This window comes from Pristis pectinata, chromosome 5, assembly GCF_009764475.1.
Source record: "Pristis pectinata isolate sPriPec2 chromosome 5, sPriPec2.1.pri, whole genome shotgun sequence".
NCBI lineage: Eukaryota > Metazoa > Chordata > Chondrichthyes > Rhinopristiformes > Pristidae > Pristis > Pristis pectinata.
In genome coordinates, this window is record NC_067409.1 from 7,696,959 (window position 1) to 7,769,047 (window position 72,089).

The 72,089-nt window shown below is 47.1% G+C and overlaps 1 protein-coding gene across 1 annotated transcript; it reads right to left on the reverse strand.

The window, feature by feature from the left end:
* Window positions 1–1,093: 1,093 nt before the first annotated feature.
* On the reverse strand, window positions 1,094–55,266 carry LOC127570497 (pituitary adenylate cyclase-activating polypeptide type I receptor-like). The gene is made up of 11 exons (XM_052016130.1): window positions 55,144–55,266; window positions 42,297–42,398; window positions 23,888–23,985; window positions 23,673–23,802; window positions 21,703–21,856; window positions 17,209–17,269; window positions 12,797–12,866; window positions 9,516–9,607; window positions 7,643–7,772; window positions 5,846–5,887; window positions 1,094–1,282 (listed from the first exon to the last, which is right to left on the reverse strand). Exons 1-11 carry the CDS (start codon window positions 55,264–55,266, stop codon window positions 1,094–1,096), a joined length of 1,191 nt encoding a protein of 396 aa, XP_051872090.1.
* Between the last annotated feature and the right edge of the window lie 16,823 nt (window positions 55,267–72,089).

Below are 72,089 nucleotides of genomic sequence, written 5' to 3' on the forward strand. Positions count from 1 at the left end.
CCTCTGGCAGCTCATTCCATATACGGACCACCCTCTGGGTGAAAAAGTTGCCCCTCAGGTCCCTATTAAATCTCCCCTCTCTCACCTTAAATCTATGCCCTCTGTTTCATGATTCCCCAACTCTGGGAAAAAGACTGTGTGCATTCACCCTATCTATGCCCCTCATGATTTTACCCCTCATTCTCCGATGCTCCAGTGAAAATAGTCCCAACCTGCTCAATCTGCTCAACCTCTCTCCGTAACTCATCCCCTCGAGTCCCAGCGACATCCTGGTAAATCTCTTCTGCAACCAGCTTCCCATAGCAGGGATCTGAGGGGGAATGTTTTGATCCAGAGGGTGGTTGGAATCTGGAACGCACTGCCTGAGGGGGTGGTGGAGGCAGAATCTTTCAGAGGTATCCGGGTGAGCACTTGAATCACCAGGGCGTGGTAAGCTGGGAACCAAATGCTGGTAAATGGGACTGGTATAGATCGGTACTTGGTGGCTGGTATAGACATGCTAGGCCGAAGGGCAGTTTCTGTGCTGTATTGGTATCTGGATTAGGCACCGGGGACGTCCCTTTAGAACTGAGATGAGGAGGAATTTCTTCAGCCAGAGGGCGGTGAACCTGCGGAATTCGTTGCCACAGAGGGCAGTGGAGGCCAAGTCATTGGGTGTATTTAAGGCAGAGATCGCTAGGTTCTCCATAGTAAGGGGGTTAAGGGTTACAGGGAGAAGGTGGGAGAATGGGTTTGAAAATCAGCCATGACTGAATGGCAGAGCAGATTCAATGGGCCGAATGGCCTAATTCTGCTCCTATATCTCATGGAATGAACCCATAACCCACTGAAACACAACAGGCGAGCCCAAGGCAAGCATTCGGATGGAAAATGAGAGATATCTAACGGACAGAAGATTTGAGCATTGCACACTTCCACCAGATACCTCCCTAACAAGTATATCCACTCATTTCCATCCACTCTTTCAAATATTTCCAGCACAAAGTTGGCGAAACGGAAATCAAAGCGACCCACACAAGGGAATGTAGCTCACAGACAACCTCACCTTCATTGTTTATATCAGTAAACTCAAGAGGCGAGTCCCACCCCCTGCTCAGGTGGTTTGAAAGCTGCCATTGTATTCGAATGACTTGCCCCTCTGGCTAAGTTTCTCCAATAACGCCACCTGGGTGCTGCAGCTATTGCTGATCTCCGCCGACGTGCTCCGGTCCCGTCTTTTGGTGATGGTCGGGAAGCCCTCGGGACAACACGATCGCAGCTGCCTCTTCAGCTCCGTCAGGACCTTGGTGGCAAGAAGACTTCACCGGTGAGATGCCTGTGCACTGAATCTTACAGCATGCAAGGTGGCTACCCAGTGTGCTAGATCCAGTCCCAATCCCAATCCCCACTCTCCTGCGCCCCTCCAACTTATTCTCCCACAAAATTGTGAGCAACTTTTTGCTACGTATCGAAGGAAGGATGTACTGGCCCTGGAGAGGGTCCAGAGGATGTTCACAACAATGATGCCAGTCGAGCTCAAGAGCTGTGAGGTAATGTTGTGGCTCTGTAGAACTCTGGTTAGACCACACTTGGAGTATTGTGTTCAGTTCTGTTCACCTCATTATAGGATGTGGAAGCTTTAGAGAGGGTGCAGAGGAGATTTACCAGGATGTTGCCTGGATTGGAGAGCATGTCTTATGAGGACAGGTTGAGTGAGCTAGGGCTTTTCTCTTTGGAGAGGAGGAGGATGAGAGGTGACTTGATAGAGGTGTACAAGATGATAAAAGGCATAGATCGAGTGGACAGTCAGAGACTTTTTCCCAGGGCAAAAATGGCTAACACGAGGGGGCATAATTTTAAGGTGACTGGAGGAAGGTATAAGGGGGATGTCAGAGGTAAGTTTTTTACACAGAGAGTGGTGGGTGTGTGGAACGCACTGCCGGCAGAGGTTGTGGGGGCAGATACATCAGGGACATTTAAGAGACTCTTAGATAGCCACATGAATGATATAAAAATGGAGAGCTATGTGGGAGGGAAGGGTTAGATAGATCTTAGAGCAGGATAAAATGTCGGCACAGCATTGTGGGCCGAAGAGCCTGTACTGTGCTGTAGTGTTCTATGTTCTACGAAAGGTTCAACATATGGGGAGCATTTGGCCCTGTACCCGATGGAGTTCAGAAGGATGGGAAGGGTGTGGATCTCATTGAAAGCTACTGGATACTGAAAGGCCTGGATAGAGCGGACATGGAGAGGATGTTTCCTTTAGTAGGAGCGTCTAGGGTCCGAGGGCACGGCCTCAGAATAAAGGGACATCGCTTTAAACCTGAGGCGAGGAGGAACAAAACAGTGGGAGAGCTCAGTGGGTCAAAGCAGTATCCATGGAGGCAAAAGGTAAAAGTCGACGTTTGGGGTCGGGATCTTGCATCAGGACCCAGCGTTGAGTCCTGATGCAGGGTCTCAACCCAAAATGTGGACTTACACCTTTTTTGCTCCACAGATGCTGCTCGACCTGCTGAGTTCCTCCAGCGTTCTGTTTTATGGTCCAGATCCCAGCACCAGTCTCTTCTGTCTTTGCACATCTTTGGGATGTGGGAGGAAACTGGAGAACCTGGTGGAAACCCACAAGGAGAAGGTACAACCTCCACACAGACAGCACCCGAGGTCGGGATCGAACCCAGGTCTCTGCAACTGTGAACCACCAGCAGTATGAGATTAACCTCCTCCCACCCATCCCCCTTGGTAAATCTCTCTCGCGGCAGAAGATACAGAAGCCTGAAAGCACGTACCACCAGGCTCAAGGACAGCTTCTACCCCGCTGTTATAAGACTATTGAACGGTCCCCTAGTACAATAAGGTGGAGTTTTAAAATAGAACATAGAACACTGCAGCACAGTACAGACCCTTCGGCCCACTATGTTGTGCCGACATTTTGTCCTGATTTTTGACCTCACAATCTACCTCGTTGTGACCTTGCATCTTATTGTCTGCCTGCGCTGCGCTTTCTCTGTAGCTGTGACACTTTATTCTGCATTCTGTTATTGTTTTACCTTGTACTACCTCAATGAATTGATCTGTACGGACGGTATCCAAGACAAGTTTTTCACTGTACCTCAGTACAAGTGACAATAATAAACCAATTCCAATTCCAATTCAAAGTATGGAGATTGCAATCCCCTTTTCCAAAAAGCAAAATTCTTTCATCTCCCTCTCTATCTCTTTTGCCAGTGTCATTCACTCCTCTGGCTACTGTCCCACTCACACCATTGGAATCACCTTTGACTGCATTTACTCTGTCAAAATCCATCTTTAAACAACTTTGGAAAGTGAAGGCTGTACTCACAAATACAGCCCTTCCCCGGCCATCAGGTGCAAGGGTTGGAACATAGAGCAGAGAACAGTGTAGCACAGGAACAGGCCCTTCGGCCCACAATGTCTGTGCCAACCATGAGGCCAATTGAAACTAATCCCATCTGCCTGCACATGATCTATATCTCTACATCCTGCATATTCATGTGTCTAACGACCTCTTAAACACCCCTATTGTATCTGCCTCCACCCCCACCCCTGGCAGCCCATTCCAGGCACCCACCGCTCTCTGTGTAAACCACTTGCCCTGCACATCTCCTTTAAAGTTTCCCCTTAAAACTTTACTTTCAAACTTTATTTATACAGCATGGTAACAAGCCCTTCTGGCACAACAAGCCCACACCGCCCAATTACACCCATGTTAACCTACGGACCCGTATGTCTTTGGAATGTGGGAGGAAACCAGAGTACCCAGAGAAAACCACACAGTCACGGGGAGAACGTACAAACTCCTTACTGACAGCGGCAGGAATCGATCCCTGATCGCTAGCACTGTAATAGTGTTACGCTAACCGCTACACGACCATATCATCCACCTTCTCACCTTAAATGCCTGTCCTCCAATACTTGATATTTTTACCCTAGGAGAAAGATTCTAACTCTCTATCCTCGCTATGCCTCTCATAATTTGATAAACCTCAGCCTCCGACGCTCCAGAGAAAACAAGATATCTTTATTTATTAGTCACATGTACATCGAAACACACAGTGAAATGCATCTTTTGCGTAGAGTGTTCTGGGGGCTTCTCGCAAGTGTCGCCACGCTTCCACCACCAACATAGCACGCCCACAACTTCCTAACCCGGACGCCTTTGGAATGTGGGAGGAAACCAGAGCACCTGGAGGAAACCCACTCAGAAACGGGGAGAACGTACAAACTCCTGGCAGACGGTGGCCGGAATTGAACCTGGGTCGCTGGCGCTGTAATAGCGTTACGCTAACCGCTACACTACAGCCCAAGTTTGTCCAACCTCTCCTTTTAGCTCGTACCCTCTAATCCAGGCAACATCCTCCTGCACCCTTTCCAAAGTCTCCACATCATTCCTGTAACTGGGTGACCAGAATTGCACATAATACTCTGTGTAAAAAAACTTGCCCCGCAGATCTCCTTTAAACTTTCCCCGTCTCACGTTAAATGCATGTCCTCTGGTGTTTGACATTTCTACTCTGGGAAAAAGATTCCGACTACCCTATCTATGCCGCATACCATTTTATAAGCTTCTATCAGGTTTAAGAAAACAATTTGAGATTACCCTCTCTCAGGGTCCCCTCTCCCTTCACTCCCAAACCTGCCAGAGGGGTCAGAATGGCACAGGGCACCATGACAGCTTCCTGTGGGAGTCAGGGAGAAATGGACCAGTGCGTGGGCCACAGCCCACCTTTCTAATGAAGGGCCGGCGGACGTAAAGGGGTTACGCTACAAATCTGGAGCCCTACAGCCCTGGCAAGAGGCAGGCTGTGCTCGGTTGTGATCCCTCTCTGTGGCCAACCTGTGGGCCCGCAAGTGAAGGAGCTGGGACTTTGGTGGATGGGTCCAAGGTGAAGGGAGTGTTGAGCCTCAGAAAGGCCGGAAGCCACTCACTCCTCCCATGGCTGGTCCTGCTGACACAATGATCACTCCACCTTCTGCCTCCTCCATACCCCTGCCACTATTGCCCCTCAGCCATCTCACCCCCATCTCCCTCCCCACCCTCCACCACTCACCCCTCCCCATCTCCCTGCCCACCCTCCACCACTCATCCCATCTCCCTACCCACCCTCCGCTACTCACCCCTCCCCCATCTCCCTCCCCACCCTCAACCACTCACCCCTCCCCATCTCCCTCCCCACCCTCCGCCACTCACCCCTCCCCATCTCCCTGCCCACCCTCCGCCACTCACCCCTCCCCATCTCCCTCCACACCCTCCACCACTCATCCCATCTCCCTCCACACCCTCCACCATCACCCCTCCCCCACCCCCACCATCACCTCTCCCCCTCCCCCACCCTCCCCCACCATCACCCCTCCCCACCCCACCATCACCCCTCCCCCACCCCCACCCCCACCATCACCCTTCCCCCTCTCCTTCCACCCTCCCCCACCATCACCCCTCCCCCTCCCCCACCATCACCTCTCCCCCTCCCCCACCATCACCTCTCCCCCCTCCTCCACCCCACCATCACCCCTCCCCCTCCCCCACCCTCCCCCACCATCACCCCTCCCCACCCCCACCATCACCCCCCCCTCCCCCACCCTCCCCCACCATCACCCCTACCCCACCATCACCCCCTACTCTCCCCCACCATGACACCTCCCCCACCCCACCATCACCCCCACCCTCCCCCACCCTCCCCCACCATCACCCCTACCCCACCATCACCCCCTACTCTCCCCCACCATGACACCTCCCCCACCCCACCATCACCCCCACCCTCCCCCACCATGACACCTCCCCCACCCCACCATCACCCCCTCCCCCTCCCCCACCATCACCCCTCCCCAGCACACGAGCAGCCCTTACCTCTGTGGTCAGGAAGCAGTACAGTAACGCCACCACAAACCCCTGCGGGACAAACACAGGAGCAGTGTCCACAGTTAGAGCCTCACCACTTGATCCCACCCTCCACCTTGCTGCCACTGTGGCGACACTGGGCTCACATAAGAAGCACAGCGTGGGGCTGCTGCCTCGGAGCGATGGAAGGAAGGTGTGTACACTGTCTGTGACGGCCTCAGTATGCTTCAAAGCATTTCAGTGCCATGGAGAGATTTAGCACTGAAACAGGCCCTTCGGCCCACCGAGTCTGTGCTGACCATCAATCACCCATTTACCCTGATCCTACATTAATCCCGTTGCATTCTCCTCACATTCCCATCAAATCCCCCCAGATTCTCACCTCACCACTCACCTGCACACTGGGGGCAATTTACAGCTGCCAGTTAACCTACCGCTCCACATGTCGTTGAGATGTGAGAGGAAACTGGAGCACCCGGGGGAAACCCACGCGGTCACAGTGAGAACGTGCAAACTCCACGCAGACAGACTTGAAACCGGTGCCGTGAGGCAGCAGTTCGACCAGCAGTGCCACTGTGTAACTACCTGAACAAACTACCAGCTCTGAGCAGTAGTCCTGTTTACCCGCTGTAGCTAACTGTGATTTCAAATATCTACAGGAGGCACTGGCTCAAGAAGGTGGCAACATCCATCATCAAGGATCCCCACCATCCAGGCCGTGTCATCTTCTCACAGCTACCATCGGGCAGGAGGTACAGAAGCCTGAAGTCCCGCACCACCAGGTTCAGGAACAGCTACTTCCCTTCAACCATTCGGTTCTTGAACCGACCTGCACAACCCTAACCCTCCCTCAGCAACAGAACACTACGGACCACCTCTTGCACTGCCATGGACTATGGTCTTCGAGTCATAAAGTCAAGGAGGCATACAGCACGGAAAAGGCCCTTCGGCCCAACTCATCCATGCTGACCAATATTCCCATCTAAGCTAGTCCCACTTACCTGCATTTGGCCCATATCTCTCTAAAACTTTCCTACCCATGTACCTGTCCAAGTATAGTTTAAATGTTGTTAATGTACCTGCCTCAACCACTTCCTCTGGCAGCTCGTTCCATATACTGACCACCCTCTGGGTGAAAAAGTTGCCCCTCAGGTTCCTATTAAATCTCTCCCCTCTCACCTTAAACCTATGCCCTCCAGTTCTTGATTCCCCAACTCTGAGAAAAAGATTGTGCGCATTCACCATATCTATGTTCTTCATGATTTTATACACCTCCATAAAGTTACCCCTCATTTTCCTACGCTCCAATGTAAAAAGTCCCAACCTGCTCAACCTCTTTCCATAACTCAGCCCCTCGAGTCCCGGCAACATCCTCGTAAATCTCCTTTGCACTCTTTCCAGCTTAATGACATCTTTCCTATAGCAGGGTGACCAAAATGGAACATAATATTCCACATGCAGCCTCACCAATGCCTTTACAACAGCAGTATAATGCCCCAGCTTCTATACTCAGTGCCCTGACTGATGAAGGCCAGCGTGTCAAAACCTCCTTCACCACCCTGTCTACCTGCAACACTACTTTCAGGGAACCATATAGGTCCCTCTGTTCTACAACACTCCTCAGGGCCCTACCGTTCACTTGTTTCCCACAGTTTTTTTTACTGTTTTGTACAATTTATGTTCTATGCATTGTCTAAATCTACGTGCCTGTGATGCTGCTGCAAGCAAGATTTTCATTGCACCTGTACCTCACTGTACTTGTGCACATGACAATAAACTTGACTTGATAAACTGACTTCACCGTACCTGAAAGGATCCCAAGCCAAGCTCGATGTAGAGTCTCAGGTCCTCTGCCACGTGGTCGGGAAGGAAGACACACACAATATAATGGACACCCAAGAGCGGGATAAGAAGCAGAGTTGATTTTGTCAATCTCCTGGAAAAGAAAACAGCATTATTTATAAAGGTAAAAAATGAAGCTGAGAATTAAAGCTCTGCCTTTAGACCGGGGTGGACCAGGTAGCAGAACAAATCTCACTCAACTCTCTGCACCTGTACACATAACTCAGGCTTTAAGTTCCTGGGTGTTAATATATCGGATAACCTGTCCTGGGCCCAGTGCATAGACACAATCACAAGGAACGCACCCCAGCATTTTTGCTTTCTTAGAAGGTTAAGGAGGTTCGGCTTGTCACCGAACATGCTGGGGATGAACTGGGTAGAAGATATAAAAGCAAGAGAGCACGTACCACCAGGCTCAAGGACAGCTTCTATCCCGCTGTTATAAGACTATTGAACGGTCCCCTAGTACGATAAGGGACTCTTTACCTCACAATCTACCTTTTTATGACCTTGCACCTTATTGTCTGCCTGCACTGCTCTTTCTCTGTAACTGTAACACTTTATTCTGCATTCTGTTACTGTTTTCCCTTGTACTACCTCAATGCACTGATGTGATGAAATGATCTGTATGGATGGCATGCAAAACAAAGCTTTTCACTGTACCTCAGTACATGTGACAATAATATACCAATTTACCAATTAATTCAAATGCTCATGTTCTGACTGAGTGCCATGCTGTTGGGCAAAGGTTCAGTGCTATAATTGGCGGGGTGGGGGGGGAACCTGTGGGTGATCTAACTGTAGATCTAACTGCAGGTGCAGAATGATTCATAGTCAGGGAGAGATACAGCACAGAAACAGGCCTTTCAGCCCACCGAGTCTGTGCTGACCATCAAACACCCATTTACACTAATCCTACGCTAATCCCAGTTATTTTATTCTCCCCACAATCCCACCAACTCTCCCAGATTCTACTACTCACCAACACACTAGGATCCATTTACAGTGGCCAATTAATCTACCAACCGGCATGTCTTTGGGATGTGGGAGAAAACCAGAGCACCCCGGGGGGGAGAAGCCCATGTGGTCACAGGGGGAACGTGCAAACTCCACACAGACAGTGGTGGAGGTCGGGATCGAACCCTGGGTCTCTGGGGCTGTGAGGCAGAGGCTCCACCAGCTGCGCCACTGTTCTGCCCTGTTGGTTGGAGTCCAGTGCAAGATTCACTCCAATTCTGCTGAGCTGACAGGTTGATCCTTTGCAGCTCAACATTGTACCAGTATTCAGGTGTACCTTTACGTCAACAATTCCTGTCCCCACCTCGGGACAATTCCTGTCCTGGGTTCCTCCCGCAGATTGTTTGTTGCTTGTTTACCTTCAGGAGAATGTTCATTAGTTGGGATATTGAGTTCAAGAGGCGTGAGGTGATGTTGCAGCTCTGTAGAACTCTGGTCAGACCACACTTGGAGTATTGTGTTCAGTTCTGGTCGCCTCATTATAGGAAGGATGTGGAAGCTTTAGAGAGGGTGCAGAGGAGGTTTACAAGGACGCTGCCTGGATTGGAGAGCACGTCTTATGAGGATAGGTTGAGTGAGCTAGGGCTTTTCTCTTTGGAGAGAAGGAGGATGAGAGGTGACTTGATAGAGGTGTACAAGATGATTACCTTCGGGAGAGATTGCTCGTTTACCTTTAGGCTGTCGTTTACCTTCGGGAGAGATACTTCTTAAATTACCTGTCACATTTCTATCAGAAACAGTTTGCACACTTTAACAGGAGAAAGACATACATTTATCATTGAGTGTCAATCTGTCCATCCTTTTGTAAGTATTTACTTACGAGAAATGGCCATGTGAGTTCCCTCCTACATCTGATGATCCCAGCTTCTGAACCAGAATACGGATGATATTCAGAAATATCAGGAAGTTAACCTTTGCATTAAGCACAAGAATAGATTGCCCTGTTAATTTGAACTCTTCATTATCAAAAACTTGTAGACTGTAATGTGATTTTCTATTGCTGAAAGGTCAAAACTATCTAAACCTAACTGGTAAAAAAATAAGGCTTTAACAAAAAGATTCCTCATGGAAGGCTTATTCAGAAAGTCAGGAGGCATGGGATCCAAGGAAACTTGGCTGTGTGGATTCAGAATTGCCTCGCCCATAGAAGAGGGTGGTGGTAGATGAAGCGTATTCTGCCTGGAGGTCGGTGACCAGTGGTGTTCCGCAGGGATCTGTTCTGGGACCCCTGCTCTTTGTGATTTTTATAAATGACTTGGATGAGGATGTGGAAGGGTGGGTTAGAAGGTTTGCTGATGATACTAAGGTTGGTGGTGTTGTGGATACTGTAGAAGGTTGCTGTAGATTACAACAGGATATAGATAGAATGCAGGCCTGAGCTGAGAAGTGGCAGATGGAGTTCAACCCGGGCAAGTGTGAAGAGATACACTTCGGGAGATTAAATTTGAAGGCAGAATACAAGGTTAATGGCAGGACTCTTAGCAGAGTGGAGGAACAGAGGGATCTTGGGGTCCACGTCCATAGATCCCACAAGGTTGCTGCGGAGGTTGATAGTGTTGTTAAGAAGGCGTATGGAGTGTTGGCCTTCATTAGTCAGGGTATTGAATTCAAGAGCCGTGAGGTAATGCTGCAGCTCTATAGAACTCTGGTTAGACCACATTTGGAGTATTGTGTTCAGTTCTGGTCACCTCATTTTCAGAAGGATGTGGAAGCTTTAGAGAGGGTGCAGAGGAGATATACCAGGATGTTGCCTGGATTGGAGAGCGTGTCTTATGAGGATAGGTTGAGCGAGCTAGGGCTTTTCTCTTTGGAGAGAAGGAGGATGAGAGGTGATTTGATAGAGGTGTACAGGATGATAAGAGGCATAGATCGAGTGGACAGTCAGAGACTTTTTCCCAAGCGACAATGGCTAACACGAGGGGACATAATTTTAAGGTGATTGGAGGAAGGCATAAGGGGGATGTCAGGGGTAAGTTTTTTACACAGAGAGTGGTGGATGCGTGGAACGCACTGCTGACAGAGGTTGTGGGGGCAGATACATTAAGGACATTTAAGTGACTCTTAGATAGACACATGAATGATGGAGAAATGGGGGGCTATGTGGGAGGGAAGGGTTAGATAGATCTTAGAGCAGGATAAAATGTCAGCACAACATTGTGGGCCAAAGGGCCTGTACTGTGCTGTAGTGTTCTACGTTGTATTTTCTATGTACTCTTTTTAACTAGTTCATGTCATTCTGGAAGTCAATGTGTTTCTGAGCCTTTCATTTCTTTAACTCCACCAAATAATTCATTATAATTTCTTAACATGCTCCTCTTTTCATAGATCTATGCTGTCTGATTATTGATATTGTCCTATTAACTAATTTTTTGTAGACATCTACTATCACCTTATTCAGTGTCTTTATTATAACAAAACATCCCAGGTGCTACTAGATAGCTTTCGCAAACAAAATTTGACACTAAGCCAGATATGGAGAGAATAGGGCAGGTGACTGGACAACGAGGTGGATTTTAGGACCATTGTAAAGGAGGAAAGAGAAGTAGAGAGGTGGAGAGATGTAGGGAAGGAATTCCTGTTCCAAAAACTGATAGTCAAAGAGGTGAAAATGTTCTCCAATCTCCCTTCTCACTCCTAGTCTCTCTTTCTTGGTGCTACCTGGAATCTGACCACCAGAACAGAACAAGGAAAAAGAATGTTGGAACCTAAGATAGTTTGGATGCTATATAATTCCTTCTTGATCTAATTGTGCCTAAGTTTAATTAGTTTGGCACAATATCGTGGACCGAAGGGCCTGCTCCTGTGCTGTACCATTCTATGTTCTATGTTCTTTCAGTTCATTACATAATCACCCTTACACAACCCATTTTGATCTCTCTGTAGCCCTTGCACTTTATCTGTCTGCCTGCTCTGCACTTCCTCTGTAACTGTAGCACTATATTCTAGATTCTGTTATTGCTTTTCCCTTTGTACTTATGTATGGAATAATCTGTATGGATGACATGCAAAACAAAGCTTTTCACTGTACCTTGGTACATGTGACAACAATAAACTAATTATCAATTACCATAATTAAACTAATGGAATATATACTGTATCCAGACATTAATAAATACCATGAAACATCTTATTACTATCATGAAAAATGCTTGAAAAACGTATGGGAGTATTTGTGTAGTCAGACCTCTGTAAATCAGATTATTCATAACCCAGAGAGCCCTTGTATTCATGTGACTTTGCTGTGTGAAACTGTGGACCTCTCATCTGAAAGATGGCTTCTTCAACGGTTCCTCACTCCTTTAGTACTGCGTCAACAGTGCCGAGGCTGAGAGTGTTGAGAATTTCAAGTTCCTAGGAGTGAACGTCACCAATATTCTGCCCTGGTCCAAGCACGTAGACCCCACAGCCAAAAAAGTGCACCAGTGCCTCTACTTCCTCAAGAGGCTAAAGAAATTCGGCATGTCCCTGTCGACCCTCACCAAATTTTATGGATGCACCATAGAAAGCATCCTATCCAGATGCATCACAGCTTGGTATGGCAACTGCTGTACCCGAGACCGCAAGAAACTGCAGGGAGTTGTGGACACAGCTCAGCACATCGTGGAAACGAGCCTCCCCTCCATGGACTCTTGTCTTTACCTCTCGCTGCCTCAGTAAAGCAGCCAGCATAATCAAAGAACCTACCCACCCAGGTCATTCTCTCTTCTCCCACCTCCCATTGGTCAGAAGATACAAAAGCCTGAAAGCACGTACCACTTTTATCCCGCTGTTATAAGACTAGTGAACGGCTTCCTAATACAATAAGATGCTCTTGACCTCATAATCTACCTCATTATGGTCTTGCACCTTATTGTCTGCCTGCACGGCACTTTCTCTGTAACTGTAACACTTCATTCTGCATTCTGTTATTGTTTTCCCTTGTACTACCTCGATGCACTGACGTGATTAAATGGTCTGTATGAATAATATGCAAAACAGTTTTTTTACTGTACCTTGGTATGTGTGACAACGATAAACCAATTTAACTCAATTTAACATTTAGTGTGAGCCTGGATTTACAGTTTTACTCATTTAATCTAAAAAAGAAATATTTTTACTTACAAAAATTGCCAACAATATGGCGCCTTTTATGACCCACCAGATATATAGGTTCCTGTTATCTTCCCAACATCTAGAAAGAAACCAAAACAATTATAAAGATGAGCAATCATTTAATTCTTCCAACAGTCTGTCACTGATATGGGTTCATACCTTGCATTGCTCATAAAAATATCTTTAGTTTTCTTCATTATAGCGTACGTGTGCTGACTGGGTGGCTAATTCCGAATGCAGAAGACAACCCAGGTGATCTTCTGCCTCAACTGCCCCACCCCTGCACTCCTGCCATTGGTCAACTGCCTGTCCATCCACAACTTGCCGTGCCCAATCAGAAAGCACTCAGACTCTTCATTGCCTAATCAAACGATTTTTGACAGCTCCTCAACGACCCTTTCTTTCCCTAAGTTATGACAAATATGCACACTATTCCAAGAGTTTTCTTTCGTGCCTCCCTAATTTATTGCCTGAGTTGCCTGTCACGGTGTTATTCGAACCAGGATTTAATTCCTGAGCGTCTGGGGCAATCCTGACCTCTTGGGCCTATGGTGAAATCCTTCATGGCCACTTAGTTGCACCTCTTGCCCACAACTGGAGCTCTGGAATTTCTCAACACTCCACAGGAAGAGTTCGTGAGAAAGTAACCTGGAACAAAGTAATTAGTCAGGAGCTCCAAGCTATTTTGGTTGGCTGAGAAATGGGAGATGGATTTTAATCCAGATTAATGTACAGGGATGCATTTTGGGAGTACCCTTGAGGCTAGGTCATACACCATGAATAGATATGTGCAGGCAGAGGAGATCTACTTTAATTTGGCATTGTGTTCGGCACAGACAATGTGGGCTGAAGGGCCTGTTCCTGTGCTGTACTGTTCTATCATCTAATGGTAGGAACCTAGGGAGTATTGAGGAGTGAGGGACCCTGGTGTACAAGTCCAAATACCCTTGAAGGTGACAGGACAGGTAGAACGGATTTGGGATGCTGGCCTTGATTAGTCAGTGCATTGAAGACAAGAACAGGGAGGTTACTGAGGTTATTGAGTTCAAGAGCCACGAGGTAATGCTGCAGCTCTATAGAACTCCGGTTAGATCACACATGGAGTATTCTGTTCAGTTCTGGTCATCTCCTTATAGGAAGGATGTGGAAGCTTTAGAGAGGGTGCAGAGGAGATTTAACAGGATGTTGCCTGGATTGGACAGTATGTCTTATTAGAATAGGTTGAGCGAGCTAGGGCTTTTCTCTTTGGAGAGAAGGAAGATGAGCGGTGACTTGATAGAGGTGTACAAGATGATAAGAGGCATAGATCGAGTGGACAGTCAGAGATTTTTTTCCTGGGCAAAAATGGTTCACACAAGGGGCATAATTTTAAGGTGATTGGAGGAAGGTATGGGGGGGTGTCAAAGGTATGTTTTTCACACACAGAGTGGTGGGTGCATGGAACACATTGCCAGCAGAGGTGGTGGAGGCAGATACATTAAGGACATTTAAGAGACTCTTAGATAGGCACATGAATGATAGAGAAATGGAGGGCTATGTGGGAGGGAAGGGTTAGATAGATCTTAGAGCAGGATAAAATGTCAGCACAATATCGTGGGCCGAAGGGCCTGTACTGTGCTGTAGTGTTCTATGTTCTATGTTCTATGATGAACATCATTGAAAACTTTCTCTTTGCTTGATAAAGTAGCCCAATCGTTATCTTGAATCAGTAACTATTTTCCAGTATCTTAGAGAAAGAGATTGAGACTTTTTTATTGATTAAATCTCATTTTAATTTCTCTGCTGGAAGAACTATCCCAGATCTACTTGCAAATCGTACCAAAGTCCCTTGTCCCAGGTACCAGTTCAATTAAGTCCCATTAAAATTTTTCCCCTCACCTTAAATATATGCCCTCTGGTTTTATATTCCCATAGACTGGGAAAATGTCTCTGACCATCCTTCCTATATATGCCCCTCATGATTTTATAAACCTTAATAAGACCATAAGACATAGGAGCAGAATTAGGCCATTCAGCCCATTGAGTCTGCTCCGCCATTCGATCAGGACTGATTTATTTTTCCCTCTCAATCCCATTCTCCTGCCTTCTCCCCATAACATTTGACACCCTTACTAATCAAGAACCTATCAACCTCCGCTTTAAATACACCCAATGACTTGGCCCCCACAGCCGTCTGTGGCAACGAATTCCACAGATTCACCACCCTCTGGCTGAGGAAATTCCTCCTTATCTCTGTTCTAAAGGGACATCTTTCTATTCTGAGGCTGTGCCCTCTGGCCCTAGACTCTCCCACTACTGGAAACATCTTCTCCACGTCCACTCTATCCTGGCCTTTCAATATTTGGTATGTTTTAATGAGATCCCTCTCATTCTCCTAAACTCCAGCGAGTACAGGCCCAGAGCCATCAAAAGCTCCTCGTACATTAACCCTTTCATCCCTGGGAGCATTCTTGTAAATCTCCTCTCGACCCTCTCCAACACAAGCACTTCCTTCTACAGATATGGGGTCCAAAACTGCTCACAATGCTCCAAATGTAATTTGACCAACACCTTATAAAGCCTCAGCATTACATCCTTGCGTTTATATTCTAGTCCTCTCAAAATGAATGCTAACATTGCATTTATCTTCCTTACTACCGACTCAACCTTTAGGGGATCCTGCATTGGGACTCCCAGGTCCCTTTGCAGCTCCAATTTCTGAATTCTCTCCCCATTTAGAAAATAGTCGATGCCTTTATTCCTTCTACCAAAGTGCATGACCACACACTTCCCTACGCTATATTCCATCTGCCACTTCTTTGCCCATTCTCCCAACCTGTCTAAGTCCTTCTGCAGACTCCCTGATTCCTCAGCACCACCTGCCCCTCATCCGTAATCCTGGCTACAAAGCCATCAACTCCATCATCCAGATCATTAACATACAGTATAACGTGAAAAGTAGCAGATCCAGCACCGACCCCTGCGGAACACCACTGGTCACCGGCAGCCAACCAGAAAAGGCCCCCTTCTTCCCACTCTTTGCCTTTTGCCAGTCAGCCGATCTTCTATCCATGCTAGCACCTTTCCTGTAATACCATGGACTCCTATCTCGTTTGGCAGCCTCATGTGCGGCACCTTGTCAAAGGCCTTCCGAAAATCCAAGTAAACATCCACTGACTCTCCTTTGTCTATCCTGCCTGTTAATTCCTCAAAGAATTCCAACAGATTTGTCAGGCAAGATTTACCCTTAAGGAAACCATGCTGACTTCGGCCTATTTTATCAAGTGCTAAAGTCATCCCTCAGCCCCCTACACTCCAGGGAAAACAGCCCCAGACAGTCCAGTCTCTCCTTGTAACTCAAGCCCTCCAGTCCTGGCAACATCCTTGTCAATCTTTTCCGCACCCTCTCTAACTTAATTACATCCTTCCTATATTATGGAGACCAGAACTGCGCACAATATTCCAGGTACAGTCTCACCAATGATTTACACAGCTGTAACGTGATGTCCCAACTCTTGTATTCAATGATCCATCCAATCAATGAAGGAAAGATGCCAAGCGCCTTCTTTGCCTACCTGTGTCACCACTTTCAGGGGACTATGTACTTGTACCACTAGCTCTCTTTGTTCCACCACACTCCCCAGGGCCCTGTCATTCACTGTGTGTGTTCTTCCCTGGTTTAGGAATCACTTTGCACTTGCCTGAGTGGAATTCCGTCTAGCTTTCCTTTGCCCACTTTCCCAGTTGATCGAGATTCCTGTTGTAACTTTAAACAACCTTCTTCACCACCAATTTTGGTGTCACCTGCAAACCTACTAATCCTGCCGGCTACATTCTCATCCAAACCATTTATATAGATGACAAACAACAGTGGACCCAGCACCGATCCCTGTGGCACACCACTGGTCACAGGCCTCCAATCACTAAAACAACCCTTCACTACCACCCTCTGACTCATTCCACCAAGCCCATTTTGTTTCCAACTGGCTAGATCACCCTGGTTCCCGTGTGTTCTCACCTACCAGATCAGCCTTCGGGACCTTTTCAAAAGCTTTGCTAAAGTCTATGTAGATAACATCTACCACCATGCCCTCATTGATCCCCTTGGTCACCTCTTCAAAAAACTCTATTAAATCATCTAGACATGATTTCCCACGCACACAGCCATGCTGGCTCTCCATAATCAGTGGTTGCCTTTCCAAATGCAGATAGATCCTGACTCTCAGAATCCCCTCCAGTAACTTATGCACTATTGATGTTAGGGTCACTGGCCTATAACCCTGGTGTGGGTTGATGGGCAGGTATTGGGTGAATCTAGCTCCCAAAAAATGTTATCCAATGTTTCTAAAAGCTACTTCTAAAACCATTCCTGAAGGCGTGGAATGTGAAGCAAGATACAAAAAGCAGCTGAGAAGCAGATTTCAGGAATGATTTTCACGTACCCTTCATTATCAATGAACAGCCTTAGAAAGATCCAGGCTGTCAATACAACGATCGGTGTACCTGTTGAGGCAGAGAGAAGCAAAACTGGTCAGGAAACGGTCATTCGAGCACATCCAGGCAACATCCACTTTACGTGAAAAATTTATTGCACCATCTCACAGCTCTCTCATTTGCTGCTGATAGTTGTCTGAAACCAGTTAGAATTGGGCATTGTTGGTGAATTTTTTTAATTCCAAAATAAATAAACTTTATTCATCATAAAAAGCAAACTATATACAACAGTAAAACAGTGCAAACCTTTACATTCGTGTATGGATCAATCATTAGTGTTACCTTCTTATATAAAAACACAGCACCAATGCCACATGTGTGGCTCCCTGGGGTACTACCCCAATCCCGTATTTACAATATTTAAGGGGCTTCCTCGCCTGACCCCGCTCCTCCCTCTCCAGTGGCAGAAGAACCCTAATCTGTAGTCCTTCCCCACCGAGCCCTTGTGTTGGCTGCACCCAGCTTCAGTGCGTCCCTCAGCACGTACTCCTGCAGCCTGGAATGTGCCAGTCAGCAGCTTTCCCCTACGGACATCTCACAGTGCTGGAAGACCAACAAATTTCGGGCAGACCAAAGGGCGTCTTTCACCGAGTTGATGACCTTCCAGCAGCAGTTGATGTCCATCTCTGTGTGTGTCCCTGGGAACAGCCTGTAGATCATAGAATCCTCCGTTACACAGCTGCTGGGCAAGGACCCTTGCACCTGTAGGCTGTGGTCCTGGTTCCATGCCCCCAACTTGGTCTTAGCTTGCTCCCTCACTCCTTTGCTTGTGATGGTAGGTATTTGACAATCAGAAAGTGCAGAGGAGAATGGAAGCGGGAGAAGTTGGGGATGGGATGATCTTCTCAGCCATTCTAGGGATATCCGAGTCAAATCTAATTGCCTTGCCCTGGGTCCAGTACCAGGACTTATTGATAGGAAATGTTTAGAGGGATATGAGCCAAACACAGGCAAATGTGGTAGGACTTACACAGTCAACAGTATGACTTGGAGAATGTTGTGGAACGTAGGGACTTAAGAGTACAAGCACATGGTTCCCTGAAAGTGGTGTCACATGTAGACAGGGGTGGTGAAGGTGTTTGCCACGCTGGCCTTCATCAGTGAGAGCAATGAGTATAGAAGTTTGGATGTTACATTGCAGTTGTACAAGACATAGGTGAGGCCACATTTGGAATACTGTGTTCAGTTTTGATCACCCTGCTGTAGGAAAGATGCCATTAAGCTGGAAAGAGTGCAGACAGGATTCACGAGGATGTTGCCAGGACTCGAGTAATGGAGAGAGGTTGAGCCGGTTGGGACTTTTTCATTGGAGTGTGAGGTGATCTTACAGAGGTGTATAAAATCATGAGGGGCATAGATAGGGTGAATGCGCATTCTTTTTCCCAGGTTTGGGGAATCAAGAACTAGAGGGCACAGGTTTAAGGTGAGGGGAGATTTAATAGGAACCTGAGGGGCAACTTTTTCACCCAGAGGGTGGTCTGTATATGGAACGAGCTGCCAGAGGAAGTGGTTGAGGAAGGTACATTATCAACATTTAAAAGGCATTTGGACAGGTACATGCGTAGGAAAGGTTTAGAAAGATATGGGTCAAATGCAGGCAAATGAGACTAGCTTAGATGGGCATCTTGGTTGGCATGGATGAGATGGGCCAAAGGGCCTGCTTCCGAGCTGTATGACTCCTAGACACTATGACGTCGCTCCAGAGGTACTTCTAGGGCCCTGTCATTTCCCAGAAGGGAAAATCATGTTGTGGTTTTAAATGCAATTACTTCACACAGAAGTAGTGCTGAAAATGAAAAGGCAGACACATCTCGAGAGGCAGCAGTGTGGGGGCAGGGACAAGAGGGAATCTTGTCACAGAAAGGGATTGTGTGAATGTGGCAGGCACTACTACATGCAACGCATGTTATTTTCCAACATTCAAACAGTCTTTCTCCAAGGGTAGGGGAGTCTAATACTTGAGACGTTGGTTTAAGGTGAGAGGGGAAAGATTTAATGGGGACCTGAGGGGCAAGTTTTTCACCCAGACGGTGTGAGTATGTGGAATGAGCTGCCGGATGAGGCGGAAGAGGCAGGTACAGTTATAACATTTAAAAAACACTTGGATGGATTCATGGATAGGAACAGCTTAGGGGGACGTTGGCAAGTGCAGTCAAATGGGATTAGCACAGATAAACATTTGGTCGGCATGGATGAGTTGGACCTAAGGGCCTGTTTCCATGCTGTATGACTCTGTGACTCTATGAATCAATTAATGCCACTGATACAAAGTTTTTAAATAATTCACAGCAAACTTTGCCAGCCCCAAAAGCCTGCACAGTTCAAACCCAAGAGTTGAGATTTATTACTTTGGAACTCGGATAGAAATTTTTGAAATGATGAGTTGGATTCAGTCTGGCCCGTCTTTGAATGAGGTTGTTCCAACTGGAGCCCTGTGCTGATAAAAGGCCTAAGCAGAACATTCAGCTATCATGGGGCTCTCCTGCACCCTCTGAAATAAACGCCCAAGACACGGCGAGCATTGTCCTTGGGGACTGAGGGGGAGGTCCCAATAGAGGAAAGCCTTTCCCAGTTCTGGACTGGGTAGCTGAGATTGCAGGAGTACAGATCACTGCAACTTTCTGGAAACCAAAGGACAACCTGATCCTTCGCCATTTTCTCAGTTTTATTTTGCCTCTCCTTCTCTGGATGAACAGTAAATGGGCTGGTGCTCTTATAGATCACCGTCATGAACAGATGGCCCTTTCCTAGTTCTCAGTTGTAGGGTGCACAATATATTACATGAAGCAGCATGTGAATAAATACTGTCTACGGGGGCTGTGATGCAAAGACCCAGGAGCGAGCCACACACCTCCCTCTGTGTGACAAGAAACAGCCGGAGTATCTTTCTCCTTACATTGGCCTCGGGTGTTGCTTTGGATTGTTGTTGTACTCAGGAGGCTGGAGAGCGGTGACCACCCTGTGTGTGCAGAAAGCTCAGTGAGCCAGATGCTCATCCCCTGCCGTAGATCTTTGCGTTGCTTCTTTGAGCAAACACCAAAAGTGGGAAGGATTTTTTCAATGTAATTAGTGTATGATCATTTGAACTCCTCGGTAAATCTCCTTGGATCCCCACCATCCGGGCCATGCCATCTTCTCACAGCTACCATCGGGCAGGAGGTACAGAAGCCTGAAGTCCCACACCGGCAGGTTCAGGAACAGCTACTTTCCTGCAACCATCAGGTACAGCCGAGGAGAAAGGCCACTCAGCCCATCGTGACTGTTCCAGTTCTTCCCATGAGCCATTCAATGAGTCTGCTGCCCCGCTTGTCACCCTTAACCCAGCAGTTGCAGACACAGCCCAGCCCAACACAAAAACCAGCCTCCCCTCCACGGACTCTGTCTACACTTCTCGTTGCCTCGGTAAAGCAGCCAACATAATCAATGACCCCACCCACCCAGACATTCTCTCTTCTCCGCCCTTCCATTGGGCAGAAGATACAAAACCTTGAAAGCACGTACCACCAGGCTCAAGGACAGCTTCTATCCTGCTGTTATAAGATATTGAACAGACCTCTTGAATCATAAAGATGAACTCTTGATCTTTCAGTCTACCTCGAAATTGCCTTGCACCTTATTGTCTACCTGCACTGCACTTTCTCTGTGACTGCAACACTACATTCTGCATTCTGTTATTGCCTTGTACTTCCTCAATGTACTTATGTTCCCTTGGTTATCTTGATGTACTTATGTTTTGAAATGATCTGTCTGGATGGCATGCAAAGCAAAGTTTTTCACTCTATCTTGGTACATGTGACAATAATAAATCAATTACCAAGTTTCCAAGGAATGTATCTAAATCCTTCTGAAGCAAATTCCTTTTGCCATGTTGCTATTAATTCAGCTTCCAAAGTGTGACATTCTTCCACACAGCATGTCAAAACTATTTTCTTGTCATCCTCCCACAATCCTACCCCTAGCTTATGACATTAGAGTCAGACATCACAGAAGCAGGCCCTTTGGCCCAATTGGTCTATACTGACCAAGACTCCCACCTGAGCTAGTCCCATTTGCCTGCATTTGGCCCACATCCCTCTAAACCTTTCCTATCCGTGTACCTGTCCAAGTACCTTTTAAGCATTGTTAATGTACCCGCCTCAACCACTTCCTCTGGCAGCTCATTCCATATACTGGGTGCAAAAGATGCCCCTCAGGTTCCTATTAAATCTCTCCCCTCTCACCTTCAATGCCAATGTGCGCTGCCTTAACTAAGGAGAAGATGATTAAGAACCTGTGAAAATCTGTACAAAATTAATGAAGGAATCACCCCCCCACCCAGCTGACCAACTCTCCCCAACTTTCACAAGGAAAACAAACGCCCCAGGGTGAGGTGAGCTAACCACAATCATCCCCGTGAATCCCAGGTGACCCGTGATGCAGGAAGGAAGACTGAAGATACCAACCCCAACCGGTCAGGCAGTAGCACCAGAAGTACTTTGCGTGTGCCACAAACGTGAGGCTGAGCAGTGTCTGCAGGTACAGCCCTTCCACCAGAAGCCACAAGATGTTAGCCAGGATACAGAAGTGAAAAAATGCAACGGCACCTTTACACGTCACCTGGAAAACCAAAAAAAACATGTGCAGCGAGTTTCACTGGGTCAGAGATGGGTCGTGCACCGCATGGTCCACATACTTGTTCGGTATTCTCACATCTTCCTTCCAACACAGAAGGAGGCCACATCCCACCCCACCATCAGTAGTATCTACAGGAGGCGCCACCTCAAGAAGGCAACGTCCATCATCAAAGATCCCCGCCATCCGGGCCGTGCCATCTGCTCGCTGCTACCATCGGGCAGGAGGTGCAGAAGCCTGAAGTCCCACACCACCAGGTTCAAGAACAGCTACTTCCCTTCAAACATCCGGTTCTTGAACCAACCTGCACAACCTTAATCACTACCTCAGTATAGCAACACTATGACCACTTTGCACTACAATCAACTTTGTTTTTTATTGTTCTAATTGTGTTTTCTAGTAAAAATTGTGTATAACTTATGTTTAATTTATGTTTTTCTTGTGAATGCTGCTTGTATGACGCTCTGTGCCTGTGATGCTGCTGCAAGTAAGTTTTTCATTGCACCTGTGCACACATGGACTTGTGCAGATGACAATAAACTCAACCTTGATTTTGTGCCTATTGAGTCTATATCGGCTCACACTTGTCCCCCACTTCTTTCTCTCTAACCTATGGAGAAAGCATGATCAGTAACTTTGTGGATGTCATGAAAGCTGGTGCTGTGGATAGCCAGGAAGGATGTCCAGACTTCAATAGGTTATTGATAAGATAAGATTTCTTTATTAGTCACATGAGCATCGAAACACCCAGTGAAATGCATCTTTTGCTTAAAGTGTTCTAGGGGCAGCCTGCAAGGATCGCCACGCTTCTGGAGCCAAAGTAGGGCAGAACATTGGCAGGTGGAATTTAAGCCCAACAAGTCTCTTTCCACAGATGCTGCCTGACCTGCTGAGTGTTTCCAGGAGACACGAGACTGCAGCTGCTGGAATCAGAAGCAACAATCTGTGGGAGGAACTCAGCAGGTCGAGCAGCATCTGTGGGAGGAAAGGAACTTATAATGTTTCGGGTCTAAACCCTGCATCAGGACTGAGAGTGGAACGGGGGAGATGACCAGTATAAAGAGGAGAGGGTGAGTGTTTCCAGCATTTTCTGTTTTGCTTATTTCAGCTTTCCAATATCTGTAGTTTTTTTTAATATATTTTTCATTTACAGCCACTGAAATTCAGAGAATCATCAAATGGCCACAGCAAAGTTTACAGTGGCACGGCCAGTAAAGTCAGTGCTTCATAGTTGCAGAAACCGGGGTTCAATCCTGACCTCAGGTACGGTCAGCGTGGAGTTTGCACGTTTCCCCCTGTGGTCATGTGGTTTCTCCCTAAATGTTCTGCCTTCTTCCCTCGTCCCAAAGCCGTGCGGGTCGGTAGGTTAATTGGCTGCTGTATGTTGCCCCCTAGTGCGCAGGTGAGTGGTGGAATCCAGGGGGAGTTGATGGGAAAGCGGGGAGAATGAAGATGGAATTAATGTAGTTGGATGCTTGATGGTTGGTGCAGACTCAGTGGGCCAAATGGCCTGCTTCTGTGCTGTATCTATGACACTGTAGGGCCACTTGGCCCATCGTCTCCACACAGTTTCTGAGTTACTATTGCAAAACATGAGTCAAACACACAGAATGATCCCACTAGGAGCACTGACCAGATTATCTACTTCAAACCTTGGCTGATGAATAGACATTGACTGGTTCCCTGGGGTGAACTCTAATGTCCTTACACTTTTGCTTCCAACTGAGAGAGCCTTGGCTCAATACATCGACTAGTCAATACAGCGTTCACATCACCTGAAAGGTACTGAGGGACATCGTACCGTGGATGAACAGGAATTCGTGTCCTTCATGGAAAACAAGACCATGTCCTTGATGAAGACTGACGTAGCTCGAAGGATGAAGGAGATAAAGAGGTTAATATGGATGTAATTCCGAGTGCAGTGAAATTTCCTGGGTGGAGAGACACAGAACTAGTCACACATGCAATGCATTGGACAAGCAACCACCCAAAACTGTAGTGAGTCAAACCTCTTACCTGAAGGCTGTAAAGATTATAACAGCAGTAACCAGGGCAATCAGGGATGTTGCATATCCGGCTGTGTACACTTGTTTCAGAGTCAGAAGGGAGGAATTCTAGTTTAATGATAAAAAAAAATGTTCAGAGGTGCATCATGTGAAACAAACAAGTTGCATCGGAGAAGAATATAAGAGGACTTAAGAAGTAGGTAGACTAGTTGGCTAATAGAGCCTGTTCCACTATCCAATAAGGTCATGGCCCACCCATTCTTGGCCTTGTTGTGCCAGAGTTAAACAGGCTTGTTCGCAGATCTGATAGAAATAAGCCTTGGCACGCCATGCTGCACACAACACACTCTATTGCTAAGTTACGACAAGTGGTACTTACCTCAGAAGCGCGCCTGAGCCCGTTTAACTGCAATGTCCCGTTTCAATCAGTCCACATAAGATAAGGTATCTTTATTAGTCACACGTACATCGAAACACACAGTGAAATGCATCTTTTAAGTAGAGTGTTCTGGGGGCAGCCTGCAAGTGTCGCCACGCTTCCAGCGCCAACATAACGTGCCCACAACTTCCTAACCCATACGTCTTTGGAATGTGGGAGGAAACCGGAGCTCCCGGAGGAAACCCACGCAGACACGGGGAGAATGTACAAACTCCTTACAGACAGCGGCCGGAATTGAACCGGGGTCGCTGGCGCTGTAATAGCGTTACGCTAACTGCTACACTACCGTGCCTGCCCAAACTATTTGGCTCGAGGGATGACTTTCAGTAGATCGCAGCGAGGCAGCTGCTCTGCTACTTACGAAACCCTGAGCCTGAATTAGGTCGTCGGTGAATATTTTGGCACCGGGTTCCCCACGAACATGCAGTGTGCTAAACAGGTTTAGAGGCAGCGCCCGTCCGTCTGCACTCCAGGCCAGTAGCAAAGGCAATTCACGGCCAGGCCAACCGGCGAGCCGCTCGGGTATCATTCCGTTTAGGCGGGATTCTGATTTAGAGGCATTCAGTCATAATCCCGTGGATGGTAGCTTCGCACCATTGGCTCCTCAGCCAAGCACATACACCAAATGTCCGAACCCGCCGTTCCTCTCGGACTGAGCAGGATTACCATCTCAGTGTCAGTCACGGCCTAACCTGTGCTGAGCCCAAATCCAAGAGACCTCACCACCGGTGTGCTCACTCTTTTATACCCTCCACCCCCGACCTGGGTCAATCCTTTGTCCAGGTTGACCCATCACATGACCATTGCCTCAGGCACTGCAGGCTCATGTCTGCAGAGACAATCCCTTGGTCACTTAGCACCCAGGGCACCCTTTCCCCGCGTGCACACACACACACATTTGATCCCAGCAATTGTTCCTTGCGCTCTCTGGCCGACATTTCAGAATTCTTACTACCGGTATTAGTACCGAATTAGTACTTCTCTTCTGCTCCTTGACTCCCTTGAAGTTCAAACATTTGGCGGTCTCTGCCTTAAATACATGTAATGGCTCTTTTTCCCCAGGGGAGAAATATCAAATACTGGAGGGCATAGCTTTAAGGTGAGAGGGGGAAAGTTTAAAGGGGATGTGCAAGGCATTTTGCTTTTTACACAGAGAGTGGTGGGTGCCTGGAACAGGCAGCCAGGCCTGTTAGTGGGAGCAGATACAATAGTGGCGTTTCAGGGGCTTTTAGATAGGTACGTGAGTATGCAGGGAATGGAGGGGTATGCAGGCAGAAGGGATTAGTTTAATTCGGCATTGTGTTCGGCACAGACATTGTGGGCTGAAGGGCCTGTTCCTGTGCTGTACTGTTCCATGTTCTACGTTCTATGACTCCACCTGCGCAGCTCTCTGGAAGAGCAAAGTTCCCAAAAGTCGTGCCCCTCTGATAAAAGTAATTCCTCCTCTGTTTGAAATGAGCAACCTCTTATTCTCAAATTACATCTCCAATTCTCAATACACCCACCAGAGGAAACATCTCCTCGATACCCATTGTGTCAAGCTCCCTCAAAAACTTACATGGTTCAGTAAGCACCATAGAACCATAGGACAGTACAGCACAATACAGGCCCTTTGTGCCGACCTTTAAACCTCGCCTAAGACTATCTAACTCCTTCCTCCCACATTTTCCCCTACTTTAAATTCTTCCATATGCTTATCTAGTAATCTCCTGAATTTGACCAATGTACCTGCCTCCACCACCACCCCAGGCAGCACATTCCATGCCCCAACCACTCTCTGGGTAAAAAACCTCCCCCTGATAGCTCCCTTGAACTTCCCACCCATTATTTTAAAGACATGCCCTCTTGTATTGAGCATTGGTGCTGGGAAAGAGGCGCTGGCTGTCCACTCTATCTATTCCTTTTATATTTTGTACACCTCTATCATGTCTCCCCTCATCCTCCTTCTCTCTAATGAGTAAAGCCCGAGCTCCCTTAGTCTCTCCTCATAATCCATACTCTCCAAACCAGGCAGCATCCTGGTAAATCTCCTCTGCACCCTTTCCAACATCTCCACATCCTTCCTATAATGAGGTGACCAGAACTGGACACAGTACTCCAAGTGTGGTCTAACCAGAGTTTTGTAGAGCTGCATCATTACTTCACGGCTCTTAAACTCGATCCCACAACTTATGAAAGCTAACATCCCATAAGCTTTCTTAACTACCCTATCCAGCTGTGAGGCTACTTTCAGGGATCTGTGGATATGAACCCCCAGATCCCTCTGCTCCTCCACACTCCCCAGAATCCTGCCATTAACCTTGTACTCCGCCTTGGAGTTTGTCCTTCCAAAGTGTACCACCTCACACTTCTCCAGATTGAACCCTGTGGGACACCGCTAGTCACAGCCCTCCAATCCGAATGCACTCCCTCCACCACAACCCTCTGCTTTCTACAGGCAAGCCAATTCTGAATCCACACGGCCAAGCTCCCCTGCATCCCTTGGCTTCTGACCTTCTGAAGAAGCCTACCATGTGCAACCTTGTCAAACGCCTTACTAAGATCCATGTAGACCACATCCACTGCACTACCCTCATCAATCTTCCTGGTCACCTCAAAGAACCCTATCAGGCTTATGAGGCAAATCTTCCCTTCACAAAGCCATGCTCTCTGTCCCTAAGTAGTCCATGTTTCTCTAAATGTTCATAGATCCTATCTCTTAGAATCTTTTCTAACAGCTTACCCACCACAGACATAAGGCTCACTGGTCTGTAATTCCCTGGACTATCCCTACTACCTTTTTTGAATAAGGGGACCACATTCGCTACCCTCCAATCCTCTGGTACCATCCCCATGGACAACGAGGACTCAAAGATCCTAGCCAACGGTTCAGCAATCTCCTCCCTCACCTCACGAAGCAGCCTGGGGAATATTCCCTCAGGCCCCAGGGACTTACCTGTCCTAATATTTTCTAACAGCCCCAACACATCCTCTCTCTTGATATCTACATGCTCTAGAACATTACCCTTACCAACACTGTCCTCAGTATCATCAAGACCCCTCTCCTTGGTGAATACTGTAGAGAAGTATTCATTGAGAACCTCACCCACTTCCACAGCTTCCAGGCACATCTTCCCACCTTTGTCTCTAATCGGACCTACCTTTACTCTCGTCATCCTTCTGCTCTTCACATAAGTGAAAAAAGCCTTGGGATTCTCCTTAACCCTACTCACCAAAGCCTTTTCATGTCCGCTTCTCGCTCTCTTCAGCCCCTTCTTAAGTTCCTTCCTTGCTACCTTATATTCCTCATGAGCCCTGCCTGATCCTTGCTGCCTACACCTTATGTATGCTGCCGCCTTCTTCCTAACTAGTTGTTCCACCTCTCTTGTCACCCATGGTTCCTTCACCCTGCCATTCCTTCTCTGCCTCACCGGGACAAATTTATCTCTAACATCCTGCAAGAGATCCCTGAACAATGACCACATCTCCATAGTACATTTCCCTTCAAAAATGTCATCCCACTTCACACTCGCTCTCATTTGTCTGAACTCCAATGGCCTAACTTGCTCAACCTTCATATCACAGCCCTTTCATTTCTGTATCAATCGACAAACCTTCTCTGCATTCTCTCCAATGCAAATATATCCTTCTGGTTACAGATTGACAATCCAAAGATTTATCCTGATTCTCTGTCAATGGACCCTTCAGCCCAACTGGTCCATGCCAACCAAGATTCCCATCTAATCTAGTCTCATTTGGCCCATATCCGTCTAAACCTTTCCTATCCATGCACCTGTCCAAGTACCTCTTAAATGTTGTTAATGTACCTGCCTCAACCACTTCCTTCGGCCGCTCGTTCCATATACTGACCACTCTCTGGGTGGAAAGGTTGCCCCTTTGATTCCTATTAAATCTTCCCCCCATAAGTTTGGTCCTCTGGTTCTTGATTCCCCAACCCTAGAAAAAAGCATTGACCCTATCTATGCCCCTCAATTTTATACACCTCTATAAGATCACCCCTCATTCTCCTACGCTCCAATGAAAAAAGTCCCAACCTGCTCAACGTCTCTCCACAACTCAGCCCCTCGAGTCCCGGCAACATCCTCATAAATCTCCTCTGCGCTCCTTCCAGCTTAGTGGCATCGTTCCTATAGCAGGGTGACCAAAACCTATAGCAGCCTCACCAAAGTCTTGCACAACTGTAACATAACACTGCAACATAGCGTGCCAAATGCCTTCTTCACCGCCCCGTCTACCTGTGACACCACTTTCAGGGAACCGTGTACTGATACTCCTAGGTCCCTCTGTTCTACAACACTCCCCAGGGCCCTGCCATTCACTATGAGTGTCCTACCCTGATTTCTCTCTTTCAAGTAGTTAGCCAATCCCCCAAACATGCCAAGATACATGAAAAACACTACAACGCTGGAGGAACTCAACATGCCAAGATACAACCCACCAATATCGCTTTTTGCACTACTTGCAAAATTTTTTTGTCTGCGTTTATTGTATGTCCTCTGTTCTATGTATGTCCCCTGTTGTGTGAGTCTGGGGGAAATGACATTTCGTTCCTCCATGTGTTTTTATAGCACCTGGGTCAATGACAATAAAGTATCACTTGACTTGACTTGACTCTTGTGCAGTAACCTGTTATTTGGTACCTTATCAAATATCTTCGAGTCATAGAGTTGTTTAAAGTGCATTCGTTCTGTACCCCATTTATTAATTATTACCATTGGGGTCTTCCTCGATGAAGACAGATCCAAAGGAATTATTTAGAAGTGTTTCAATTCTTGTCTGTTTGATATTCAGCCCTTCAATCCTGTTCTATCATTGTTAATACAACACAGAAGGATGCCACTCAGACAATCAAGTCCATGCCAGCTCCTAACACAGCAACCCCATTGGTCCCAATCCCCCCTTATCTCCCTGCAGTACCAATAAAAACCTTTCACATGTCCATCAACTCACTTTGATTCTTCTGCCCCCACGGATGCTGCCTGACCCACTGAGTTTCTCCAGCACATTATTTTTTTGTTCCAGATTCCAGCATCTGAGGTCTACGTGTCTCTCTCTGTCTCAATTCTTTCGCCACTCACCCACACACACAATTTCCAGCGGCCAATTACCCCACCAACCCGCACGTGTTGGAAGTGTGGGAGAAAACCGGAGCCCCTGGAGGAAGCCCACTGTGAGAGCGTGCAAACTCCACACAGACAGCACCCAGGGATCAGGATTGCACCCGGGTCACTGGAGCTGTGAGACAGCGGCTCTACCAACCAAGCCACTGAGCCGAAGTCTGCTCATGCAGAGGATTCAATTACATTGACGCAAATTACTTTTAAACAGGCCAGTCATAGAACTTAAAAGTGAATGAGACTAAGTAAATATATTAAACTGTTTAGAAAAAGCTTAGGAGACGGAACTATAGCAGTGATCATGAATTGGTTAGAGGTTAAAGGCATTAAATAACAAGTTAGAGTAGAAAATGGAGCAGAAAATTGGATTAAAGGGCAGTGATTGGGTCCAGAGGAAGAAAACAAAGTGCGTGTCGAGCAGCATCTGTGGAGGCGGAGGGATAGTTGCCGCTTCAGACCGAGACTCTGCGTCAGGACTGAGAGTGGAGAGGGAAGATAGCCATAATATGGAGGTGAGAGGGAGGGGTGAAACGGAGGCTGGCAGGTGATAGGTGGAAGCAGGTGAGGGTGAGGTACGATGGGCAGGTGGAGCCAGGTGGGTGAGGGGGAGGGCAGAGTTTTGAGAGAGAGGCTCGAAGCTGATGTCAAAGTCCAGCTTATTAACATCTGCACAAGTCCGTGTGTGCACGGGTGCAATGAAAAGCTTACTTGCAGCAGCATCACAGGCACATAGCATCAGATAAGTAGCATTCATTAGAAAAACATAAATTGATCATAAATAGTACACAATTTTTACAAGAACACATAATTAGAACAAAAAAAAACCAGTCCATTTTAGTGCAAAGCGGTCCTAGTGTTGCTAACACTAGTGTTTAGGGTTGTGCCAGCTGGTCAAGAACCGAATGGTTGAAGGGAAGTAGCTGTCCTTGAACCTGGTGGTGTGGGACTTCAGGCTTCTGTACCCTCCTGCCCGATGGGAGCTGCAAGAAGATGGATCTTTGATGATGGATGTTGCCTTCTTGAGGCGGCGCCTCTTGTAGGTACTACCGATGGTGGGAGGGATGTGCCCGTGATGTATTGGGCAGAGTCCACTACTCTCTGCAGCTTCTTGGCATCATCTGGTAGATGATAAGTGGAACCAGGTGAAGGGGGTGGGGATGATGGTGTGGTGAGAGAGAGAGAAAGAGACAAGCAACAAAGAAGCATGATGAAATGTGGAGTGGGGCTCTGTTAATCGTGATGTTTGGGTACCTGGCTGGTATCAATGCAATGGAACAAACAGACAAAGCACGTCTGTGAAGGAGTTTATGGTTCAAACCTAAATAGACAAAGACAATCTGAGGTAAAGAGACAGTGCTAGACTCTATTACTTTAGTCTCACACCCCACCGAGAAGTCCCAACAGGCTTGTGATAAATCTGACCCTACTGATGAGACCCACAATGAATTGGAATTAGCGGTTAGCGTAACACGATTACAGCGCCAGCGAATGGGGTTCAATTCTGGCTGCTGTCTGTAAGGAGTTTGTACGTTCTCCCCATGTCTGCGTGGGTTTCCTCCGGGTGCTCCGGTTTCCTCCCACATTCCAAAGACTACGGGTTAGGAAGTTGTGGGCATGCTATGTTGGCGCCGGAAGAGTGGCAACACTTGCGGGCTGCCCCCAGAACACTCTCAGTAAAGCAAAAAGACACATTTCACCAGGTGTTTCAATGTACATGTGACTAATGAATAAATATCTTAAATATCTTAATATTATTATTGTCACATGTATCGAGGTTCAGTGAAAAACTTGTCTTGCATACTGTTCATACTTCATACGACAGTGAGTCTTACTTCAGTGGTGGGCAAATTACTGGAGAAGATTCTTAGAGACAGGATTTATGGGCATTTGGAGAAACATAGGCTGATTAGGAACAGTCAGCATGGCTTTGTGAGAGGCAGGTCGTGCCTCACGAGCCTGATTGAATTCTTTGAGGATGTGACAAAGCACATTGATGAAGGTAGAACAGTGGATGTGGTGTACATGGATTTTAGTAAGGTGTTTGATAAGGCTCCTCATGGAAGGCTCATTCAGAAAGTCTGGAGGCACAGGATCCATGGAAAATTGACTGTGTGGATTCAGAATTCGATTGCACATAGAAGACAGAGGGTGGTTGCACATGGAGCGTATTCAGCCTGGAGGTCGGTGACCAGTGGTGTTCCGCAGGGATCTGTTCTGGACCCCTGCTCTTTGTGATTTTCATAAATGACTTGGATGAGGATGTGGAAGGGTGGGTTAGTAAGTCTGCAGATGACATGAAGGTTGTTGGTGTTGTGGATAGTGTAGAAGGTTGCTGTAGGTTACAACAGGATATTGGTAAGATGCAGAGCTGGGCTGAGAAGTGGCAGATGGAGTTCAACCTGGAAAAGTGATACCCTTTGGAAGATTGAATTTGAAGGCAGAATACAAGGTTAATAGCAGGATTCTTAGCAGTGTGTAGGAACAGAGGGATCTTGGGGTCCACGTCCATAGATCCCTCAAGGTTGCCACACAGGTCAATAGGGTTGTTAAGAAGGCATATGGTGTGTTGGTCTTCATTAGTCGGGGTATTGAGTTCAAGAGCCGCAAGATAATGTTGCAGCTTTATAAAACTCTGGTTAAACCACACTTGGAGTATTGTATTCAGTTCTGGTCACCTCATTATAGGAAGGATGTGGAAGCTTTAGAGAGGGTGCAGAGGAGATTTACCAGGATGCTGCCTGGATTGAAGAGCATGTCTTATGAGGATAGGTTGAGTGAGCTGGGGCTTTTCTCTTTGGAGAGAAGGAGGATGAGAGGTGACTTGATAGAGGTGTACAAGATGATAAGAGGCATAGATCGAGTGGACAGTCAGAGACTTTTTCCCAGGGCGATAATTGCTAACACAAGGAGGCATAATTTTAAGGTGACTGGAGGAAGGTATAAGGGGGATGCCAGAGGTAAGTTTTTACACAGAGAGTGGTGGGTGTGTGGAACACACTGCCGGCAGAGGTTGTGGTGGCAGATACATTAGGGACATTTAAGAGACTTTTAGATAGACACATGAATGATAGAGAAATGGAGGGCTATGTGGGAGGGAAGGGTTAGATAGATCTTAGAGCAGGATAAAATGTCAGCACAACATTGTGGGCCCAAGGGCCTGTACTGTGCTGTAGTGTTCTACGTTCATACAGATCAATTCATTGCACAGTGCACCGAGGTAATACAAGGTAAAACAGTAACAGGGCATTGTGTGGACAAATGAAGCTCAACATAGAGGCAACAGAGATGTCGGAAAGGAAATATCACAATACCAGCTTCCTATCAGAAAGACAGTAGAGAGGTACCCAGATCTACTGCTCTATCTGCAGTAATGTGGGTCACTATGCTCGGAACTGCCTGTTACCGTGCTGTATAAATAAAGTTTGAAAGTAAAGTTTTAAGGGGAAAGTTTAAAGGAGATGTGCAGGGCAAGTCTTTTACACAGAGAGCGGTGGGTGCCTGGAACAGGCTGCCAGGGGTGGAGGTTGCAACAGGTATGATAGTGGTGTTTGTTAGATAGATACATGAATATGCAGGATGGAGAGATATAGATCAGGAGCAGGCAGATGGGATTAGTTTCAATTGGCCTCATGGTTGGCACAGACATTGTGGGCTGAAGGACCTGTTCCTGTGCTACACTGTTCTCTGCTCTATGTTCCAACCCTTGCACCTGATGGCCGGGGAAGGGCTGTATTTGTGAGTACAGCCTTCACTTTCCAAAGTTGTTTAAAGATGGATTTTGACAGAGTAAATGCAGTCAAAGGTGATTCCAATGGTGTGAGTGGGACAGTAGCCAGAGGAGTGAATGACACTGGCAAAAGAGATAGAGAGGGAGATGAAAGAATTTTGCTTTTTGGAAAAGGGGATTGCAATCTCCATACTTTGAATTGGAATTGGAATTGGTTATTATTGTCACTTGTACTGAGGTACAGTGAAAAACTTGCCTTGGATACCGTCCGTACAGATCAATTCATTGAGGTAGTACAAGGTAAAACAATAACAGAATGCAGAATAAAGTGTCACAGCTACAGAGAAAGCGCAGCGCAGGCAGACAATAAGATGCAAGGTCACAACGAGGTAGATTGTGAGGTCAAGAGTCCATCTTATCATACTAGGGGACCATTCAATAGTCTTATAACAGCGGGATAGAAGCTGTCCTTGAGCCTGGTGGTACGCGCTTTCAGGTTTTCTTCTGCCCGCAAGAGAGATTCAATACTAACTTTACCAAGAGGGATGGGTGGGAGGAGATGGATCTCTTACTGCTGGTGGTTCACAGTTGCAGAGACCTGGGTTCGATCCCGACCTCGGGTGCTGTCTGTGTGGAGGTTGTACCTTCTCCTTGTGGGTTTCCACCAGGTTCTCCAGTTTCCTCCCACATCCCAAAGATGTGCAAAGACAGAAGAGACTGGTGCTGGGATCTGGACCATAAAACAGAACGCCGGAGGAACTCAGCAGGTCGAGCAGCATCTGTGGAGCAAAAATGGTTTGAGTTGGCGTTTTGGGTTGAGGTCCTGCATCAGGACTTGACGCTGGGTTCTGATGCAAGGTCCCAACCCCAAACATCGACTTCTACCTCTTGCCTCCAGGGACACTGCTTGACCCACTGAGCTCTTCCGCTAGATTGTTTGTCATTCCAAAGACATGAGGGTTGGTAGTTTAATTGCCTGCTGTAAATGGTCCTCAGTGTGTAGGTGGGTGGAGTTATTGGGAATAGAGTCATGGAGCTATACAGCATGCAAAAAGGCCCTTCAGCCCAACTTGTCCCTGCTGACCAAATTGTCGACCTGAAATAGTTCCATTTACCTGCATTTGGCCCATATCCCTCTGAATGTGGGAAAAATAAAATGGGTTAGCATAGAATTAGTGTAAATGTGTGCTCTGTGATCAGTACAGACTTGGTGGGCCGAAGGGCCTGTTTCTGTGCTGTATCTCTCGATGACCCTAAATATAGGTTAATGGGAAGCTAATTGACTTGTGTGAGATGGTAAGACCATAAGATAAAGGAACAGTATTATCTGTGGGCTACGTTCCTTTGTGTGGGTCGCTTTGATTTCCATTTCACCAACTTCTTACTCAGTTATTTGAAAGAATGGGTGGAACTGAGTGGAGGTATTTGTGAGGGAGATATCTGATGGAAAGGTGCAATGCTCAAATCTTCTGTAAGTTAGATATCTCTTATTTTCCATCTGATTGCTTGCCTTGGGCTCACCTGTTGTGATTCAGTGGGTTATGGGTTCATTCCATAAGATATAAGAGTAGGATTAGCCCATTCGGCCCATCGAGTCTGCACCGCCATTCAATCATGGCTGAGTTTTGTTTTCAACCCCATTCTCCTGCCTTCTCCCGTAACCCTTAGCCCCTGCTTACCTATGGAGAACCTGTCAATCTCTGCTTTAAATACACCCAATGACTTGGCCTCCACTGCCCTCTGTGGCAACGAATTCCACAGATTCACTGCCCTCTGGCTGAAGAAATTCCTCCTCATCTCAGTTCTAAAGGGACATCCCTTTATTCTGAGGCTGTGCCTAATCCAGATACAAATACAGCACAGAAACTGCCCTTCGGCCCATCGTCCATGCCAGCCACCAAGTACCGATCTATACCAGTCCCATTCACCAGCATTTAGTTCCCAGCCTGCCACACCATGGTGATTCAAGTGCTTACCCAGATACCTCTGGAAGATTCTGCCTCCACCACCCCCTCAGGCAGTGCGTTCCAGATTCCAACCACCCTCTGGGTCGAAAAATTCCCCCTCAGGCCCCCTACTATAGGAAGCTGGTTGCAGAAGAGACTTACCAGGATGTCGCTGGGACTCGAGGGACTAAGTTATGGAGAGAGGTTGAGCAGTTTGAGCAGGTTGGGACTTTTTTCATCGGAGCGTCGGAGAACGAGTGGTGATCTTATAGAGGTGTGGAAAATCATGAGGGGCATAGATAGGGTGAACGTGCACAGACTTTTTCCCAGGGTTGGGGAATCAAGAACCGGAGGACAGAGGTTTAAGGTGAGAGAGGGGAGATTTAATAGGAACCTGAGGGCAACTTTTTCACTCAGAGGGTGGTCCGTATATGGAACGAGCTGCCAGAGGAAGTGGTTGAGGCAGGTACATTAACAACATTTAAAAGGTACTTGGACAGGTACATGGATGAGAAAGGTTTAGAGGGATATGGGCCAAATGCGGGCAAATGGGACTAGCTTAGATAAGCATCTTGGTCAGCATATAAGGGCCTGTTTCTGTGCTGTATGTATGTATGACTTTGTGACTCCATAACAAACAGATCTTATAATCATTGTCCTATCAGAAACCAGAGTTTGGAATCTGAGAAATCTTGGATGTCGTTGATGTTTTCATTGATGGGGAATGTTTAAGTGTTTGCTTGTATAGAATGAACAATTCAACATCCCTTTGTTTTAAAGTCTAAAAGTTTAAATGTTCTCTTAAAGCTTATACGATAGTACCCTAAGATGTTTTGTTAACTGTTTAACCCTTGAAGAATAAGCCATTTACTGAACTCTTCAAAGTGCTAAAGAGGTGTGAGTTTTAAATTTCTGCGTGTGTAGGAAAGAGAGTGGGGAGGGGAGAGACAGTGAGAGCGAAAGAGCGAGAGTGAGGGAAAATCTGTTGTCTGTTTGCTAAATCTATTGAAAAGATATTTGAATTAACCCTATGCTCCAGAGGAAATGGCATGTGACCAAGTGAAAGATTCTGCTACTCTATGGCAAATAAATTTGCAGGACCTCTGATGTTTTAAGAGGTGGTGTCGCGTTAGGACATTGAGTGAATGCGTGAGTGCAGGGGTCTCTCAACTTTCTACCTTTTTCTCTTTATCCTTTGGATTATGTGTTAAAACCTTTTCAATGTGGTAATTGTTTATTCTCAGTTTTCAAAAGACTGTGTTTTTAATTTGCATCTGCAGTCCTTTGTTTCTCTTGCTTTTTAATTTACTTGTGTTTTAAATTGGAATTTTGGAATTATCTTTGAAATTGATGTGGGAGAGAGAAAGTGAAAGAGAGAGAGAGAGACAAAGAAAGAGCAAGAAGGAGAAAGAGAAAAAGATAGAAAGAGAGAGAGAATGTGAGAGAGAGAGAGACAGACAGACAGACAGACACACTGGCTGTGAAGAATCCAGGTTCAGGTGTAAGAAATGTGAGTGTCCCTCTTCCAGATGTGAGATTTCCTCATTTAGATAGGATAAGATATTTCGTTATTAGTCACATGTACATCAAAACACACAGTGAAATGCATCTTTTGCGTAGAGTGTTCTGGGGGCAGCCTGCAAGTGTCGCCACGCTTCCGGCGCCAACATAGCATGCCCACAGCTTCCTAACCCGTACGTACTTGGAATGTGGGAGGAAACCAGAGCACCTGGAGGAAACCCACGCAGACACGGGGAGAACGTACAAACTCCTTACAGACAGCAGCGGAATTGAACACGGGTCGCTGGCGCTGTAATAGCATCATGCTAACCGCTGCACTACCGTGCCCGCCATTTCAGAGCAAAATTGGCATTTGTAGAATCCGGTGATTAGTGGGTACTTAAATTGGGAGTTTGAAATTGGTATTTTGAGAGATTGGAACAATTGGGGAGCAATCTTAGAAGTTGTGAGACAAAAAGCTGCAGAAGCAGGAATCTGGTCGAGCGGTGATGTTCTTCAAGTAGTTTGTTTTTTAATCTTAAAAGTTGGCTTTTGTTAACTAGAATGTGTTTTCCAGAAGGTTAAAATATGTTGCTCAAGACCTTTAGAGTACTTTGGAAGACTTGTTTTTGATACAATCGCAGTGTTTGTGTAGTAAAATGCAAATGAGAGTTCAGTTTAGATCAGGGACTGGGCTAAGTGGCTGTTCAAGTTTTGTCGAACAATGTTTTGGCCGCTTACAGATTGGACAATGATTGTGTCGGATTACCTCAACGTCAGACATAACAGACAATTTCTCTCTCCTCACCTTTTAGGATAATCATTAATTCTAAGAGGAGAAACTACATTCCTCTTTTCCTTCTCAGCTTTTCCTCTGGGGTTACAATGTTCACCTATATCGTTCTCTTGCTCTCCGTCTCTTGGGTTCATTATTCTACCTTTCAACTGAAGTCACCATAATCAGAGATTCCATAGAAAAACATATATCAATGCACCTTAGAAAGCATCCTATCCGGATGAATCATGGCTTGGTACTGCAACTGCTCTGCCCGAGACTGCAACAAACTGCAGAGAGTTGTGGACATCACGGAAACCAGCCTCCCTTTCAAGGACTCTTGTCTACATTCTCGCTGCCTCGGTAAAGCAGCCAGCATAATCAAAGATCCCACCCACCCTGGACATTCTCTCTTCTTACCTCTCCCACTGGGAACAAGATACAAAAGCCTGAAAGCACGTACCACCAGGCTCAAGGACAGCTTCTATCGACTATTGAATGGTCCCCTAGTACGATAAGATGGACTCTTGACCTCACAATCTACCTCGTTATGGCCTTGCACCTAATTGTCTGCCTGCACTGCACTTTCTCTGTAACTGTAACATTTTCCTGCATTCTGTTATTGTTTTCCCTTGTACTACCTCGATGCACTGATGTGATGAAATGATCTGTATGGATGGCATGCAAAACAAAGTTTTTCACTGTACCTCGGTACATGTGACAATAATAAACCAATTTCATATTATCCATTGTACCCCCGTAAATGTACTTTACAGTTGGCAGCTGTTAACTTGTCCACAAATGCTAACCTTGTCCTTATTTATACTATACTTTTAATTAAACTAATTATCGTTACATTACAGGTCTTTGCACATGAATTATTCAGTACATAGTGGCTTTCCCTGATAACCAAATTTTAACAACATTCATCACAAATTAATTCCAGAGGTCTTGAACATTTCTTGTATTCCTGATTGGTGCTCCTCCAACATTTGTAAATTCTTTGAGGATATAGTTACTAACGTACAGTTATGAGAATCTGAACATAAAATGCCTGCTCCAGTTCAGTCTCGAAGAAACAGTAGCTCTGTGGCTAAGGCTGTGAAGCTGGTCTTGCCACAGTAACAGTCTGGACTCAACAAGTTTGGACAACAAGTTATGCATTCTCTCTAGTCAAGTTAAATCTATTCTAATATTTTTAAGTGATAACACTTGTTTAGATACTCAAGGCGGTGATAATAATAATGGTGCCGATATGAATTCTGCAGATGCTTCAGTGGCCCATTGTTGTTTGTCATCTATATCAGCGACTTCACCTCACTATAGGAAGGATGTTGAGGCTTTAGAGAGGGCACAGAGGATGGTTAGAATATAGAACTTAGAACAATTACAGCAAATTCTGGCCTTTTGGCCCACAAAGCTGTGCTGAACATGTCCCTACCCTAGAAATTACTAGGCTTACCCATAGCCCTCTATTTTACCTCAGCTCCATGTACCTATCTAACAGTCTCTTAAAAGACCCTATCATATCAGCCTCCACCACCATTTCCGACAGCCCCTTCCACGCACTCACCACTCTCTGAGTAAAAAAACTTACCCCTGACATCTCCTCTATATCTACTCCCCAGCACCTTAAACCTATGTCCTCTTGTGGCCATCAATTCAGCCCTGGGGAAAAGCCTCGGACTATCTACCCTATCAATACCTCTCATCATCTTATACACCTCTATCAGGTCCCCCCTCATCCTCCGTCTCTCCAAGGAGAAAAGGCCGAGTTCCCTCAACCTGCTTTCATAAGGCATGCTCTGCATTCCGGGCAGCTTCCTTGTAAATCTCCTCTGCACCCTCTCTATGGCTTCCACATCTTTCCTGTAGTGAGGCGACCAGAACTGAGCACAGTACTCCAAGTGGGGTTTGACCAGGGACCTATATAGCTTCGACAATATAGCTACTAGGATGCTGCTTAGATTAGAGGGCATGTACTATCACGAGAGGCTAGAGAAACTTGGGCTCTTTTCTCTGGAGTGGTAGAGGCTGAGGGGTGATCTGCTGGAAGTGTATAAAATTATGAGGGACATAGATGGGGTGGACAAGCGATATCTTTTCCCATTACTGAGCGATCCAATGTCAGAGGGCATGCATTTAAGGTGAGAGGGGGTAGGTTCAGAACAGACGTGAGGGGTACATTTTTTACTCAGAGAGTGGTGGATGCCTGGAATGCGTTGCCTGATAGGGTGGTGGAGGTAAATTCATTGGGGGCTTTTAAGAGGGGCTTGAATGGGCACATGAATGAGAGGAAAATGGAGGGATCTGGGCAATCTGTAGGTAGGAGGGAATAGCTATGTCGGCACAACATTGTGGGCCAAAGGGCCTGTTCTGTGCTGTATTGTTCTATGTTCTATGACTTGGATAAGAATGTACAAGGCATGGTTAATAAGTTTGCAGATGACACTAAAGTATGTGGTATGGTGGACAGTGAAGGTCATCAAAAATCACAAGTTGGATCTTGGGTAAGTGGGCTGAAGAATGGTAAATGGAGTTTAATTCGGATAAGTGCCAGGTGTTACATTTTGGAAAATCATATCCATGTAGGACTTTCACAGTGAACAGCAGGGCCCTGGGGAGTGTTGTAGAACAGAGGGACCTTGGAGTACAAGTACATGGTTCCCTGAAAGTTCCGTCACAGGTAGACAGGGTGGTGAAGAAGGCTTTTGTTACGCTGGCCTTCATCAGTCAGGGCATTGAGTACAGAAGTTGGAAGTCATAGTGCAGTTGTTCAGGACGCTGGTGAGGCCACACTTGGAGTATTGTGTTCACTTTTGGTCACCCTGCTGTAGGAAAGATGTCATTAAACTGGAAAGAGTGCAGAAAAGATTTACAAGGACATTGCTAGGACTTGCAGGACTGAGTTATAGGGAGAGGTTGGACAGGCGAGGACTTTATTCCTTGGAGCGTAGGAGACCAAGAGGCGTATAAAAATCATGAGGGACATAGATATGGTGAAAGAACTCAGTCTTTATCTCAATGTTGGGGAATCAAGAAATAGAGGGCATAGGTTTAAGGTGAGAGGGGAAAGATTTAGTAGAAACCTGAGGGGCAACTTTTTTACACAGACGGTGGTATGTATGTGGAATGAACTGCCAGAGGAAGTGGTTGAGGCAGGTACAATAACAATTTTTGAAAGACAGTTGGACAGGTACATGGATTGGGAAGGTTTAGAAGGTTTTGGGCCAAATGCTGGCAAATGGAACCAGCTTGGCTGGGACATCTTGGTCGGCATGGATCAGTTGGGCCGAAAGGCCTGTTTCTGTGCTGTATGACTCTGTGATGCCATCATACACTATTAACCAGATTCCAAGGTTATTACCTGTTAACGCTCAGTAACATATACTTTGTAGTATCTATGTGTCCTTCATAGGCCAGGCACGATAGTGTAGCGGTTAGCATAACACTATTACAGCACCAGCGACCTGTGTTCAATTCCGGCCACTGTCTGTAAGGAGTTTGTACCTTCTCCCCGTGTCTGCGTGGGTTTCCTCCGGGTGCTCCGGTTTCCTCCCACATTCCAAAGACGTACGGGTTAGGAAGTTGTGGGCGTGCTATGTTGGCGCTGGAAGCGTGGCGACACTTGCGGGCTGCCCCCAGAACACTCTACGCAAACGATGCATCTCACTGTGTGTTTCGATGTACATGTGACTAATAGAGAAACCTGATCTCATCTTATCTTGGTGTTGGATCAGCTGCGTGAGATTCTACAACAGGCCAGTCAAGGTTTGGTTCCTTCCTGGAGAACCAATACACAGCTTATTTCTCTCAGCGAGCAGTCCCATTGAGCAAACATTGCAGCCCGTCTGTTCCACAAGTTTGGCTCCCTGGTCCTTGCGCTGGAACCTTCACTTAGGGCCATTGGTTTCACCTTGGCTACTTCCATTATTCTATTTCATGTCAAAGGCTGTGGACACAGCCCAGTCCATCAAAGGAAACCAGCCTCCCCTCCACGGTCTCTGTCTACACTTCCCGCTGCCTCGGTAAAGCAGCCAGCATAATCAAAGACCCCACCCACCCCGGATATTCTCTCTTCTCCCCTCTCCCATCGGGTAGAAGATACAACAGCTTGAGAGCACGTACCACCAGGCTCAAGGACGGCTTCTACCCCGCCGTTATCAGACTCTAGAACGGATCTCTCGTACGATCAAGATGGACTCTTGACCTCACAATCTACCTTGTCACGGCCATTGAACCTTATTGTCTGCCTGCACTTTCTCTGTAACTGTAGCACTTTATTTTGTTATTGATTTTCCTTTTGTACTACCTCGGTGTACCTATGTTTGGAATGATCCATCTGTATTGCACGCAAAATGGGTAACTAGGATCCGTGTAGATGGGCGAGTAGTTTGGCGTGAGTAGACCAAGGAGTCACACAGAGAGCGGTCCCTGCAAAAAGCAGAAAGGTGGGGAGGGGAAGGTGTGACTGGTGGTGGGATCCCGTTGCCGTGGGTGGAGATGGCAAAGGATAACGAGGCAAAGTGAGATGAAAGGTGAGGATCGAGGGAAGAGGGAGAGCGGATGTGCAAGAAATGGAGGAAATCAATCAACTATGGCAACGTTTCCTGAAGAAGGAAGACATCAAAGTGGGACTTAGAAGGCCACTTGAAATGCCAATGGCACAGAAGGCCTTGGGCCAAGTGCTAGGAAATAGAGGTGGAGATAGGTACTGTCCCAGCACAGACATGGTGGGCCGAAGGGCCTGTTCCTATGATTCCAAGATTCTAACTTTCTCTGATCTCCATTCAACAGATAGAAATCAGAAGAAGTTAGAATCCTGGAATCATAGGAATGATTCCACCATACAGATACAGATTGCACCAGCTATAGCCACATATCAACTGTCGATGGTTTCTTAAACACTTGGCACCTTTTCAGGTTTTGAAGAGTTGTCCAGGTATACACAAACCTCCCGGAAGTTAGGCATTAAGTTACTCCACCCATGCTCCGTGCAGTTTCGGGTACAGAAGACCTGAAAAACACAGAGGGGAACATTGCAACGAGTGCATAAAAGACCGGGGGTTAAACTTAAACACCAGAGAAAAATAAAACACACAAAGATGACAGCAGGAATTAATCAATAAAACTTGCTAATGGCAGAGCTCTTAGTAGAATGGAAGAACAGAGGGATCTTGGGGTCCACAGATCCCTCAAGGTTGCCACACAGGCCAGTAGGGTTGTTAAGAAGGCGTATGGTGTGCTGGCCTTCATTAGTCGGGATATTGAGTTCAAGAGCCGCGAGGTAATATTGCAGCTCTCTAGAACTCTGGTCAGACCACACTTGGAGTATTGTGTCCAGTTCTGGTCACCTCATTATAGGAAGGATGCGGAAGCTTTAGAGAGGGTGCAGAGGAGATTTACCAGGGTGCTGCCTAGATTGGAGAGTGTGTCTTATGAGGATAGGTTGAGCGAGATAGGGCCTTTCTCTTTGGAGCGGAGGAGGATGAGAGGTGACTTGATAGAGGTGTACAAGATGATGAGGCATAGATCGAGTGGACAGTCAGAGACTTTTTCCCAGGGCAAAAATGGCTAATGCGAGGGGGCATAATTGTAAGGTGATTGGAGGAAGGTATAAGGGGGATGTCAGGGGTAGGTTTTTTTACACAGAGAGTGGTGGGTGTGTGGAACGCACTGCCAGCAGAGGTTGTGGGGGCAGATACATTAGGGACATTTAAGAGACTCTTGGATAGCTACATGAATGATAAAAAGATGGAGGGCTATGTGGGAGGGAAGGGTTAGATAGATCTCAGAGCAGGATAAAATGTCGGCACAATGTTGTGGGCCAAGGGCCTGTACTGTGCTGTAATGTTCCAAGTTCTAAGACTCAAGAAGCCTGCTCTTGCTTCTTCACAAGAGTGCTGTTGGTCACATGACCGTTATTACCAATCAATTGGCCTTTACCTCTTCCCAATGCCCAGTGGACGTTGCAATCAGTTCATCGGCCAATAAACAAAATTGGCAAGAATTCCATTAAAAGGTCATTTGCACCAGGGATGTGTGTTCAGCCAGAAGCTGTGCAGAGACCTTCCCCAGTTCAGCAAACCCGTTGACTGTTTTCTCTGTGCCTCATCGCACCCAGGGATGGGTTTAAGGTGAGAGGGGAAGGAATGGTTAGATGGGTACCTTGGTCAGCATGGACAAGTTGGGCTGAAGGGCCTGTTTCCATGCTGTATTACTCTGTAGATTAGGTGAAAGAGCTTTCGGATAAAGCATTGGCTTGTTCAAGGAAGTGTCACACTACATTGATCAGTCCAAATGGTTGAAAGTTGAGTGAAAATCATTAGTTGTGCTCCATTATGATCCTGGAGAAGGTCCATTGTTGCAGTGGTTTGAAATGAGCCTCGAGTGAGTCTCATGAGGGGTTCCTCATTGCTGAATAGTGATGGACCATCCTATCCTTTCACCGTATCTCCCTCTCCATCGGCTGCCAGTCCTATCAGTTTATTATCACTTGCCTTTCTCTCAGCTGCTGTGGTTTCAACGTTGAGCTGATGTTCACAGAGCAGCACCTCATATTGCGCCTGGGTTGTCTACAACCCAACAGCATGAACGTTGAATTCTCCATTTTCGGGTAAACTGCTCCCTCTCTGCTCCTTTTTCTCTCCTCCTGATCCACCCAGCTCCTCTCACTCACACCCTTCTTTCCAACAACCCCCTCTGCCCCCGTTCCTTTCCCCAGTCCCACCTGGTTCCATCTAGCTACCACCCACACACTCAACTCACTCAGTCCCCCATCCCCTCCCCTCCCCTCTCCCCAGCTGCCCACTATCCCTCCCTCATCTGTCCCCACACACCACATTGCTTTCCCATCTGATTTGCAGTCCTTTGTTGCCTCCACTGTCACCTCCCAGCCTCTCTCACTATCTCCACCCTTCCCTCCCCCAGCGGTCTCCACCTGCCTGTCAGCCTCTCCTCTCCTGGATCCGCCTATCGCCTGCCAGCTCCTGCCTCACCCCTCCCCCTCACCTCTTGACACTGGCCATCTCCCCTCTACGCTCTCAGTGCCGATGAAAGGCTTCGACCTGAAACGTCGACCACCTCTCTGCCTCCACAGACGCTGCCTGACCCGCTGAGTTTCCTCCAGCAGCTCGTTTCCTTTTGTTGACTCCAGATATCCAAAGGTTTCAGGAACCTGACCAAGGTTTGGATCTATAGAGACCAGCTGTCCCAAGTAAAGTGCATTTTGAGCACTGGTTTTGACACATTAAATTCTGCAGAAAGCCACTTCAGTATACACGAGTGGTGTAGCGGTTAACGTAATGCTATTACAAGCGCCAGCGACCCAGGTTCAATTCCCCGCCGCTGTCTGTAAGGAGTTTGTAACGTTCTCTCCCCATGTCTGCGTGGGTTTCCTCCGGGTGCTTCGGTTTCCTCCCACATTCCAAGACGTACAGGTTAGGAAGTTGTGGGCGTGCTATGTTGGCGCCGGAAGTGTGGCGGACACTTACGGGCTGCCCCAGAACACTCTAAGCAAAAGATGCATTTCACTGTGTGTTTCGATGTACATGTGACTAATAAGCTATCTTATTTATGTGGGCTAGGGATTCACCTATTGCCGTGCAATGATCAGTGACGGTGGGCTTGCACAGACAGGCGAGAGGGACCACTATACATTATCTGGACACTCCCGGTTGATTTGGGGTAACTACGCTGACGCTAAGACCTTCATTACATGGAAGACCAACTTGTCAAGGTGATTGACTGTGGTGTTGTTGTGGGGGAAAAACGTCCATCTTTGGAGCAACTCTTCTTGCCCTTGCAGTCACTGCCTGCCTCCACTCCAGGGCAGCTACTGCCTCACAGCTCCAGCGACCCAGGTTCGATCCTGACCATCGGCGCTGCCTGTGTGGAGTCCGCAAGTTCTCCCTGTGACCACGTGTATTTCCCCTGGGTTTTCCAGTTTCCTCCCACATCCCAAAGAGTTGGTAGGTTAATTGGCTGCTTTAAATTGCCCCTAGTGTGTAGGTGAGTGGGAGAAGCTGGGGGAGTTGATGGGAACGTGGGGAGAATAAAATGGGATTAGTGTAAATGGGTGCTTGATGCTTAGCAGGGACTCAGTGGGCTGAAGGGCCTGCTTTTGGTGCTGGATGACTCCATGGCTAACTTCTAACCCAACAAGAGAAACAAAGGATTGCTGGAATCTGGATGAAAAACACAATGACGCTGGAGGAACTCAGCAGGCCAGCAGCATCCGTGGAGAAAAGCAGGCGGTCGATGTTTCGGGTCGGGACCCTTCTTCAGGACTGAAGATAGGAAAAGGGGAAGCCCAATATATAGGAGGGAAAAGTAGAGCAGTGATAGGCGGACAGAAGAGGGGAGGCGGTGTGGGCACAAGGTGGTGATAAGTAGATGCAGGTAAGAGATAGTGATGGGCAGGTGCGGGGGGGGGAGGAGGGGAGGGCAGATCCACTGGGGGATGGGTCAAAGGTAAGGAGAGAGAGGGGGTAAAAAAGGGGTAGAAAAAAAGAGAGAGGCGAGGAACGGGAAGAAGAGAAGAAGCGTGGTGGGGGGGGGGGGTTGGGGGGAAGGGGGGTGGGGATTACCAAAAGTAGGAGAATTCAATGTTCATGCCGTTAGGCTGCAAGGTTCCAAGACGGAAAACGAGGCGCTGTCGCAGACTAAGTGACCATTTCGCAGAACACCTGGCCTCCGTCCGTAACCACGACCTGCATCTCCCCGTTGCCGGTCACTTCAACTCCCCCTCCCACTCCATCACAGATCTGTCAGTCCTCGGCCTCCTCCACTGCCGGGAGAATTCCAGACTGGAGGAACAGCACCTCATTTTCCGTCTTGGAACCTTGCAGCCTAACGGCATGAACATTGAATCCTCCCACTTTAAGTGATCCCCACCCGCCCGTCACCACACCCTCCCCCCCCACCACCACGCTTTTTTCTCTTCCCTTTCCTAGCCTCTTTTTTCCTTCCCTTCCTCTCCTTACCTTTGACCCATCGCCCAGTGGATCTGCTCTCCCCCTCCCTCCCCCCCACTCCAGCCGATCACTATCTTACCTGCATCCACCTATCACCACCCTGTGCCCACCCCGCCTCCCCTCTTCTGCCCACCTATCACTGCTCTGCTTTTCCCTCCTATATATGCGGTTTCCCCCCGTGTTCCTACCTTCAGTCCTGAAGAAGGGTCCTGACCCGAAACGTTGACCGCCCTGCTTTTCTCCACGGATGCTGCCTGGCCTGCTGAGTTCTATCCGACAAATATCCCAACCCAAGTTCTGAATAGATTGTAAATCGACAGCGTACAAAGATTGACCTGGAGTTTTGCCAAGCAGCTGGCAGGATGCCTACACAAAAAAGAACACAATTAAATCTGAGTTTGATGGATCTTGTTCAGCAATCAATTAAGAGATATGGGGCCAAGGGTCCATAGATATGGAGTCACAGGTCACAATGAATGACAGAACAGGCTCAAAGGAATGAATGGCCTTTTCCTGATCCTACATTGCTAATCACCTGCACACAGAGCCTGTTTTTACCTGTGACCTCAAGGTTTGACACCTACTGGGGTCCTGGTGCCATATTTGCCTTCCTGTACCTTTAAGAAACAGCTTCTTCCCCTCCGCCATCAGATTTCTGAACGGTCCGTGAACCCATGAACACTACCTCGTTATTCCTCTTTTGTACTACTTACTTACTTTTGTAACTTATGGTGATTTTTACGTCTTGCACTGTACTGCTGCTGCAAAACAACACATTTCATGACATCTGTCAGTGATAATAAACCTGATTCTGATTCCTTGACATGTAGGCCACTGTTTTAATGCAGCATGTCCTCACAAGATGTAGTAAGGGTCAGCGGTCAGTGAGGATCAGTACCATCCAGGGCAGCCCACTTTGTGATCCCGAGCTCCCCATTGCCTGCCACTTTAATCTCTCATCCCACTTCCACATCCCACCGCCGTCTGTAAGGAGTTTGTATGTTCTCCCTGTGTCTGCGTGGCTTTCCTCCGGGTGCTCCGGTTTCCTCCCACATCCCAAAGACGTACGGTTAGGAAGTTGTGGGCGTGCTATGTTGGCGTCGGGAAGCGTGTCCAACACTTGCGGGCTGCCCCCAGAACACTCTACGCAAAAGGTGCATTTCACTGTGTGTTTCGATGTACATGTGACTAATAAAGCTATCTTATCTCATCTATTCTCCTATCGGTTTGTGGCCTCCTGTACTGTCACAGTGAGGCCTAACACAAGCTTGAGGAACAACACCTCATTTTCCGTCTGGGTACGTTGCAGCCTTCAGGACTCAATATTGAGTTCTACACCTTCAGGTCCTTGATATCTATTGGTATCAGTCATCCATCTGTTCAGTTTGTTTCTGGGGTATTTTCACCCTTTTTTTGCCTCTGGGAGTGAAGGACGTGCCCAGCCTGACCTGACACGCATGTCTCCCTGCTCTGCATTTTGCAATTCTTGCATTCTCTGGAGCAGAGGAGGCTGAGGGGAGACCTGATAGAAGTTTATAAGATGCATCCCAGAGGGCATGCATTTAAGGTGAGAGGGGGTAAGTTCAGAACAGACGTGAGGGGTACGTTTTTTCACTCAGAGAGTGGTGGATGCCTGGAATGCGTTGCCTGATAGGGTGGTGGAGGCAAATTCATTGGGGGGCTTTTAAGAGGGGCTTGAATGGGCACATGAATGAGAGGAAAATGGAGGGATCTGGGCATTCTGTAGCTATGTCAGCACAACATCGTGGGCCTGTTCTGTGCTGTACTGTTCTATGTTCTATGTAGGATTATGAGAGGCATGAATAGAATAGGCAGCCGGTATCTTTTTCCCCAGGGTTAAAATGTCTCAGGGACACCGTCCCACGTCAGTGGCGCGGCAGTTAGATCCGCTGCCTCACGGCAACAAGTGATCAGGGTTCGATCCTGACCTCCGCCGCCGCCTGTGTGGAGTCTGCAACGTTCTCACCCGTGACCGTGTGGGTTCCCCCCCCTCCCCCGGATGCTCCGGTTTCCTCCCACATCCCAGAGACGTGTGGGTCAGTAGGTTAATTGGCCGCTGTGAGTTGTCTCCCATGTCGCTGGGTGGGTGGAGGATCATGGAGGAAGTGATGGATGTGTGAGGGAAAGTATGTTACAGGGACCATTCCAAGTATCTACCCACTGACTTGGCCTCCACCACCCTCTGTGGCAATGAATTCCACAGATTCACCACCCTCTGGCGGAAGAAATTCCACCTCATCTCTGCTCTAGAGGGACGTCCCTTTAATCGGAGGCTGTGCCCTAGGATCTTAGGTGATCCTAATAAGAGGATCATAGACTCTTCTGGTTGTTAAGAGTGTTGTAAAGGAGTGAAGGCAGATAAAGACAGAGCGTCATACAACACTGAAACTGGCCCTTCAACCCACCCACACTAACCATCAACCACCACTTACACCCACCCCCATTTTATTAGAACCACAGAACACTACAGCACAGAAGACAGGCCGTTTGGCCCTTCTAGTCTGTGCCAAAACATTATTAACTCGTCCCAGTTACATGCACTCAGTCCATAACCCTCCAGACCTCTTCTGTCCATGTATCTATCCAAGTTATTCTTAAAACCAAGAGTGAGCCCACATTTACCATGTCAGATGGCAGCCCGTTCCACACTCCCACCACTGATTGAAGAAGTTCCCCCTAATGTTCCCCCTAAACCTTTCCCCCATTCATCCTAAAACCATGTCCTCTCATACTTATCTCTCCTAATCTAGGTGGAAAGAGCCTACTCGCATTTACTCTGTCTATACCCCTCAAAATCTTGTAAACCACCATCAAATCTCCCCTCATTCTTCTGCGCTCCAAGGAATAAAGTCCTAATCTGTTCAATCTTTCCCTCTTGAAGACCCGCAACATTCTAGTAAATCTCCTCTGCACTCTTTCAATCTTACAAATATCCTTCCTATAGTTCGGTGACCAGAAACTGCACACACAATTACTCCAAATTTGGCCACACCAATGTCTTATACAACCTCACCATAACATCCCAACTCCTATACTCAATACTCTGATTTATGAATGCCAGATGCCAAAAGCCTTTTTTTTACAGGATGAAAGAATGCTTACAGAAACTTAAAGTGGATGTGTGGGGCAAGTTATTTTTACACAGGGAGTGGTCGGTGCCTGGAATGTGCTGCCCGGGGTGGCAGATACGATAATGGTGTTCAAGAGGCTTTTAGATAAAGCACATGAATATGCATGGGAATGGAGGGTTATGGACCACGTGCAGGCAGAAGGGATTTAGGTTAATTTGGGCACTGTGCTCAGCACAGACATTGTGGGCCGTAGGGCCTGTTCCTTCACGTACTGTTCTATTGCAGAGGGTTGTAGACTCAGCCAGCTCCATCACGGCACAACCCTCCCCACCATCAAGGACATCTTCAAGAGGCGGTGCCGCAAGAAGGTGGCATCCATCACTAAGGACCCTCACCACCCGGGACATGCCTCTCTTGTTACATGCCTTCAGGGAGGAGGTACAGGAGCCTGAAGACCCACACTCAACGATTCAGGAACAGCTTCTTCCCCTCCGCCATCAGATTTCTGAACGGTCCGTGAACCCATGAACACTACCTCGTTATTCCTCTTTTGCACTATTTATTTTTTGAAACTTATATTAATTTTTGTCTTGCACTGTACTGCTGCCACAGAACAACACATTTCATGACGTTTGTCAGTGATAATAAACCTGATTCTGATTCTGACATGTGCTCTGTTCTAACGTGGAAGGTGCTAGACAAACACAGTTCCCTTCTCTTTAACAGAATGGGCCAAAATGGTGGAGAGGAAGAGTCCTCCCCTGTGTTAACTGGGAGCAAACAAAAGCTGGAGGTGATAAGAAACTGTTTCCAAGCAGAGTCTGATGAAAATTTGCCCCGCACATCTCCTTCAACCTTTGCCCCTCTCACCTTAAAGCTATGCCCTCTGGTAGTTGAATGTTATTATGGGCTATTGTTGGCTGGAGGTCAATCACAACATTAGAGAGAGTCACGAGAAAGGTGAAGGAAATCTGTGCAGGTCAGGAGAGCGACAGAGGAGAGGAGAGGACAAGATTACAACATGTGGTTCCTGAGGCAAATGGGCAAACTAGCAGAGGCATGAGCTCTTGCTCCATCGAACCATGCCGCAGACAAGGAAGGCAATCGGCCCCTCAAACTTGTGAACTTTTTGAAAGACCTGACCAACTTCTGCCAACTGCCCTCAGACAGATTGGAATAAACTTCGGCTCTTGGAAACCGTGATGAAAGTCAAAAAAAAGTTACCTTGATCAGCTATGTACGGACTCAGGAAACTCGGACAGGACATGTTGACCACCTCTCCGACGGCACTTGCAGGCCAGCAGATCATGGCATACCACTGCTTTGGCAACCTTGCATAGAGAAAACAGACAGGACCACGGCCCATCAACTAGACAGGGAGCACAAGTCACCTCTGCATTTGCAGACGTTCCCTTATGCAGCGACCGACGTTCCCTTACTGCAATGGCCAATGCAATATGAAGACATGCCAGTTGGGCAAACAAACAGTCCGGCAATGTTCACCTACCTCTCCTTCTCACCATATTTGCCACTGAATGTTGCCAGCACTAATCTCGATTCTCTAACTGTGTCCATGTCATCAACAGCCTCTGAATTTCCCTCAGTTAGACTAATAATTATTCATTGCAAAGAAGATTTACGGGGGTGTTGCCAGGACCTGGGTGCTTGAGTTATAGGAAGATGTTGGACAGACCTTTGTTCCTTGGGGCATAGGAGACTGAGGGGTGACCTATATAGGTGTACAAAATCATCAGGGGCATAGATAGGGTGGACACACAGAGTCTGTGTTCCCAGGGAAAGGGAACCAAAAAACTAGAGGGGTGTAGGTTTAAGGTGAGAGGGGAAGGATTTCTTCACACAGAGGGTGGTGCGTATATGGAAACGAGCTGGCCAGAGGAAGTGGTTGAGACAGGTACAATAACAACATTTCAAAGATACTTGGACAGGTCCATGGATAGGAAAGGTTTGGAGGGATATGGGGCCAAACACGGGAAAATGGGACTAGCTTAGATGGCATGGACCAGTTGGGCCAAAGGGCCTGTTTCTGTGCTGTGTGAATCTATGGACTCTAAATTCAAATGGGATGGAGGTGAATGGTTATTTGATGGTCAGCATGGACGTGATGGGCTGAAGGGCCTGTTTTGGTGCTGGGTGACTCTCCCTATGACTCTAATTGTGAGCATTGGTGACAGTAATGCCTTCGGTTGACTCTTCGTAAAGTTTCCTCACCTCTTCCTCCAGAACCCATGTGAGCTCTCCAACATCATACACTTGCGCTTCAGGCCTACTTTCTGATCTCCCTACTGGCCATTTAACCACCCTTACCAGCTGGTCACGGCGGGGGCCCCATCGTAAAGCGTTCTCCTTCCAGTGCGCCTTATCCCGCCCGTTGGCGCATTCTTCCTGTAACTGTGGTTCCCTCCACCTGTGCTCCAGTTTTCCTCCCACAACCCAAAGGCATGCTGGTCAACCGGTTACAGTGAAGGCAAAAAGACTTCAAAGGGTGATTGATGGGCATATTAGGAGGAAAAACGTGTCGGGCCGCGGTGAGATGAGGGGGAATGGGACGATCAGATTACTCTGATAGGACCTGGGGTAACACTGATGGGCTGATTGGCCTCCTTCTGTAAGTACGTACATAAACCTCATGTGGCTCTATGCATTGACACCACAGGCCTTACTGCACCGCCATGCTTGTTTCTGAGTTGTGCATTCTATGATTTTCGATGTACTAACGAGTAATTAGGGTGTTCCACACTGAACACACAGTTGGAACATAGAAAACCTACAATACAGGCCCTTTGGCCCACAAAGCTGTGCCAAACATGTCCCTACCTTAGAAATTACTAGGCTTACCCATAGCCCTCTATTTTTCTCAGCTCCATGTACCTATCCAAAAGTCTCTTAAAAGACCCTATCGTATCCGCCTCCACCACCGTTGCCGGCAGCCCATTCCACGCACTCACCACTCTCTGAGTAAAAAACTTACCCCTGACATCTCCTCTATACCTACTCCCAGCACCTTAAACCTATGTCCTCTTGTGGCAACCTTTTCAGCCCTGGGGAAAAGCCTCTGACTATCCACCCGATCAATGCCTCTTATCATCTTATACACCTCTATCAGGTCCCCCCTCATCCTCCGTCGCTCCAAGGAGAAAAGGCCAAGTTCCCTCAACCTGCTTTCATAAGGCATGCTCCCCAATCCAGACAATATCCTTGTAAATCTCTTCTGCACCCTTTCTATGGCTTCCACATCCTTCCTGTAGTGAGGTGACCAGAAATGAGCACAGTACTGCAAATGGGGTCTGACTAGGGTCCTATACAGCTGCAACATAGTTATTTAATGAGACATTATACTGTCCAGTTTCTGGGTAAAAGGCTCAAGGGACCATCTTGACGCAAGGCAGGGGAGTGCAAAAGATTTACCAGAATGTGCCAGGACTCAGCGGGCCTGAGTTAGAGGGAGAGATTGGACAAGTGAGGGCTTTATAGCCCATCATGCACAGTAGTTGTTGCACTGTGCTAAGAATTCCAAAAACATCGGTTCAAATCCCACTGTAGCAGCTGTGTAAGAAAACAATTGCAGTGCAGTTTGTGCTGGATCGGTTAGTAGAGCCGGGAGCAAGTGGTTCAGAGGGGCTGTCCATCACCACCTTCTCAAGGACAAGTGGGGATGGACAATAAATGCTGGCCTTGCCTGTCAGAGAGTCACACAGCACAGAAACAGGCCCTTCGGCCCAACTGGCCCATGCCAACCAAGATTTCCATCTAAATTAATCCCATTTGCCCACGTTTGGCCCATATCCCTCTAAAGCTTTCCTATCCGTGTATCTGTGCAAGAAAATTTTAAGTGTTGTTAATGTAGCTTTAGAGAGGGTGCAGAGGAGATTTACCAGAATGCTGCCTGGATTGGAGAGCATGTCTTATGAGGATAGGTTGAGCGAGCTAGGGCTTTTCTCTTTGGAGAGAAGGAGGAGGAGAGGTGACTTGATAGAGGTGTACAAGATGATAAGAGGCATAGATCGAGTGAACAGTCAGAGACTTTTTCCCAAGGTGAAAATGGCTAACATGAAGGGACATAATTTTAAGGTGATTGGAGGAAGGTATAAGGGGGATGTCAGGGGTAGGTTTTTTTTTACACAGTGGTGGGTACGTGGAACGCACTGCCAGCAGAGGTTGTGGGGGCAGATACATTAGGGACATTTAAGAGACTCTTGGATAGACACATGAATGATAGAGAAATGGAGGGCTATGTGGGAGGGAAGGGTTAGATAGATTTTAGAGCAGGATACAATGTCAGCACAACATTGTGGGCCAAAGGGCCTGTATTGTGCTGTATTGTTCTATGTTTTATATTCTAAGACAGCTCATCACCTCCTTCCCAAGGGCAGTTAGGGATGGGCAATTAAATGCTGGCTCAGCCTGTGAAGCCCACATCCATTGAATAAATGCAAAATAATACCTTTTTATTAATTCTCCCCACATTCCAATCAATTCCTCACTCACCTACATACTATGGGGCAATCCGCATGTCTTTGGGACATGACAGAAAATCGGAGCATCCAGAGTCACAGGGAGAACATGCAAACTCCAGACTGTCAGCAGCAGAGGTCAGGATTGAACCTGCGTCTCTGGAGCTGTGAGGCAGCAGCTCGGCTAGCTATGCTGCAGTGTCCCTCATTTGTCCTCAGTAGTTTACTAAATTATCTCAGAAATAATGTTCCTGCTTCGATTATGCAGAGCCGTTGGTGAGGTCGCATTTGGAACATTGTGTTCAGTTTTGGTCGCCCTGCTATAGGAAAGATGCCATTAGGCTGGACAGATTGCAGAGGAGATTCACGATGGAGAGAGGTTGAGCAGGTTGGGACTTTTTTCACTGGAGCGTAGAAGACGGGGGATCTTATAGAGGTGTATAAAATCATGAAGGGCATAGATCGGGTGAATGCAGTCTTTTTCCCACAGTTGGGGAATCAAGACATAGGTTTAAGGTGAGGGAGAGGAGATTTAATAGGAACCTGAGGGTCAACTTCACCCAGAGGGTAGTCGGTATATGGAACGAGCTGCCAGAGGAAGTGATTGAGGCAGGTGCATTAACAACATTTAAAAAGCACTTTAAAAAGATAGGAAAGGTTTAGAGGATTATGGGCTAACTCAGGCAAATGGAACTAGCTGAGATGGGAATCTTGGGTCGGTACGGACCAGTTGGGCCGAAGGGCCTGTTTCCGTGCTGTGTGACTCCGTGCCTAGGACCAAGGCTGAGAGTGGGAGGATTCCTTCGGGCAAGCAACAAGTGGCTTACTAGCGGCCTCTACTGGTCAACTGTAATATCCACCAAAGGGGGGGCCCGGCAAAATGCTGGCATTAAGGTTGGGGTGGCAAACTTGGAGTAAAGGCAAATAAACACCAGAAATCTGCATCAAAGTACCACTTTAAATACGATAAGATCTCCACAAGGGTTTTTGGAATAGTATCATTCAAACCAGGTTTGATACTCAGCCATAGGAGGACCCTTTTTTTAATTATATAAACATTTATTAACTAAAAGCACTACAAAAGGCCAACCAGTGCGCAAAACACCCACGAAACGCACTACGCAACACTTCAGAGAAGAATCGCATTCTCGCCGTCCACGACACCACCCGATCCCCCGAGGGAGCCACCGAGCGCGGAACTCGACCAGGGTGCCCGCGGAGACCGCGCGCTCCCTCTCCAAGGACGCCCGCGCGCAGACGCGAGCACGGAAGATGGGCAGGCAGGCGGACCTGCCGGAAATCTCGGCCGCCCGCCGCCATGGCCCGTGGATGGCCAGCTTGGCCATAGGAGGACCCTGTGGCACAGTAACGTAACTGGTAGGGTTGCTGCCACTCAGCTCCAGCGACCGCGGGGATGTAGACCTAGGTTTTGTGCTCAGGACCCTGGGCTGTGCTCTGTAGGAAGACAGCTACCAACCAAGGTGCCAATGGTACCTTTTACTGACGGGCATTTGTGCAGAGGTGTTTAAAATCACAAGAGACACAGATAAGGTGGACAGTCACAGCCTTTTCCCCAGGGTAGGGGAGTCCAAACCTAGGGGGCATGGGCTTAAGGTGAGAGGTTGAAGATTTTAAAGGGACCTGAGGGGCAACATTTTCACCCAGAGGGTGGTGAGTATATGGAACGAGCTGCCAGAGGAAGTGGTTGAGGAAGGGACAATGGTGTCATTTAAGAAGCACTTGGATAGGTACATGGAGGGGTGGGGTTTGGAGGGATATGGGCCGAATGTAGGAAATTGGGACTAGCTGGGTGGGGACTGTGGTCGGCATGGACTGGTTGGGCCGAAGGGCCTGTATCCGTGCTGTATTGCTCTATGACTCTTATGGTCGCTGCATTATGGGAAGGAAAGACATGAGTACTCTGGAGACGGTGAGAGGAGATGAAGCAGGATGAGTCAGTATCAGGATGAGTCAGTGTGCCACAGGACATGAATTTGACCATCCCAGATGGACAGGAAGTCAAGGCAAATACAATGTCATACAGCAAAGAGAGTCTGCATTATGAGGAGAGACTAAGGGAGCTCGGGCTTTACTCTTTGGAGAGAAGGAGGATGAGAGGAGACATAATAGAGGTGTACAAAATATTAAGAGGAATAGATAGAGTGGACAGCCAGCGCCTCTTTCCCAAGGCACCAACGCTCAATACAAGAGGGCATGGCTTTAAAGTAATGGCTGGGAAGTTCAAGAGAGGTATCAGGGGGAGGTTTTTTACCCAGAGAGTGGTTGGGGCACGGAATGTGCTGCCTGGGGTGGTGGTGGTGGAGGCGGGTACATTGATCATATTCAAGAGATTACTAGATAGGCATAGGGAGGAATTTAGTATAGAGGGATATGTGGGAGGAAGGGGTTAGATAGTCTTAGGCGAGGTTTAAAGGTCAGCACAACATTGTGGGCCAAAGGGCCTGTATTGTGCTGTACTGTTCTATGTTCTGTGTACAAATACCAGATGATCCCACGTCCGTGCCATTGAACTCCTCTGTCTGCGTGGAGTTCAGCCCAATACATTTGTGTCTGGCGATGTGGAACTCTTCAATCAGACGACATGATAACTGCATAGAGGCGATCTGTAAGAAAGCAAATCACCTTTTAATTCATTGTGAAGTCATTGTAATAATGGAAGACAGAGTCTGTGACAAAATCCCATGGCAATGTTGCTGTCTGTGTGCGCATTCAGGCTGAATATCTCCTGTCACTTTAATTCTCTGCCCCATTTCCACTCTTTTTCTCACCCACTGGCCCCGTGAGCATTTATTTCAGAATTCCAGCATCTGCACAATTTAACTTCTGTGAGATCAACAGCATTTCAAAATTAGGCTTGATAAACTAGGTACGGGTGTTAATGTGTACGGAACCAAGGTAGCAATTGGGGATAGCACACCGATCTGCCTTGACGCAGTTGAATGGCAAAGTCTGCCTGGGGTCTGAGAGAGCTCTCGCTGTTCCTATTGGCTGTGAGAAGGGGCTTGAGGAACGTGCAAGGTGGACATCCCAAAAGTAGCCCACAACCATTTGTCCTGGGATATTGATGAATGTGGTTACTAAACAGGAAAAGGTCAGTTGGATAATGATCAGGCAGTAGGGCATCACTCAACATATTAAGGGCAATATTATCCCATCAATGTACAGTGCCGTCTTGTCAAGGTTCCTTTGAAGCCTGGAGACGCTGTTACAGAAAGGGAGGGGGAGCGAGAGGGAGGTTGGGGGTGGAGGGAGAGGGAGGTTGGGGGGGAGGAAGGGGAGGGAGAGGGAAGTTAAAGCAGGACAGGGCTTGCACAATAAATGGCAGGGCGCTGAGGATTGTTGTTGAACAGAGAGGCCTTGGGGTACAAGTACACAGTTTCCTGAAAGTGGCGACACAGATAGACAGGGTGGCACGCTTGCCCTCATTGGCTGGAGCACTGAGTACAAGAGTAGGGACATCACGTACAGGACTTTGGTGAGACTGCTCTTGGAGTACTGTATGCAGTTCTGGTCACCAGACTATAGAAAAGATGGAGAGGTTACAGGTACAGTTCACGAGGACGTTGCTGGGACTGGAGGGCATGAGTTACAAGGAGAGACTGAAATAGGCTGGGACTGTCTTCCACGTAACGAAGGAGGTTAAAGGATGACCTTAGAGGTTTATAAAATCATGAGGGATTTATAAGATGGATGGTCACAGTTTTTGTCCCAGGGTAGGGGAGACTAAAACTAGAGGACATTGATTTCAGGTGAGAGGGGAAAGATTTAAAGGGGACTTGAGGGGCAAGTTGTCCACACAGTGGGTGGTGGGTATGTGGAACGAGCTGCCAGAGGAAGTGGTAGAGGCGGGTACAGTTACAACATTTAAAGGACAATTGGACAGGTGCAGGGATAGGAAAGGTTTAGAGGGATACGGGCCAAACACGGGCAAATGGGACTAGCTCAGGTAGGCACCTTGGTTAGCATGGACGAGTTGAGCTGAAGGGCCTGTTTCCCTGCTGTCTTACTCTATGAAAGAGGGAAAGGGAAAGGCAGAGCAAAACAAAAGAGATGCACAGAAAGGGTGGAGGAGAAAGAGAATGGAAGTGAAAAGAGAACAGAGAGGGACAGAGGGAGAATATAAGGAGAGGGAAATTGCGAAAGAAAGAACAAGACTGAGTTAAGTAAAGACAACGACAGATAACGAAATAAAGAAATAATGAGAGAAAACATTCTGATGTGGCATCAGATTCAGGTTTATTATCACTGACATATGTTGTGAAATGTGTTGTATTGCGGCAGCAGTACAGTGCAAGACACAAAGGCATAAACATTACTGTAGCTTGGTATACACAGCCTGGTATGGAGGCTCCAATGCGCAGGATCACAAGAGGCTGCAGAGGGTTGTAGACTCAGCCAGCTCCATCATGGGCACAACCCTCCCTACCATCGAGGACATCTTCAAGAGGCGGTGCCTCAAGAAGGCGGCATCCATCACTAAGGACCATCACCAACCAGGACATGTCCTCTTCTTGTTACTACCATCGGGGAGGAGGTACAGGAGCCTGAAGACCCACACTCAACGATTCAGGAACAGCTTCTTCCCCTCCGCCATCAGATTTCTGAACGGTCCATGAACCCATGAACACTACCTCGTTATTCCTTTTTCTTGCACTTTTTATTTATTTTTGCAACTTACAGTAATGTTTCTGTCTTGCACTGTACTGCTGCCGTAAAACAACACATTTCACGATATGTATCAGCGATAATAACCCTGATTCTGATTCAGAAAATGAGAGAGAGAGAGCGCACGCAGGAGAGAGAGAGCGCGCAGGAGAGAGAGAGAGAGAGCGCACGCAGGAGAGAGAGAGAGAGAGAGTGCAGGAGAGAGAGAGAGAGAGTGTTGGAGAGAGAGAGAGAGGCAGGAGAGAGAGAGAGAGTGCAGAGAGAGGGAGAGAGAGAGAGAGAGAGGAGAGAGAGAGGTGAGAGAGGGGAGAGAGAGAGAGAGTGCAGGGGAGAGAGAGAGAGAGTGCAGGGGAGAGAGAGAGAGTGCGGGGGAGAGAGAGAGAGAGTGCAGGGGAGAGAGAGAGAGAGAGTGCAGGAGAGAGAGAGAGAGAGTGCAGGGGAGAGAGAGAGAGAGTGCAGGGGAGGGAGAGAGAGAGAGTGCAGGGGAGAGAGAGAGAGAGTGCAGGAGAGAGAGAGAGAGAGTGCAGGGGAGAGAGAGAGAGAGTGCAGGGGAGAGAGAGAGAGTGCAGGGGAGAGAGAGAGAGAGTGCAGGGGAGAGAGAGAGAGAGAGTGCAGGGGAGAGAGAGAGAGAGAGTGCAGGGGAGAGAGAGAGAGTGTGCAGGGGAGAGAGAGAGAGTGTGCAGGGGAGAGAGAGAGTGCAGGGGAGAGAGAGTGCAGGGGAGAGAGAGAGAGAGAGAAAGAGAGTGCAGGGGAGAGAGAGAGTGCAGGAGAGAGAGAGAGAGAGAAAGTCAAACCACAGTGAATGTGAAATGGGAAGCAGTACTGGAACTGTTTGGTAAAAACTATTCTTCCTTCACTGCTATCAGGATATTTAGTGTAACTGATGAAAGACGAGGAGTTTTTTTATATACACACACACACACACACACACACACACACACACACACACACACACACACACACACAGTGAGCTGTTGGGATTTGGAACACTGCTCCATAAAGTGGTGGGTGCAGAATCAAAACTAATTTAAAACGGGAATTCAATAGACCTTGAGGAGAGGTTCGCAGGGCTGCAGAGAAAGAAGTTAACAGGATTGTTTGGAGACCCTCCAAGGGCTCAGCGATTATCTGTGCTGTACGATTCCATGGTATCATAGCAGATTATACCAAGTGTCAGTAACATCTTCCAGTACTCCCTTTTACTTTGCTCTGCACCTTCCTGAGCTATGATGGCTTATGGCCCTCTCTCAGAGTTGAAATATTCTGTCTGCAAAAGCCTGAAAGCATGTACCACTAGGCTCAAGGACAGCTTCTATCCCACTGTTGTAAGACTATTGAACAGTCCCCTATTATGATAAGATTGACTCTTGAGATGGTCTGAAGGACATGTTTCCATGCTGTGTGACTCTGTGATGATCTATTTTCATTCTCCAAAACTCCTGCACTTACAAGTGTCATTTGCCAATCTTTCTTCATCAGACAACCCACCCATTTCAAGTATCAGTCCAGTAAACATAGGACATAAAACATAGAACATAACAGCACAGTACAGGCCCTTCAGCCCACAATGTTGTGCCGAGATTTTATCCTGCTCTAAGATCTATCTAACCCTTACCTCACACAAAGCCTCCATTTTTCTATCATTCACGTGCCTATCCCAGAGTATCTTAAATGTCCCTAATGTATCTGCCTCCACAAACCATACAGCACAAAACAGGCCCTTCGGCCAACCTTCTCTGAACTTCTTCCAATGAATCAAATAAATCTCTTTATTTAAAGAAGTTTCCTTCAAAATACCCTAGAAGTAATGGTCATGCCATTGTCCGATATAACTCAAGCATATTTTTTGTGTTCAATCATCTTTGCAATAAACAATAACATCCTGTTAGATTTCATGATATTTATAGTATCAGAGGCAACGTCCAACATCAAAGATCCCCGCCATCCGGGCCGTGCCATCTCCTCACAGCTACCATCGGGCAGGAGGTACAGAAGCCTGAAGTCCCACACCACCAGGTTTGGGAACAGCTACTTCCCTTCAACCATTCGGTTCTTGAACCATCCCTAATCATTACAGTTTAGGAACACTATGACCACTTTGATTACTTTGCACTAAAATGGACTTTGGTTTTTTTGTTCAAATTATATTCTTTCTTGGAAAAACTCTGTACAATTTATGTTTATGTTTTTTCTTGTGAATGCTGCTTAAGTCCATGTGAAGACAGGGGCAATGAAAAACTTGCAGCAGCATCACAGGCACATAGCGTCAGATAAGCTGCATTCCCAAGAACATAAATTATACATAATTTTTACAAGAAAGAACCCAATTATAAGAACACCATTAGGACAAAAAAAAGTCTATTTTAGTGCAAAGTGATCAAAGTGGTCACAGTGTTGCTAAACTGAGGGAGTGATTAGGGTTGTGTTGGTTGGTTCAAGAACCGAATGGTTGAAGGGAAGTCGCTGCTCCTGAACCTGGTGTGTGGGACTTCAGGCTTCTGTACCTCCTGCCCGATGGTAGCTGCGAGAAGATGGCACGGCCCGGATGGTGGGGATCTTTGATGATGGACGTTGCCTCAGATACTATAAATATTAGGAAATCTAATAGGACGACATTTACTTTGACAATTATTTGCTTGACTTTGACTTTGACAATTATTTGCTGCCCCTGCATCCTAGTCTTTTGTGAATCATGAACTGGGGCACCCATATCCCTCAAATCTCAGAGTTCTGCAAACACTCACTATTTAGATAATATGCTTTCCTTTATATTTTCATGCCAAGACGGAAAATTTCACATTTTCCCACATAATCCTCCACGCTATAGGAAGGATGTCTTTACTCTGGAAAGGGTGTGGAAAAGGATGTTCCCAGAACTGGAGTGCTTGAGTTATAAAGTGAGACAGGATTGACTGGGACTGTTTTCCCTGCAGGGAAGGATGCTGACCTTCGAGGTTATTAAACCATGAGGGGCATAGATGATGATCACAGTCTTTTCCCCCAGGGTAGAGGAGTGCAAAACTAGAGGGCATAGGTTTAGGGTGAAAGGGGAGAGATTGAAAGGGGACCTGAGGGGCAAGTCGTCCACACAGAGGGTGGTGGGTATATGGAACGAGCTGCCAGAGGAAGTGGTGGTGGGGGGTAGAGTTACAACATTTAAAAGACATTTGGACAGGTACATGGATAGGAAAGGTGTTGGTATTGATATTGGTTTATTATTGTCAAGTGTACCAAGGTACAGTGAAAAACTTGTCTTGCATACCGATCGTACAGGTCAATTCATTACACAGTGCAGTTACATTGAGTTAGTACAGAGTGCATTGAGGTAGTACAGGTAAAAACAATAACAGTACAGAGTAAAGTGTCACAGCTACAGAGAAAGTGCAGTGTAATAAGGTGCAAGGTCACAACAAGGTAGATTGTGAGGTCAAGGGTCCATGTCAACGTATAAGGGAACTGTTCAATGGTCTTATCACAGTAGGACAGAAGGTTTAGAGAGATATGGGCCAAATGCGGGCAAATGTGATTTGCTGAGGCAGGCAACTTGGTCGGCATGGATGAGTTGGGTTGAAGGGCCTGTTTCCGTGCTGTATAATTCTGTGACTCTATGAATCAATTCATAGACTCTATGCCATTGATTCAAAGCTTGGAAATGGTTTGCAGAAAAATGTTTGTCAGTCCAAAAGGCTGCACAGTTGAAACCAAAGAGTTGCGATCCAATATTTAGGAGCTCGGAGAGAAAATTTTAAAATAATGTTCGGATTAGATTCAGTCTGGCCCGTTGTTCGAACTGGAGCCCCGTGCTGATAAAAGTCCCAAGTAGAACATTAAGGTCAGCTATCATGGGGCTCTCCTGCACCCTCTGAAGTAAACACCCAAGACACGGTGAGCATTGTCCCCACTATTGTCTCTATGCCTCTATGACTCAATACTTGGTGTGATTTTGGGTAATCCATAGTTTTATGTTTGTTTTTTTAGTGGGTGGTAACCAATTATTTGCTCATTATGCCACAGAAGGAGGCCACACTGTCCATTAATTCCACGCTGGCTACCAACTGTCCCATTCCTCCTCTCCTCACCTCCCTGTAACTTATTACCCCTCAACACACAGGCCCACCTACCCCCTGATTTTTTTTTGCCACTTGCCCACAGTAAGGAGCAATTTACAACGGTCAACAAACCCACCAACCCTGGCAGTGCGGGACTCATCCATCATCCAAAGATCACCACCATCCAGGCCGTGCCATCTTCTCACAGCTACCGTCGGGCAGGAGGTACAGAAGCCTGAAGTCCCACACCACCAGGTTCAAGAACAGTTACTTCCCTTCAACCATTCGGTTCTTGAACCAACCTGCACAACCCTAATCACTACCTCAGTATAGCAGCATTGTGACTACTTTGCACTACGATGGATTTCCGTTTCTCTTGTGAATGTTGTGTCTCTAATGCTATGTGTCTGTGACGCTGTTGCAAGTTTTTCATTGCACCTGTGCACACATGTACTTGTGCATCTGACAATAAGCTCGAATGGATTAACTGACCATAGGGACTCAGAAGTGTGTCTCAACAGCCACATGCAGAGATGGAAAAATTGCGGAGTTCCAATTGCCCTGACACCTTGCTGCTTATTAGGTTTTAAGCACAGGATTTTTAGATGCCACGGCCAAGAAAGCTCACCAGTGCCTCGACTTCCTCAGGAGGCTAAAGAAATTTGGTTTGTCCCCTTTGACTCTCACCAACTTTTACCGATGCACCATAGAAAGCATCCTATCTGGACGTATCATGGCTTGTTACGGCAACTGCTCTGCCCAAGACCACAAGAAACTGCAGAGAGTTGTGGACACAGCCCAGCGCATTACAGACACCAGCCTCCCCTCCTTGGACTCTGTCTTTACCTCTCGTCTTGGTGTAGCAGACAGCATAATCAAAGACCCCACCAGCCCAGGACATTCTCTCTTCTCTCCTCTTCCATTGGGTAGAAGATACAGGAGCCTGAGGGCACGTACCACCAAACTTAAGGACAGCTTCTACCCCACTGTGATAAGACTATTGAACGGTTCTCTTATACAATATGGACTCTGACCTCACTATCTACCTTGTTGTGACCTTGCACCTTATTGCACTGCACTTTCTCTGTAGCTGTGACACTTTACTCTGTACTGTTATTGTTTTTACCTGTACTACATCAATGCACCCTGTACTAACTTAATGTAACTGCACTGTGTAATGAATTGACCTGTACGATCGGTTTGTAAGACAAGCTTTTCACTGTACCTTGGTACAAGTGACAATAATAAACCAATACCAATACGATGTGAAAATTGTTCTATTGCGACAGTGCAAAGACATAAGATTATTATAAATCACAAAAATAAATAAATAGTACAAAAAAAAGGAATAATGAGGGAGTGTTCATGGGTTCATGGACCAGTCAGAAATCTGAAGTATTTTACATTGTCGTTCCCCTCTGACAGCCCAATCTGATGCACTAACTGGCCACCACAAATGAGCTTCCCCACAGCCAAGTACACGGTGATACACTTAAGTGGGAAAATAAGACGGTTGTAGGGAAACTGGTGGTAGAAGAACTGTGAGACCTACAGACAGACAGAATCACGAAAAAGGGGTGATTCTGGTTGAGGGTTTTCTGGTTGGCAAAAAGTAACGACAGGTGTGTCACAGGGATCAGTGCTCAGACAACAAGCACCAAGACCTCGCTTGGGTCGCAGTGAGGGGGGCCCTCACAGTCCGATCCTTCCCGTATCATCCCCAAAGCACACTGCCGTTGGGACATCTGCGGTGGGGAAGAGACGGTCACCCACCTCTTTGCAGACTGTGGGTTTGCTCAGAGGGTGCAGAGACGGATGCGAGGGTCTGTGTCTTGGTTCATCCCCAGCAGCTGCGTGACAGAGGACTCTCTGATCTACGGGCTGTTCCCAGGAACACACTCTGAGACAGACATCAAATGCTGCTGGAGGGTCATCAACTGGGTGAGAGGTGCCCTTGGGTCTGCCCGAAACGTGTTGGTCTTCCAGCACAGTGAGATGTCCATAAGGGAATGCTGCTGACTGGCACAGTCCCGGCTGCAGGAGTCCGTGCTGAGGGACACACTGAAGCTCGGTGCAGCCAATACTAAGACTCTGTGGGGAAGGTCCACAGTCTGGGCTCCTTCCGTTACCGCACATGGGGGGGCTGAGTCTAGTGGAGAAGCCCCTCAGACATTGAAAATGGTATCACCCCAGAGGGCCAATGATGCTATAGTTTTAAAAAAATAAGTTAACACTACTGAACGTATTGACCATGAATGTAAAAGTTTTGCACGATTTCTTCTTTTGTATATATTTTTTTTATTATGAATGAAGTTTATCTTTGAAATAAAAAAAGTGTTAGGACAATGTCTTACAATTTGTATAAATGACTTGGTTGAAGGTATGAATGTTAATTTTCCTAATTAAAAGATAGAAACATAAGTTGTGAAGCTTCAAGGACACTATGAAGGGCTACAGATGTGTTGAGTGGGCCAGGGATCTGGCTAGTGGCCATCCAGTTATACAACAGGGAAACAGACCCTTCGGCCCAACTCATCCATGCCGACCAAGCTCAGGGTGCCTCCCTGAGCTAGCCCCATTTGTCTGGTCAGTGCAGATTCAGTGGACTGAAGGGCCTGCTTCCATCTACCCCTATGACTAAAGCATCCTTGGGCACACATTACATTCAGCTCATTGACTGAGCTCATAATGGGAACTCTGGCTCAGAACACCCAACACACATACACACACAACACACCCCTACCCCACCTCCTCCGCCCTTCCTTTATTCTCATCCAAGCTTTTTATTCCTTTCCCCATCAGGTGATTATCCAGCTGCCCAAGCTTGATAGAACCAGGAGCCCAACCGACCCAAGAACGCTCCAACGAAGGGAATGGGGAAAGGGATGATTGAAGGGTTCAGACCAATGCAGAAAAGAACAATTATGTGGGCACACCTGGGTCGGTGCTTAAGTATACACCGGCTCTGAGATGATAGGGAACAATGGACGTGCTACAGTTAGCTACATCATGTTGCTTAAGAAAGACTTGCTCATTGCATCTCATGGGTGGGTTATATCACTTTCAAAGCATTTTGCAGCATCGTGCTGGCCTTGGTTCAGAGCTCTGGAATGCCCTCTCGAAACCTGAATCTCTACCACACCCTCCTTGCATAAATAATTGGAGAAAAAGGAGCATTACTCACTGGCTCCAGTGACCACCTTCCCTGCAGTGTACTCTGAGACTTCTCTTTCAGATGGTCAATAAAGCATACCTGTCTCAACACGTCATGGAGCTCAGTGGTAAATTTTGCTAAGACATCTGTCATGTACAGTAACTATCTTTTATTTCAAAAATATATACAAAGGAATTAAGACAGTGCAAAATTCTTTACCTTTAGTGTTATTTGGTCAATACATTCAGTAGTGTTAAAACATTTTCTACATAGCACCATTGCCAGTCATGTGGCCCCCTTGGGTGATGCACCCTATCATTGTTTGAGGGGCTTCCCCACCGGACTCAGCCCCTCAGTGTCCAGTAGCAGAAGGAGCCCAGACGTGGACCTTCCCCACAGAACCTTAGCATTAACTGCACCGAGCTTCAGTGCATCCCTCAGCAGGGACTCCTGTAGCCCTGTAGCCTGGACTATGCTAGTTGGCAGCATTCCCTCACAGATATCTCACTGTGCTCGAAGACCAACATGTTTCGGGAAGACCAAAGACCATCTTTCACCCAGCTGATGACCTTCCAGCAGCACTTGATGTCTGTCTCAGTGTGTGTGTGTGTGTGTGTGTGTGTGTGTGTGTGTGTGTGTGTGTGTGTGTGGTGTGTGTCTCTCTCTCTCCCCGGGAACAGCCCGGAGATCAGAGTCCTCTGTCGCGCAGCTGCTGGGAATGAACTGGGACACGGACCCTCGCATCCATCTCCGCACCCTCTTCGCAAACCCACAGTCCGCAAAGAGGTGGGTGACCGTCTTCAGGATTTGGGAGTGCTATTCCGACCGTACACAAAGAATCTGCCCGCGAGGGCCCCTCTTACCACCAGCTGAGTGAGAGATTTATGCTTGACCAAGTAAATGTTGATTAAAGCATTCTTGTGTCTGACACATTGAAATGGAAGAAAGTAATTGCTGAATACTGGATACAGTCATCCATTACACATTAAACTTGAGTGTTGTTTAATTTTTAACTCCAAATTAGGCCACCTTGCAAAACTGGCCACTTGGAAGTTCAACCATTTGGATAAGATATTAAACCAGAGTCTTACCCGCGCTCTCAGTGAATGTAAGCGGTTCGATGGCAGAATTTTAATAAGCGGCAGGGAGGTTTCCCTCAATGACATGGTCAATACTTATAATTGCTTTATTGATGCATTAGTTTTTAAAAGAGTACTGCACTTTGCAAAGTCCAGAGATTGCTAAAGGCACTAATTAAGTGCAACCAATTTTTCCTTATGAGAGAGCCAAATATGAATAAATGAGCAAAATACTAAAAGTAAATCCTCATTAACCCTCCAGAACAAAGTTTTTGAATTTAAAAAGGGCTTAAGATACAAGAGCAGCACAGTGGCTCAGCTGGTAGTGCCGCTGCCTGACAGATCCAGAGACCCAGGTTCAATCCTGACTTCCGGCGCTGTCTGTGTGTGGAGTTTGCACATTCTCCCTGCGACCTTTCCTCCGGGGGCTCCGGCTTCCTCCCCCATCCCAAAGAGTCGGTAGGTTATTTGGCTGCTGTAGATTGCCCCTGGTGTGTGGGTGAGTGGCAGAATTGATGGGAATGTGGGGAGATGTGGTTACAGAGATAATTAGTGTGGGAATGGATTGCTATTTGAGCTAGCATAGACTCAATGGGCCAAATGGTTTCCTCTTGCATCATAAGGAAATACAAAATAGATCATTAAGCACCATGAATCCTTTTCACTAACTTCTTTTCCATCCTGTTACCTGTCTTTTCCAAACTCACTTACTAATCCCCTCCCTTCCACATCCTATGATTCCTCTTTCTCTTCGGAAAATACTCCCTCGTCCCCATTCCTTTGGAAAGATAGCTCAAGTCCTCCAAAGGAATTAACAAATCCAATGGAGACACAAGAGATTCTGCAGATGCTGGAATCTGAAGCAACACACGAAAGGCTGGAGGAACTCAGCAGGTCGGGCAGCATCTGTGGAGGGAAATGGACAGTCGATATTTCGGGACAAGACCCTTCATCAGGACTTCTTTCCGTACCATAAACACCAGTTATAGCTTCGAGATGACTTGGATGATGAAGTGAAGGGATGGGTTAATATGTTTGCAGATGACACAAAGGTTGCAGGTGTAGTAGATATTGTAGAAGGTTGTCGTAGGCGTCAATGGAATAGAGACAGGATGCAGAGTTGGGCAGAGAAGTGGCAGATGGAGTTCAATCCGGAAAAGTGTGAAGTGATACTTTGGAAGGTCGAATTTGAAGGCAGAATACAAGGTTAATGGCAGAATTCTGAGCAGTGTGGGGGGAACAGAGAGATCTTCGGGTCCACGTCCATAGATCCCTCAAAGATGCCGCGCAAGTTGATAGGGTGGTTAAGGAGGCCTATGGCGTGTTGGCCTTCATTAGTCGGGGTATTGAGTTCAACAGCTGTGAGGTGATGTTGCAGCTCTGTAGAACTCTGGTTAGACCACACTTGGAGTATTGTGTTCAATTCTGGTCACCTCATTATAGGAAGGATGTGGAAGCTTTACAGAGGGTGCAGAGGAGATTTACCAGGATGCTGCCTGGATTGGAGAACACATCCTAGGAGGAGAGGTTGAGCGAGCTAGGGCTTTTCCCTTTGGAGCGGCGCAGGATAAGAGGTGACTTGATAGAGGTGCATGAGATTAGATAGAGTGGACAGCCAGCACATTTTTCCCAGGGCAGCAATAGCCAATACCAGAGGACATCAGTTTAAAGTGAGTGGAGAGAGTTTAGGGGAGATGTCAGAGGTAGGTGTCTTTTTTTCTTGTTACACAGAGAGTGGTGGGTGCTGGAACGCACTGCTGGGGGTGGTGGTAGAGGCTGATACAACAGGGATATTTAAGAGACTCTTAGATAGGCACATGGATGTTTCTATGGAGGGTTATGGGCTGTGTAGCAGGGAAGGGTTAGATTGATCATGGAGTAGGTGTATATAGGTCGGCACAACATCGTGGGCAGAAGGGCCTGTACTGTTCTATGTTCCATGTTCTATGTTCAATTAGCAACTACTTACACTAATCCTATTTTATTCTCCTAACATCCTAATCAACTCTAAATCCGACCACTCACCCACACACTGGGGGCAATTTACAGCAGCCAATTAACCCGCCAACCCGCACGTCCTTGAGGTGTGGGAGGAAACCAGAGCACCCGGGGGAAACTTCTCTGCCTGAGACCGTAAGAGACTGCAGAGAGTTGTGGACACATCACAGAAACCAGCCTCCCCTCCACGGATTCTGTCTACACTTCCTGCTGCCTCGGTAAAGCAGCCAGCATAATCAAAAACCCCTCCCACCCCGGACATTCTCTCTTCTCCCCCCTCCCATCGGGCAGAAGATACAAAAGCCTGAAAGAACTTACCACCAGGCTCAAGGACAGCTTCTATCCCGCTGTTATAAGATCGGTCCCCTAGTACAATAAGATGGATTCTTGACCTCATGATCTACCTCGTTAAGACCTTGCACCTTATCATCTGCCTGCACTGCACCTTCTCTATAACTGTAACTCTTTATTCTACAATCTGTTGTTTTCCCTTGTACTACTTCAATGCACTGTTATAATAGAACAATCTGTCTGGATGGCATGCAAGACAAAGTTTTTCACTGTAACTCAGTACATGTGACAATAATAAACCAATAACCACACTTGGAGACTGTGCAAGCTCCCGAGGTCAGGATCGAACCTGTGTCACTATGGCTGTGAGGCAGTAGCTCTCCCAGCTGCACCACTGGACCGGATGCTGCTCAACATGCTGAGTACTTCTGGTAAGTTCTGTTTGTGTCTGTAAAAGCTTCTACTTGACAAGCAGCCTCCTACATTCATGCACCTCGAGTCAAGGCACAACACTGAAAAGGTGCCAATTAACTACACAACAAGTCATAAATCTCATCTGCTTATCTTAATATTTTATAATGGGGAGTACGGAATTGCCTGAGAAATTAAACAAACACTTTGTTTTTGCCTTACAGAAAAAGATTCAAAACCCCTGCCAGAAATATTCAGGAACCAGGGTTCTAGCCGGAACAAGGAGCTGAAGGAACTTGGTATTAGTACAAAAGTGTAATAGAGATGCTGGTGAATCCAAAACCTGCTAAATCCCAAGGACCTGGTGGTATGCATGCCAGAGTTTTGAAAGAGATGTTATGGAAATAGTGGATGCTTTGAGGTTTCATACCCCAATGTACAATAGATCCTGGAACTGTTGCTGTGGATTGGAAACAAATGTGACCCTCCACTGTTTAAGAAAGGAGAGACAGAGAGCAAACAGAGAGGGACTGACCCCTTAACCTGTTGTCAGTGGTAGGCAACTGCTGGAACTTATAATGAAGGATGTAATAAAGGAACACATTGAAAAACGGCACGGTAGCGTAGCGTTAGTGTGATGCTATTACAGCGCCAGCGATCGGAGTTCAATTCCCGTCGCTGTCTGTAAGGGGTTTGTACATTCTCCCGTGTCTGCGTGGGTGTCGTCCGGGTGCTCCGGTTTCCTCCCACATTGCAAAGATGTGTGGGTAGGTTAATTTGGTATAAAATGGGCGGCGCGGACTCGTTGGGCCGGAAGGGCCTGTTACCACGCTATAAATAAAATTAAAAATTTAAAAAAAAAGAACAAGGGATGAGCTGTGGGACCATGGATTCTGGTTGCCCCATTACAGGAAGGATGTGGAGGCTTTGGAGAGGGTGCAGAAGAGGTTTACAAGGATGCTGCCTGGATTAGAGGGTATGAGCTATATGGAGAGGTTAGACAAACTTGGGTTGTTTAGTCTGGAGCATCAGAGGCTGAGGGGAGACCCAATAGAGGTTTATAAAATTATGAGGAGCATAGATAGGGTAGACAGTCAGAATCTTTCTCCCAGGGTAAAAATGTCAAATACTAGAGGGCATGCATTTAAGGTGGGGGGGGGGGGGGGGGAAGTTTAAGGAAATGTACAGCACAAGATTTTTTTTTACACAGAGAGCAGTGGGTGCCTGGAACGGGCTGCCAGGGGTGGGGGTGGAGGCAGATACGATAGTGGTGTTTAAGAGGCTGTTAGACAGACACATGAACGTGCGGGGAACGGAGGGATGTGGATCATGTGCAGGCAGGAGAGATTTAGTTTAATTTGGCATCATGGTCGGTACAGACATTATGGGGCCAAAGGGCCTGCTCCTGTGCTGTACTGTCCAATGATTTAAAAAAGGAAGTTATATTTGATAAATCTATCAGAGCTCTCTGATCATGTGAGAAGGAGAATAGATGTGATGTATTTGGATTTCCAAAGGTTTTGTTTGACCGAATATAATACCCCACTCTCTCCCCTTCCACAGATGCTGCCTGACCAGCTGAGTGTTTCCAGCATTTTCTGTCTTGGCTTCAGATCTCCGGCATCTGCAGTTATTTTTTGACATTTCCACGCTCAGTTATTCTCGACTGGATGAAGTGAGCAGTTGGTGCCTCACAAGCGAGTGGAGCATCTCTAACCTTCACACAGTTTGCCGTCTACTTGACTCCCTCCGTCCACTCTGTGATTTAAGTCGCTCAGTGAAACCAACGTGCCCTTATGGAACTCACCGCAACGGCTGTCACTTGCTAATGCAACTGTCGTTTACTGTAGAGGTCCGACAGAGGTGGCGATTAGAGCAGAAACCGTGAATTGGGTGATAGAGGAACCGTAAATCTGACTCCTGGGGGCACTTAGTAAACTTGAAGACTAACTCCAGAGTTGGAGAAATTTGTCCCGTTGACCCAAGGGCATAATCAGGGAGACACAGCATGAGTACGCCACGGGTAAATTAAGCCTGTCCCATCAGAGGAAATGTTCTGACTCCCTCCTGGTTTATACTGTGGGCTGCCCCCGCTGTTCTCAGGGGCAACTGCAGCTCTTCCGACCTGAAGGGAAATTCGGCCCACCCCTTTGCCAGTCCCGGACGCCCCCAGTAACACCAGCAGAGTGCCAGACGCCAGCAACAAAAAAAAAGGGGAAATTTGCGGGGTGAAGAACTTTGCACCTTTCTTTGTTGAACTATTTGATAGCTGTGGTTGGTACTTTTAGTCTGCGACACAGAGATGGGGAGTTTCAAGTTGTACCAGCCACCTCCCGGTTTGAAAGTACCAGGATGGTTGGACTCTAAAGCAAGATAAAACCAAGGAAGAATACAGCCCTGCAGATTTTGGAAACCTGAAATAAAAGCTGAAAATGCTGGAATTACCCAGAGAGGGAGAGAGTTTCTCCTCGGATGCTACCTGACCTAACAGTTTCTGTTTT

Excerpts from the sequence above, each read along its gene's own strand:
- LOC127570497 (XM_052016130.1), bottom strand. The coding sequence starts at position 55,266 with ATGGCCAAGCTGGCCATCCACGGGCCATGGCGGCGGGCGGCCGAGATT. Across the intron at positions 21,857-23,672 it reads CGAATTCCTGTTCATCCACG|GTGACGTGTAAAGGTGCCGT; the intron begins GTACGATGTCCC and ends TTGGTTTTCCAG. Across the intron at positions 9,608-12,796 it reads CCATATTGTTGGCAATTTTT|GTTAACTTCCTGATATTTCT; the intron begins GTAAGTAAAAAT and ends CTTAATGCAAAG.